The following is a 72,089-nucleotide window of genomic DNA, read 5'->3' on the forward strand; positions in this document are numbered from 1 at the left end:
TAGCCTGTATTTTTAAAGGAGACTTTTCCAAGACATCAGCAGTTACAATAAAAACAAAAATGGCCATATATCAATTTTGTGGCCTAAATTGATTAGTTTGAAACTGTATTAACTGTTTTACGAATTTGTAAAAAAAAAAAAAGAAAAAAAACCTTCTTAGGTGCATATTAATCTTTTCAAAGAGATAAGAGTTGTCAATTAATGATTTATGATTTATTAAGGTTCGGTCACAGGAAAGGAAAATGATAAAAAGTGTCCATGTCATGATATTTTGCAGCTGAGCCGCTGTTTTCCTGTATCATACCATCAGCATGAAGCAGCATTCAACAGAATAGCGGGATATAAACACATTAGTATACTGCTGCATATTGTAATCTGTGCCTGACATTTCCTTCCCATTATTCACTAATGCTGCATCCACAGCACAATGTCTCTGCATTTATCACTGGAAATTGGTGCAATTTATATTCATCTTGCACATTGACACAATAGCACAGTATGGGAATGGATTCCCTACTTCAATGGAAATCGCACAGTGTGAACAGAATTGGTGAGATAGGATTTTTTTAGGGACTGTGGGAGACGAAACATAAGCAGAGATGACAAGTTTCAAGATAAGTCAGCTTGTTTTGAAGCTTTTCAACATTTGTTAACAGTTTACAATTAATTTACTTGCATAAACCCAACTAAACACACTGTCTAATAGAATTTATTATTAAAAGCTGATTTTTCTTGTATTAAACACAGCTTTATTTGAACTAAATTAAAACCCTTAAATTAAAAAGAAATTAAGTATTAGTGAAAATTTAAATATGTACATAACATTTAACTATTAGCATTTAAAATAATTTATAAATAAGGCTTCTACAAAGTCTTATTTCTGAAGACGGACTCCATTAATGACCACAACGCCAATGCCTTACTTTTTATTTATTGTTAAAGTGTTATGTCTGACATGATTGTGCTGCAGCATCAAGCAGTGCAGAGTGGCATCTTAATTGTGCAGTTTGACAAAATTACTGTCATACTTAGCATACAGATGCTCAAGTCCTGTTTGATTTTAAAAATCACATTGGGCTCTAGAGGCTGACAAAGACTTGATACTGGGGCAGAAGTTTCCCTTGAGGCAGGACAATGACTTTTAATAGGATTTTTAAGATTGAGTTTTACGAATACTTTCCATTTGACTCTACTTGACCTTTTTTGCAAAGAAGAATTTCCAAATTTTCTGTTTTGTGTCCAGTCACATTGCATATTAAACTTTAATTTAATGCCATTGGAAGAGAAGATGCCAAGAAAAAGCACTCCTGGATCAGCTTCCTGGAAAATAACTGTAACATGTCAATGCGTGAAAAGATTCAAGGAGTTTTAAAATCTATTCAAGACACTACAAGACCGTTTTTCTTTGTTGTTTTTACTTTAAGTTACTACAAAATTGCTTGTACTACCAGCCATCTGAAAAAAAAAATGCACTTCAACTCTTATAATTGTTCATCAAAAAGAGGCACATCTGAATCCAGACCATAGAAATCACTTCAGAGTCCATAGACATTTCTTCAGCCTGAAATGTACAGTCTCATCCAGACAAAGTATTTGTACAACTTCTACAGAACAGTAATCTTGCTGTGTGTGAGCAGCGTACAGAGTTAGGAAATGGACGTCTGTAGCACAGAATTGCAAGTAATCATCGTTTGTTATATTTAAACAAGAAAAAGATCATCACAAAGAAACTCAATACTGTTTTTGTTTAGAACGGCTGTGTAGAATCAGAACTTGTTCAAATCATTCTTCTGGATTTGTACAATTAGTGAGCTCCACACAAGCGGCACACATTTTCCTGGTTTCATTTACCAAAGAATGGCTCCTTCATAAACGGTGCTTTATTACATTGCAGCCACAATAACAAGAAAACTCCTAAAAGTTGCTGCCATACTGACTGACTCTAAATTCTCTGCAGCTCCTAAGTTAGCTCAGTCTTCAAAACAGATCTTCTAATAGAACGCTTTGTATTCAGCTGATGACATTGAAATGATAATTGTGACTATTCAGAACAGAAAACCAGGGTCATACTGTTATGAAAGCAAACTAAAAAGTGAGTGTTATATTGTATTTGCTCTGTGTAGCTGGTAATTCAGCCTAAATGCTCTTTAATGTGGTCTGAATCATATCGTTAATGAGTGTGGTGGAGAATTTTCTGAGCGCTGTTACAATCAAAGGATGAGGATTTGTTCTGCTTTGGCATATCAGGCCTTAGCAGAGAGAAGAGGAAGAGACAAAAAAGAAGGCTTTAAATACAGTGTTTGACTGTGACACCAATGCCGCTCTGACACCACCACCCCCAGATAAATTTGCAAAGTGTGTTTCCATCAAACATGACCCTGCTGCACACCAATTATCCCTCCAGGACTGCATCATTTCAGTGGCCAGGGTCGACCCCGTCTGTCAGCCACTGTCTGTCCCCTGCTGACAGGAGCCACGGGAATGGAAAAGCTCGTCTCCATTGGCAAATAAGCGCCTTCAGAAAGCATGCAGTCTAGAGTGTCAGAGGTCAGAACATCCATAAACAGACACTGCTTGGCTGTTGGGGGCGGGCAGTGTGACCTGAAAGGCCTCTTACTCTCTTAGGATGGTGTTTCCTTCTATGTGACTGAAGCAGGTGAAGAAGCTGGTGATTCAGAGCCACCGCATGCTGGACCTTTCAACATTTCTCTCCTGGAGCAAACTGTGACTGTCGCACAGCTGAAAGTGCACTGAAAATCTTTCGTCTACAAATACACCGACTATGTGGATAAAAAAAAAAAAATGTCTGGACAATATATTAGAAAGCAACAACTTTAACTTTGTTTTCCATAGAAAATGATTCTCAACTGTGCAGTAAATAATAGCAATTGAAAACACAATGCCAAGATGGAAACCTGTCAACAACGATATTACAACACAAAGCATGTATCTGTATTGTAAAGCCTTGAAGAAAATAAAATAAACCATGTTGCACTCTCTTATAACACAATCATACGTTTTTCCTTTGCAAGGAAACAGTTCGATCACAATTTAGATTTTCACAAGAACTTGACTTTAAGGGCAAGTCATCAAAACTATTCTTCACAACATCAGAATTGTCTATCTGCAATATCAAATATCAATCAAATTAGTGTCCAAAGATATTTAATGCTTAATATCAAAGAATAAAAAAACATTATTTTCTACAAGTTTGTTATTCACAGTATGAAATTAACTTTCTAATGGCCCTTTTGTCTTTTTCCTCCACTGGAGAGTAAAAACATTAGAATGTCTTCATCAGTCCCCGTCTCTTCTTATGATACTAAATCACATTTTGAAATTTGTCATAATTCTCAGCACAAATACGTTTTTACAAAGTCCTATGATCAATTCAGCTCAGTTGTAACTACCTGAATCATCTCACATCTTTCTTTTCATAAAAATAATTTCTAAACCATACTCTTCATTATATTAATTCTATCAATATTCACTCAATGAGTAATCCTACCTGGACTTGTGGCCCTTGGCTGGTGCTGTATATTTTTTTCCGGCTGTTATGTAACATCACACATTAAAATATTCAATTATATGTGCCACAACGCCACACACCAGTCAGTGACTTGACTGAACAGTGGTTTACAAGCAAGTACATTTTGCCTTGGCAGTTTCATCATCCTTATTTGACTTTACTAACCAATTGTTGCACATTTAGCTGTGTCTGTTTCCAGAGGTTTCTTTGTTGTTCATTCTAGCCCTCTCTGCACCACTCTTATGTTTTCTGCTTTCCATCCTTTAAACACTCCTGATCAAGAGCACTTACATGTTACTTCAGAGTGTACCTTCAAAAACAAAAACAAATCAAAAAACAGTTTTGTCAATGGAGGTGAATGCAGTTCAGGTAAAGTGGGTACAGCAGGTCAAATGTCAGACCAGCACACCAGGAGATGTCCTACTCCTGAGATTAGCCAATCCAGGCCTTGTTGGCAGCCATAAGAGGGCTGATTGATTTTTATTACAACACTTTCAGTACCATGTCCAGGAAACAGGACTTGAATTGTTCATGGAGGTTATTTTGAGCTAAATGGTAGTGGAGTTGAAAAGATGAGTCAGCAAAAAGTTGTTAAAAAAACAAAAAAAACAAAAAAAACTTAAAAGCAGAAAATAAGCACAGAGCAAGTGCTGCTAATAGTGGTTCTACAAGCTGTTTGGATGTTTTGGTCCTTTTTAAATTTATGTTTCCGTAAATAAGTAATGCCACCACATATTTTGACTGAAAACGGAGAAAGAGGAAAACATTTTTTTACCTCAGTATAATGACTTGAATTGTAGGAACATGACTATTTATGCATCCTCAAGCTTTCATCGGTACCGAGATACCCAGTGATTAATCGCTGCAGGTGTTTATGAAAAATGTAAACCTTTTCTCCAATGACTAAAAGGGAAGCACTTTCTTTGCTTAGTATTCAGTATGAAACACATCGAGCTCCTTCTGCTTCATGTCAGTGTTGACCAGCAGCAGCAGCTGTGCACACAGACTCTGACCACATGCCAACGTTTTTTGCTCTGCTGTTCCCTCTGTTTACCACACCGTGTATCAGTCAGAGTTCAGAGCCATAGGTATAAAAGTCTATTTTCCAGTTTCGTGAATCCACATGTCAAAATCAAACCAGTGTGGGAAATGTTCTACTGCCTCAGCTGCATTTCACAGTAATTTTCTAAATGGAAGTATTTACACAAAGAGTAATAATGTAACAGTACTATTTTATTTCTTGCCATTTTTGTACCAAAGTACTTAAATCAACTTTTTCTCTTGTTTTTATAAACTTAAATTTAGTTTTTCTCTTGTTTTTATAAACTTAAATTGACTTTTTCCTCTTATTTTTATAAACTTACACCTCTCACCCAAAAGGCTTCTGCAGCTCATTTCACATTCTCATTTCATTCTAGGTCAATGCAGGCAATACTGACTAAAATTTTTTATTATGACATAGTTTAGTATTTTTTCTATACACATTATATTTGAAATTTGTTCTTTGGGATGTTGTGGTGTAGTGACAGAGCAGGAAGCCAATCTGCAACACAGCCAAAATCTCCACCACAATTTTGCCAACAATTTGTTTACCCCAGGAATTTTTTATTTTTTTTCATCTTCTGAAACAATACTTTTTTCTTTCAACTTGACTTCCCACAAATATGTAAATATGTAGCACTGTTTAAACCATCAGCCTTTTAAATAATTACTTTTTGCGTCTCATCACCCTGATGGATCATGCCAATGAAGGCCTCCTGGTCAACTGTCAAGTCAGCAATTTTCTTCACTGTTGTATGAAGACCTAGCCTCATTGTTTTGTCTTAATCCACTGAACAGAGCCAGTCATTTTTATACTTTTGAGAAAAATTTGCAGCAACAAGATTAAGAAAAAAAGGAAACTGAAGAAAGTTTGTTGTGGAAAATTCAGAAAACTCTGAACACTTACTTTAGTCTAAGCTTCTTCTCGAGCCTCACAAACACTATCCAGCAAACACTTTGAAAACACTAATTATGGCCCACCAGAGAAATAAAAGTTCACCCACACAACAGAGAGAGGATCAAAGAGCTTATTTGCCGAGTAGTCAGCATTGCTTCAACAGCCTGACTGGAGGTAAGAAGATCAACAGAGTGCTGAAAGTCACACAGCTCAAATGATGTGGCGCCTCCTTGAATGAGTAAGTAGCAGTTCATGGTTGAACCATTATGGTGTTGAAAGGCCGCCGGGTGATTACAGGCTTTTGCCCCAGCCGTGGGCTGTTGAGCCTCGTTAATACAGCTCTGAAGGTGGGCTAATTGGTGCTTAATTACTGTAGTCGGCCCAACAACAGTCAGCACAAACAGCTGCACATAGCAAAGAAACAAAACAGAGGAACAAAGAAAAACACAGGGATAAATTAATAAGCAAGAGACGCTGAGCTGAGCCATTCGAGGCACGTTTGTTCTGTAATTGCAAGCGGAAGTAGGAGGAGGAAGCACACTCTACGGCAGCTCGTCGGGACAAATGGTGAGGATGTGAATTATAGATTTCCACAAGCTCCCCCCCGTATTTGGTTCTTTAGAAACACCACTGCTCATGAAATGTTAAGTGGACAGATGGCAACAAAACAGCACACAGCAAACGGAGAGGGGGACGGGGGAGAATCCACAAGAAGAGGAGCGGTTAGCGTGTGCAGGCTTCCAATGGAGGAACAGAGAACATTTAAAGCGCCCATGAATGTCATAACAGGAAACCTGGAAAGTTGCTAAAAGGACACATTTACTTTCCTCTCTATTCCTTAATTATTTCACTTGGACATATTTGATCAGGCAGGGTAACCTGTGGTCAAAATTTTATTTGAAAAGAATGAAAGCCGCTAACTTAAGAAGAAGGGTTCTGGTGCTGCGCATGTTGATCAGTGTTTTGATTTAGCTGTTCATGGGCTTTAGTAGCGCAGCTCTGCAGAGAAAACATAAAACAGAGTGGCAGTTAAATCTTTTCTCCTCACAACAGGGAAGAATAAAGGAACACCCAACACAGGAGTGTTTATTCATCATTGGTCCAGATATTTGTATTAACGCTGTAATGTAAATGGCAGTCTAATTGCGTGCATGCTCTGACAATTCTCAAAAGTGCAGGCAACTCAGGGTCACGCAGCATTACGTGTGGTTACAGCTCCTATGGCAACCATTCAGTGCCGAGAACATGCTGCTGCATTCACTGTAATGAGAAATCCATTTGTGGACAAGGCAACAACAAAGCCTTCAATTACTGCCAGCACACTTCCAATCTAACCAATGTACATTTCTCCTGCAGCAGCAGCAGCCGCCGAGTCCTCCCTCTGCCGTCCCTCATCTCATATTAACTCCACAGTATTAGTTTTGACAAGCCTGCCTTTGAATCACATTAAAGACTTCCAAGATTATTATTACAAATGTAAAATTACATCAGCCCGTCCCCTGGCAGCTAGCAATGCGATGCGCACTGATCACTGCATTCTCGAGAGCATCTTCCTTTGGATTAGAGGTGCCACTGTTCATAAACTCATCAAAGCACAGTGAGCACGGAGCCTCTCAAAGATAATGAAAATGTGCCGGCAATAACGACCAGGATTAAAAACGGGACTGCGAAAGAGAGGAGGAGGAAAAGGAAGATGATGGTGGATAGGGCGAGAAAGCTGGAAAGAGAAAGATGATCAGGACAGATGCTGATGGCAATCAGTTGTTGTGCCATCTGAAAAGATATCCTGAGAGCCGAATGAAAAGTAATGACTTTTTGTGCGTCGGATTTCTCTCTAGGAGAAAACAAAGCATGGCCAGAGAACGTACGGTGCTAATAAGCATGTAAGATTTTAAAACACCTCAGCTTTGGTTTGATCGCATAAGACTTTCCATCTGTGTTTTTGAGGTTGTGGCACAGCTTCCTATCTGTAATACGGTATAATAGAGCGTTTGGGTGCAAGTTAATTTATATTCTAGATGAATCCTCAATCAATCACTGTGCTGGACATCGATATGGGCACTTTGACAAATCAGAAATGATGGTCCAGCATCCAAGTTGCAGGTAAGTATTTTGAGCTTTAAAATAGAAAATACACCGCTTGATCTTATATGCCTCTAATTTGGCATTTGTGGAGGGTTATGTAAAATCTTACAATAAAATGCGACTTCTTTGATTATATTTAGCTACGCCAGTGCCTGAACTGACTTTTAGAGTCGACTCTACTCTGTTTGCTGTTCTTGATTTTCTGACATCCATCACTTAGGATGTGCACTACCAGGAAACCCCATTCACATAAAAAAATAGTGAGTATTGGCTATTGGCTTGGTCTTGTGACACCAGTAGTGGGGTCAGGAACAACAGCCATATGACAGGAGCCATGCTATCCTGCACGGGTGATGGTAGACCAGTACTACCAGAACTTGCACTGGTAGAGCAGTCCAAGTACTTTAATCAGTACATGTCATACAAATATATGACCTCAAAGGAAAAATAATAATAATAAAAAAGACAAAGGACAATTTTGTTTCTCATCTAAATATGTAATTGTTGATAAAACTCCATTGATCTTTAAATGTGGTTGATCGAATGGGCTAACCAATTACAAGTCTATGCAACTGTACCTACTTTAAACTGGGACAAGACAATTTGGCAGCAAAATATTAATTTCTACATATTTTTCCTGGGTTAAGTGAGGATAATGTTTATAGGGGGGGACTGAGAGTGTGCCATTTCCACAAAAGTACAATTTCCTTCAAACAAGTTGAAGGAAATAACTGTAGTGATTATTTTTAACGAGGAAAAACACTTTTGCTTCAAATGTGTTTTGCATTTAAACAGATATACAGACAACAACTTAAACAAGATGATACATAAAGGAGAGCAATCCCGCAGAATTAGTTTTTGTGTAATTTTCTTTTAGAAGGATAAGAAAAATAGTGTTACATTAAGCACAGCATTTTAATTGGAACATTTTGAAGTTAGAGAACTGTGGATAAATTTTATCTGGCGGTCTGTAATTCAGCAGGTTTATCCTTTCTGGATGCTAGTGCCAACTACCTGCTACTTCCCGTCTACAAGCAGAAGTGAGCATCTTATGCATTGAGCACAAATCGACTGCTCTAACTTCCCAAGAAGACAAAACATACTCATTACTATGAGCTCAATAAAACACCACTGTCCTCTAGTCAGACTCATTTCTGTGTGATGATAGTGAAGACACGGGCCAAGGTGGTGAGAGAGGCTTCTGCTTTGTCTCCTTTCATTTCTCCAGACAGAATAAAAAAAAAAAAAACGAGGGAGAGATCGGTGAAAAGAAAGAAAAGAGACACTTGGTGCAGGATAGTCCCAGCCATTAACCGCTGGCTGATTGCTTTGTGCAAAAGGTGCCTGAAGAGCAAGAGGAAGGAAATTAGGGAATAATGGGAGGGAGTAATGAAAGAGGATGAAAACTGGCAGCACTGTTCAACAGGCGCAGCTGAGAAGAAAAAGAGGAGAAAAACTCTGGATGAGAGATTTAGCTACAGCAGAAGAGGCCAGATGTTGCTTAAATTTTCAAATATTTACTGCTAAAATGAACGCTAATAAAATGTGGCTTAAGGTTCAACAGGTTTCTGTCACATGTTTTCAGGGCTGGACTGGTAATTGGGTAACTGCCCGGTTGACCAATGCAATTTTTGATTGATACTTTTTATTATATCAACCAACCAAGAACGACTCATTCCATGATTTTCTATTATTGAGCTGGCCTCGATACATATTTCTCCCTGGTTTATATTCATCACTCCAATATGACCTGTGCGAAAGCGGCTGTTCACCTGGGCGATCCTGCCCGTTTTTCCTAGAAGACGCTGCTGCAGTTAAAATATGCAGCACCGTCTGAAATCAGGAACCACAGTGTTACAACCAAGTCTGAAACAAAATGATAAATGCTAAAAGGACTTTTGCCAAAATTCTCTGTTGACAACTGTCAGTTGTTTACCATCTTAATATCAATGCACACTCATGGCTCTGAGGATGATATGCAAAGATGAGGATGAAATGCAATCAAGATTGGCTACCTTGACCAAAAATGTCAGGCCAATTATGGTCCCTGTCCAGCCATGCTTGTTTTAATTCGATGGGTTCTGCTTTACAGAGTAGAAACACAAAAGCAAATATTGGCTGGTTTGATCTTCCTTATTTCTGGTCTTGGGTACACAACCAATCAGCACCAATGAAAAGAAAAAAAAATGTTGCTCTTAGATTTGCTGCTTTGCATACTCTAGCCAATAGCATTGCATTCAGGTATTTCAGCTTCCTAAGCTGCATTTTCTTTTAAAAATTGTAAGTATGCTGTTGTGTAAGAATAGTTTTGCTTTCGTCATCAATATGCATCAATAAATGCCAAAGGCAATTATTAAGAAAATTTGTAATTTACATCAAAATTTCCAAACCAGGGCACTACCTGATTGTCAGGAAAAATACAGTCAAACAGATTTCCATCTCAGTTAATGCTTATGGATATCTGCCGGATGAGGCTTATATATCAAACACAATTAATGAAGGATTTACATTCAGCATTTAGATTCTCAAACAGCACACCATAAATGAGCACCTACACAAAACTAAGGAAAATATTTTCTAAATTGATTTTTTTTTAAATCTCCAATTCTTGTTTCCATTCATGTCCAAAAAACTGAATTATTGCATATGAAATTATACAGAATTGTCATTCATGTGGGCTGGCTTTTTGTAATGGCTGCCCCCCTCCCTTCTCGCCCCTCAGGTTTAAATTAGCATCCCATCTCCTGCACTCCAGCGTGTGATAACACATCTGATCTGAGCCGGCGTGGAGTCAGAATACTAAATGTGTTAGTCTGTGTGTCGCTTGGGGGAACAGCAGAGAGCTGCCAGCCCAGGCCAGGTAATCTCTCACCTCCCTCCTCCCCCATTTCTTCCCTCTAATCTCCTCAGATGCTTCAAACACTTTGCAAAAATGGTCATTCTAACCATTCAGGCTTTTAATGAGCTCTGAAAAGCCCCAATTTCACAGAGAGGGCAAGAGAATTTTTCCTGGGTCAAATAAGGAGGAGTTTGATCTTTTCTTCCTACACTATCTGTTTGCATTAGCAACAATAGTTTAGGGGCGCTGTCAATCATGAAGAAGCAATATGATGAAGACTGTTGTTTTTCTGCTTCAGTTCATTATGTTGAGTAAATATTGCAGAAAAACAGCAGTTAGAGAGGAACACCTCCGTTCTCTCTTTATGTTTCTGCAGCACTGCAGGGCAGCACATACGCAAACTAACAAATGACTGGCCCTCAATATTAAAACTTCAGGAGCCCGGCTTCCTTTGTGACTTTGCATTAATATTAATATATGTTCTTGAACCTCATAAATGTGTGGTTCTGAAATAATGTTCAAGTATTTACAAAGGACAAAACTGACACCACCAACTGTAAAGTTTTTTTTAAATCCTAAAAAGAGGGTTTATTTATTTCCTAACACAATTTGTATAACAAAGTCATTCCCAAAGGAGCTACAAAAACTGATTTGGTAATTTATTAAAAAAAAAAAGATTTTCTTATGCAAGTGCACGCAGAGTCTCAGGCAATTTTATACAGGCTTAAAAATATTGACTGGAGAGGCAAGATGTGCTTGGACGCTTTTAAACAAAGGTGTTCAATGTCTCTAAGGCCAATGTCCTGCTTGTTTTGGATGTGCTTCTTGTTCAACAACCATGACTCAACAAGATGGTTCTTTATCATACCTCTAAAGAACCTGACTACATACTAAAAGTGTAATTTGGTCACTTGAATCAGCCATGTTGTGCAGAGATACAGTGAAAGCATGCAGGATCCAAACCCCCGAGGACAGCAGTTGGACAGCACATCTGAAGGACAGTGTGATTCTGTGAAAGTGGAGCTGAGGGAAGTTTGTGTAAGTAAGATGACATATTATTCAAAAATCAATCCAATGCTCAGTCCCAAGGAATGGAGGTTCTTCATATTGAAAGTAATTGACAATGGGTTGCTTGCTTCAGAATACCAATTGGTCTATGGAGCGTCTCAGTGAGTATGGTAGTTGTCCCTGGTGGTAACAACTACCGCCTTCGCGTATAAATCTTCTGCAGAGGCCTGATAATTAACCATCATTTGATCCAGATGTGTTGAACCAGGGAAACTACCAAAACCTGCAAAGTGGTTCCATGAGGACTGACTTTGGACACCACTGGTTGAGAAATTTTATTTACCAAACGAGAAGTAAGATACTTCTTGTAGTTGCTCACTAGAGTTTTTTTCACATCTCTGGAGATATTTTGGAGCACAACTCTTTATAAAAGTCTTCTGAAGGTTTTGAGAATATTCTCCACAGTGGAGACGGAGAAACAAGTAAAACTGTGAGCATGGGGCGGGGCTTAACCCTTGTGCGTGCGAGGACTGAGGCAAACGGGATAGGGTTAGAGGACTGTGGCAAGTTATAGCTCTAGCCAGGCGCGAAAAAAAAAACAAAAAAAACACCACTCTATTGTCGTCTTGGTGATATTTTTTGGGTCATCCAGAACCACAATTTTTAGACCAGGAATATTTGCAGTGGAAGGATTTTTTTAAGAGGTATTTCAAATTTGCAGTAATCCTACTATGTTCCAGCAGGTCTTGAAGTACACTAACCATCCTATTATAATGAAAGTCTTTTTCCACAACCAAATGTTCTAAAATTTAAGTGCCTCTTTTAAAAATACAAAATATGTTCTGTTTTTCTACACTTTGTCACAGTTGGAACTTTATAAACTCAATAATGGATTAAAAAACGTCTGTAGGGTGGACATTTTATTAATGGAGGGCTAAAAACATTAGCTCCGGGAACTCTTAGCAAAAGCAAATAAGCCGTTTGATTCACAAAATGCACTTCTTGGAAAAGATGAAGCCATTATGTGAGCCGGATGAGTCTGAATGCAGAAAGGAGGAGGAGGGGGAGGAGGAGAAGGGCGGCGGGAAGTTAAGGTCGAAGCAGGAAGAGTGTCGATATCACAGCAGCAATTACTGCTTTATAAATGGGCCTGTTGTCGCTGTGAATGAGCAGCTCCATCAATCTGTCCTGACAGCATGCTCCTTAGCCCGTCACTCCTGCTTCTGCTCGCAATCTGTAGATTTCAACTTAGCCCAGAAATTGATAATCCGATTCAGACATAACTTGGTTAGCTGCTGAATGTGCTGCAGGAGGAGGTTTAGGAAGAGGAGGAGGATGCCTGTTCAGCTCAACAGCACTCAGCCACCACTTACAGCTTAAAACAAAAAAAAAAAACTCACACCTCTTCAGAAATTGAGAGAACTAATCAATTACTTTTGTCAGAAATTGTATTAATGGAGCAATCTACAAAAAAATATTCAAACTTTTCAAATCTATAACTGAAACATATACAATATTTAGAAGAATGGACCAAATTAAGAAGACAAGAAAGTGACAGTCATACACACTCTTAAACGTGTCATTTTAGGAAAGAGAGACAAGTAAGCAAAATATTAATGTGCAATGTTTCAGTCATAGATCTCCAGACAAACATATTCCAGTGATTATGTACTCTACTAATAGGAAGTGATTCTACTTGTTTGACCAATCAAATCCAAATATCAAAATGATATAAAAATGTATGCAGTATTGGAAAAACATTAATTCATATTATCTAATAAATACAACTAATAAAATACATAAAAAAAGACTAGTTACTTCATTATGCACATAAAAAACTTAAAATAAACATTATGTAGAGTGATAAGTTAAGAGGTACTCTTACTAAAAAGTTAAATCATTAAGCATTAAAAAAAACAAAGGCAATCCAAAAAAAAAAAAAAAAACATGGTTTGAATAACTTATCAAGGTTGTCACCACTAGATGGAAGAGGGGCCAGTTCAATTCCACAAAATTGCAATAAAGAAATGTCAAAAATAAGTATCAACTCTGCATTTCGTGCTTTTATGCTTACTAAAGCTTTAAGTTGTTTGTCCCAGCATATTCATTCCACAAAGAGCAACTAATAATGCCAATCACACGGTGGATGCACAAATGACAACGCTAATAACAGCAATTGTTTATTTTTGTCATTATGGGCATGAAAAAAAAAGTGATTCCTGCCATATGCACAATCACCATAGTGTTAACAGCTATGGGCTATCCAGGCTACAATGATTTGTAAACTTTTGATTGCTAAAATGTGTTTGGTTAATTCACAACACTTGAGTAAAATAGATACTCACCTGCAGAGGCACACATCCATCCATTATCTTACACGCTTATCCATAGTGGGGTCATGAGGGGTGCTGGTGCCCATCTTCAGCAAGAGGCGAAAGGCGGGGTACACCCTGGACAGGTCAGCAGTCCACCCGCAACCTGTGTATACATTTAAAGAAAAAAAGCTTAAAAATAATGCCTCCACGTGTGACATAATGTAGCAAATCCAAAGAAATCAAGCCAGCTGTTACAAAGAAATTGTAGAAGTCGACCGTTGGCCATATTTTCCAGATGTCTGAAGGTCCAAATACATTAAAACAATGTAAGTATAAACACCATGTGAATGTCTGACTGTCATTCTGCTCAAAAAGTAAATAAAATTAAAACAGTTCTGTCATATTTATGGAAGATAATAAAGTTTATGTAAACTTGAAAAAAAAAACATAAAATAGAAATAAAAAAAAAGTCAAAATGATCATTGAGAGTTAGGATAAATCTTTAAAAATTATTTGCTACCCACATTTACTAATTAAGGAAAAACAAAACCAGGCTTATTCAGGATTACACAAAAACTTACAGATAATTTGATTTTGAGCAACAGCAGAAGAAATAGAGGCAAAGACAATTCAATCAGCTTTATTTACATACCATCAGTTCCCAACAAATAACATCTCACGGCACTTTATGTAGCAAATAAATACAATCCATATAAATTTACACACATATATATATAGCAATTTACATTAATGCATTGGAACCATAAAACAATTCTGATTTCATTATTTCATTTCAATAAAGTAGTACTTAGAGAACAGTACAAATTCAGTTGTAGAGAGAGTTGATGCCATCTGTCCACAAAAGTCCATTTAGTAGCATTGACTTTATAGTGATCCCTCCATCTTACCAAACTAGGACCATGCTACTGACTATTAAAAACAAAATTGCCCTTGCTTTGAGAAAAAGACATCGACATCAGCAGATTAAAAAAAAAAGTTTTTGGTTGTCTGACATCATTATTTCAGCGTGACAGCGAGTGTCATCTTTCTAAAAGAAGACAGTGTGTCTATGTGGGTTCACCATTAAACATAAAGATCTGAATTCGGTCTTCAACAACTGTTTAGATAGTTGCAACATAAAATGCAATCGTTACATCTAACCATTAAAAATAGTTTTAATCTTTTGCAAGAAGTTGTTTTTATTGCAATGAACACTTTCAGCTGGATGTTACCTTAAATTAAGTCTTCCTTTAGGACAGACTTAATTTGTCATAGACCCTTAACCAGTTTTTTTGTGATTAAAAACATTTGATTTTGTTTTCTCACATTAACTAGAGAAATATCTTAACAATGCCAGTCTGGATATTGGAAGACGTCAAACTGATCCTGAGTGGTCATTAATTTATTATCTCTACAGCTGCAACAGATGTTATGAAAGCCTTTGGGAACCCCTGCAGGTTGAAATGAGGTTTCTAAACATTTAACAGCCTGACTGACTCTGATGAACCTGGAAAAATACTGGGCTGGCGACATGACCACAAATAACCCACAGTGTAAACCTCTGACACTGGGCCTCTTTCCAGCTCAAAGCAATATCTAAATGAGTAAACAAGAAAATGAATCGTTCTCAAATATATGATGACCTTGCCTCTAAAAACATATTCTTATGTAACACATAAAGGCTAGGCAGTTGACTGCAGCTACAAATGCAGCATCAGAAGAGTGTTCCTTAAAAAGAACCTGAAGCGTGAATGAAAAACAGGAGGCAGTGCTTTTTTTAATCATTGTAAATAAGTGATTGTACAAAAACAAAAAAACAAAAATATAATCAGAAATACACATTAAGAATAAGATCCAAAACAAAAGAACCAACTGTCTTTACATCAGATACATATAAACACAACAAATAAATGCTATTATTAGATTTCTAATCATTTTAACATGATCCAACATTTAATTTAAAAATATATATTTCAAGTCTATCAATTTAAAGAGCACTTTCAAAAATCTCAATTATCAAAATTAAAATTGATCATCAAGCCTTTCAAATATTCAAGCAGTGAGAAAAAAATATTCAATACCACTCAATATTAAATTTATACAAAAGTGTAGCTCGACATTCTCAATTGATTTTACCATCATATCAAACTGCCTTGTTGTTTTTGTATTGCTTTTATAGCGTCAGTACAAAAAGTGCCAAAACACACACAAAATAAAACCGGTGCACCAAATAACAATTGAGTGCATATATTAGACCTTTGTCGACTTCCATATTTCCAAAGATAATAATTTTACCTTTTCAACAGAAAGAGTGCAAAGGGTTGTGATGGTGTGCTCATAGAAATCATCCAGCCAGATGCACAAATGGACCATTTAATCTGGAAGAGATTAAAACAAATTAATCTTCTTTTCACATCTCTCCCTGCTCTCCAATCCTAAAACCTCAGCAGCGCAGAACAACGCTGCCAAACATTTCCTTCAAAAGTCAACAAAAATAGATAAATAAAAAAATCACAACAAACCAAGAACAATAGGAGGAAAACGCCACCTGGTGGCCACAATAACACAAAACACAGTGGGACAAAATTATACAAACAAATATAAATAAAGTATATAACTTTAAACAAAAAACACACATACCTGGAAGATATTAAAACAAATTAATCTCCTTTTCACCTCTCTCCATGCACTCCGATCATAAGCCTGAAAATAAAAGCGGTGCTCAAACGAGCTGCGCTGCACCGCCAAACACTTGGGATATATTCGCGCCAAAAAAAGACAATAAAACTGTGAGTAAAACCCACAATAACGGTCAAAACTACTACACAATACACAAACAACAATAATAAACAACATTTACCAGAGTCCTCGGCACGAACGGCTACTTCCATACAGAAAACAAAAGAATATCGCAGCAACGAACTTTCCCTTGACTTACCCTCTGCAGCGCAAAACAACGCTGAGGGCAAAGGGGAGCGGAGAGCTGAGGGCAAAGGGCGGGGAAGAACTACCGCAGCCCAGGAAGCACAAACAAGGCAGAGTGCAGAAAGGCGATTCCCGCAGGCAAAAATAATAAAGCAACAAATAAGAATAACTCAAGGAGATAAAATTCACAAATTCTCGATATAACATGATTTAGAAATAATAATTAATAAAGTACATTTTTAACTCTGCTACATAAGGAGTACTTAGCATCAATGTGCGCCAGGTGTTTATTGGAGTTCTGAACTAGCAGCGCCAGCAATTCTGGTAAGAACAACGCTTCAATGAGCAATTAACTAATAGTTTTAGACATGGAAAAAAAAATCTGCTACAAGATGACAACAGACTCATCATGTAATCCAGTTTGCAGATTTGAAGAGTTTGTTTGGGAAACGCCAAACAGAGCGGGCGATGGCCACAGTGCAGACGGAGAAGCAAGTATAACTGTGAGCATGGGGCGGGGCTTAACCTTTGTGCGTGCGAGGACTGAGGCAAACGGGTTAGGGTTAGAGGACTGAGGCAAACGGGTTAGGGTTAGGGTTAGAGGACTGTGGCAAATGATTTTACAGGTGTGGGGTCGGTTGGACCCCATTTGTAAATACAAGGGTTAAAAGAAGTTGGCGAGTTTGGAGCAAAACAGGAAGTGGGTCCCAGAAAAATAAATAAATAAAAGTCACTGACCAAACGCGGAATACACGGGTTAAAAGAAACATTTCAGTTGCTTTAGAAGGGCCTCCCAAGAATTTTGAACCATCATTTTTTTTTAACGTTAAGCACAAAAATAGAGCTGCTGAAAAACAACACCATCTTATGAGCTGACCTTACATAACTATTTTAGAGGCTTTTTGAGAGATTATCAAGCGAGAATAAGGGCGTATTCGTACCAGCCCTGTTTAGTCAGATTTAATTGAACTCTAGTTAATTTGCCTTGAAAGTCCAGCGTGGGTGTGGGGAGGTATAAATGTGCAATCAAACTGATGCAGACTAAAAAAAAAGACACTCTGGTCTGCCTAAAATCCTAACTCTCTATTCATTTGAAGTGATTTGAATGCTGCCAAGACGACTGGAGACCACTACAAAAGCAGGAAGCAGACTATGTTGCAGGGCATCCTGGTTAAGTACAAGAGCAAACTTGTGTGTCTAGGGCCTGGAGAGAAAAATTGGATTGTGTTTTTTACCAAGGTTTTCGTGTTGTTTCCTTCAGTGGTTCTTGGTGCAGTCACCACAAGTGAGGGGTCAACATGTTTTCCAAAGAAATTAGGTTGTTTGACACAGTGCAGTGTGAAAGAAAATTGCAGTCTTCTTTAGGTTTGAGTCTACTAGAGTGGAAACACCTTAAGTATTTCTTGTCCACATGCAAGTTATTTTGTTGGAATTGAAAGGAGCTAAAAGTTGTTTCTGTCTGCCTAATGACTTTTTGTTGTTGTTTTGTTTTTCAATTTGAGACAAAATCTAGATCAGTTCATTTTATAACTATTACGCTGTACATTTCCTGCTGTGTCAGAGATGATTGTCCTGTTGATCATCCCGAGAAGGTGAAGCTTTTGCTGCTGGACATCTAGCCTCATATTCAAGTTGAGAAAGTTGAGCAGTTCTTGGGTTATGGACTCAGAAGATGGTAGACAGACATACAGTGCAGTAATGTCATATAGCAAGAGAGTGGTGACTGCTGTACTATTTAGCCACCCATGTAAATCCCACATGTAGCTACTATTACAAATATTAATGACTACTAATATTAATATTATTGACTAACATTTGTAATAGTAGAATTATACATATATTAATATTTATAAAGAACTATGCCGACCTTTTTTCTGCTATTTAGTTTGATGAGTGGAAGGGAAAACACAGTTAAAGGTAGGACAGGCTCACATTGCTGGACTATCAATACTCAAAGCACTCACTAAGATGCATTTTGAATCACCAATAGTCTGAGCTCTGATCTGCTTTAGGTCTGTTTGGTTTCTCCGGTGGGCCAACTGGAGTCTTCCCAGGACCTTCATGACGTGGGATGTGAGGGCAACAGGTTGATGGGTAAGTTTTCTTTCGTACTGGAACAAGGTAGGATCTCTTCCACAACAATAGAACCTCCTTTTGGGTCAAGCTGGGGTGGAAGATGTGCAAAATCCTTTCCGTCAGAAGTACTCTGCACAGGCCTCCAGGACTCTGGAGCTGACACCATCTGGACCTGCAGCCTTGATCCTGTTCTGTCTGCCTCTTCACCTGACGTAGACACAGATGCAGGGAGAGGGGGGCTCAAAGGAAGCAAAAGCATCTATTAATTTGGTTGTAGACAAACTTATAGAAGAATAAGAGTCCATGACTGAGATGAAAGATAAAACATCTGAGGTGTGAAATGAGACTGTGGGTCAAAGGGTGGGATGTCTGTTTGGCTGAGGATGACGCTGAGCTTGCTCCTGAACTAAACCTGTTGAAGAATGTGTTCAGCTCATTTGCTCTGTCCAGACTTTCATATATCATCTGATCTTTTTGCTTGAAGCCTATTATTTTCTTCATCCCTGACCGCACATATCTGACATTATTCCTGTGTATACATTTCTCCAACTTTTTCCTGTACTTCTCCTTGCTGTCTCTAATGAGATGCTTCTGTTTTGAGGCAGCTAGTCTTAATTCCAGTCACTGGCTACACAGACAGCAGGTCTTAATGTACTTTGGATCCAAAGATTTTTTTTTCAGAGATGCAGTCTTCTACTCACCCAGCGAGATAAGAATATTTGCACCTGTGTTCTGACTAAAACAACCTGCAGAGAGCTGTGGGCAAAGGGGGACAAACGCTGCTTCTCACTGAGTTTTGCAGCTGTATATGATGTCAGTGGGATTCCACCTGTGGAGCGCCTCTTTCCTGGGAACTGTCATGAAAATTGGTTAATACTGTGCATTCTGGAATTCAGAGTTTTTTTTGTTTGTTTTTTTAACAAGTCTCATTTTTTGGTTTTCTTGTCATTTACCATGGTACTGGGCATTACTCGTATGTGGTGAATTGACCATCCATTGAACATAAGATTGGCTGCTGTCTTAAATATTTCTTCTTCTGATTATTCTATTTCACAATTAAATGATTATCTTTAAATAAAATGGAAATGGCCTTATAAGAAAGCAGCAGTTACCTCTTTAAAGTTATTGCTGAGGACCTTAGCATTGTGTCAACACACACCTCTATCCTCACACAAATGATCATCACTTGTTCAGTAACATCTGTTACATCACATTGAAGCAACAAGAGTAAACTTTTGCAGGACTACAGCTTTGGTTTTAGTGAGGTGAGGTGACAAATGAATGGAAAACATTCCTGAAAGCAAAAAATAGGTTTGCTCTTGCAAACTTCCTCCATGGTTGATTTGATGTTCTGTAAAAGAAAAAAAAAACATTAAATAAATAAAATGCAAACAGAACAACAACTGATTATAGAAAAATATTGTTTTTCTCCTAAAATAAAAAACATAACAATCTTTGCAAGATTTCTTAGTTTTCAGCCAGAGCAGTTTTCAGCCAGAATTGATTTTGAAAGGATTCTTGTTTATTTACTTGTTTCCTTTTTGGACCTGAGCTTTGTTGGCTTTTGTTTTCTCTTTATTAGCATAATTACTCAAGTATCACAATTCCAGTTGTATAAAATCTGCTGGAGAGGAAAAACATGGCAATAGAAGATTTACAGTGCACAGATTTCCCATTCATCATAACAGAAATAAAACATTGAAACCAGTGAAGGACAAAATCTCATGTCCCCTTCATTCTGCTCACCTTTTATTTTCTAGAAATTCCTTATCTGCCCAGTGGTGCATTTTTGTATGCTGGCAGACTTCCTTTCAGTTCACATCTAAACCAAAATATCTCCACTGCGGTGGCGAGCTCTGAACACAAAGTTTGTTTAGTTTCACTGGAATACAGGGCGTTTAAAGCCTATTTAAGCAGGTAAGTGTTCATTCTGCAGCTGAATAGCAGAATGCCCAGCCTCTATAGTTCGGTATTGATCCTCAGCGGCCCATCCTAACCTGACTGGAAGGAGCTTTGAGGATTTACAGCCATTGGAATCTCCTGGTAATAAGATCTTTAAAAAAAAAGAAACACACATGAAGACACCAGAGGTGAGATCACTTTCAGACCTCTGCTCTGCTGTCAAGCAGAACATTTGCAGTTAATTTTGCGTTTGTAGATTTTTTTCCTAAACCTGTATTAAAAGCTGTCATCCTCGTCAGAACTTCAAAGCTTAAATTAGCTCTAAATGAGCCAGACTTGATGTGCGAACACACCAGCGTTCACTTAACCTGTGGGTTAGGTGTGAAAAAAAGTCTAAAGCTCAGTAAAAAGTGTCGCAGCATGCTCCACTCTGACCCCCCTGGATGGAGCTAGCTGAAAGGAGGTTGTCTAGCATCGAAGAAGTAAATTAACAGCAAGCGTCAGACAGCAGCTGCTTCCCCCTGCTCCCCGAGACCTCCAGAATATCCATCCATACATATGTATGCCAGCAAGATTACATCCTCTGCAGCCGTCCAGATGCTCCTGCTGCCGTGATGACACACAACAAGATCTGCTGCCAGTTTCTGTCTCCTCGTCCATCAGGCATCCGGCTTGTTCTGCATCCTCCTACACGGCAGCCATGCACAACATGCATCACCTTTCTGACAGTATGCGAGGAGGCAGCCTCTGCAGCCAGGAGTCCCGCTGCTGCCAGGACACGATTACCATCCAGCCGAGTCACAGGAGGAAACCGCTGGCTCCAACAGGCTTTTACAGGCAGATCAGTAACACTAGATCAGGAACAGATTATTTAAACACAAAAAGCAAAGTCTCTTGAAAAATAAAATCTTGACTTATTTCCACTATCAAATGGAAAAATTTGAAGTCACATTGTAATGTCTCACTGGAATATAACATCTTTTGATTACCAACCCCAGTTTGAGACTGGTTGATAGTCTGGTCGTTCTGATCTTCATTCAATCCTTTGTCCAATATATCCACTATACCTTCTAATAGTTTATAATAACTGACTCCAAACTAAGCGCTTGATCCTTTGTCTTCAGCTTTAGCCAATATTTACAAGTAAAATAAATATATTTATTTGTGGTTATTTTTGTTGTTCAGACAGCAATTACTTATTAAAGTGGGGAATCTTAAAACAGACATACTTGGGTTTAAATGTCCTCACTCAATATAACACTACAGTACTGTGACACATACAGTATCTGATAAGTGTGATCAGATTCAGTCTACAGTCATTAAAAGTTATAAAACAATGATAAATAAAAAAATTTCAAATGTGTTTAAACATTGATTAACAATCTTTTTTCCTTTAGTTATCGTCAGCTAAACTAATAACAGATAGGTACAGCAGAAACATGTTTGTAGTAAAAATGCATTTATTAGAATGACAAACATTCAACCGGTCAGTCGACAAGTATGGAAAATTGATACTGTGACTGTCTAATCTCAAGCAAATATTTTTTTTGCAAATAAAAAAAGAAAACTAAAGGAATATGAGGAAACATGCAAAAAGACAGGACAGGAAGGTTTTAGGGAAAGCTTGGAACTGAAATGAATTAGTATTGGAAGGAAACACTGTAGTTTAGAAAAGACCTATATTATATATTAACTAGATAAATATTGACGTTTCAAGAGAAAGATAATATATTTTGGCACGAGCAGTTAATCACCAAATATATCATATTTATATTTACTATATACTTAAACCACTCTACTGTTTATTTTAACAATAGATTACTTTAGCTTACAGATATACTACATGTGTAATTTACACAAAAATAATAAAAAATGCATAATATGATGTAAGCGATTTTATATACAGAAAAACAACCTGTGGTCCATCAGCTGAGAGTAACCATAATAAAAGGGATGTTTGGCATACCATCGGCTTCCACATTATAAATATCTGAATTTCTTATGACCACTAATAGAATTAGATTAGTCACTCTTTGGTCTATTTTATCAGAAACTGTAGAGTACTCACTATTTAGATGCAGCGACCAGAAGCCCAGAGAAAACTTTTGGATCAACATTGTTAGACGATTTTTCAGACTCCTGTTCTCCCAACCCAGAAATGGAATAAGACCAGAGGATACTTAGTAACCCTGAACAGGAGCACCTAGTTTATATGCTTTAGATCAACAATAGATTATTTTTCTTCTTTTGCTCTTTCCTTTGGTTTATTTTGTTTGTATTTCCTTTTAATTCTTGTAAAGCTCTTTGTATTGCCTTGTTACTGAAAATGTGCTATATAAATAAAATCAAATTTACCTTTAATATTTCCATGCGACCAAATTTGCGAGCAAGGGAAAGTGTAAAAGCCTTTTTCAGCCAGCTCATCAGCAGGGTGCTACAGCTGCTGAGGAAGCAGTTCATTCTTTCATTTCTTATCTTGTTCAGGCTATATTGTTCAGAAATGTTAGTCATTTTGGAAGTAAAACTTTCTAATCATTCGGTATACCTTGAAAACAGTAACTGGTACAAAGCTATTAAGAAGTTCTTCAAAAGTTTTCTCAAGCTACTTGTTTGTTTCCTTTTTGCCCACGAGATTCCCAAAACACACACGGAGAAAGGGGATGATGTATATAAGGAAGCCAGCGGGTTTTACCAGCGTCGATACAAAGAGAACGACAAGCAGGGAGCAGACTGGTCATTTAGGGTTGAGGGAAATAGAGGGAAACGCCCTCCAGCGGAGAGACTGTCCACCTCCCCTCCATTCCACCTTCACCTCGGCCGCGTGTTCCTGCTGTCTGTTGCCGCGGCAATGGTGGAAGATAGGGGCTGCCAGCCGACGGCCAGTGGGAGGATTAATCGCCGGCGGATGGTGAGGCATCTGCTGCTTGCCCGCCACCAACTGCTGCTGAAACATGATTAAATGGCCTCTTCCAGCTAACACGTGGAGGCACCATTGCTTCTTTCTGCCTCAAAAAGCGTCTTTCTCACTTATACTTCACTTCTGTACCTGCACTGCTTTTCTGCTCTAAATGTCCTTCTGTCTCTGACTGCTGTTCTACTTCTTACAAGTTGATTAATTTTTCTGATTGAACTCATTAACTGACCAATAGAAATGCAGCTTTTCTCAGAAAGGACCATTAAAACAGTCTACAGAATTATTAGCATTAGATCTCAAGTCTTTACTGGTAGGAGTTGTAACCTTTTTGATGTCTCTGACACCTTCTCACAGAACTAGCTCCATGCAGGAAGACAAGTTTGGTTACAAACCTGTGTGGTGCACCTAAAAATGTCACCACATTATTTTGATTGTTTTATAATTTTGAAATATTTTAATATACAATTTATTCTGTTTTTTTCCAGAAATGAACAAATTATATTTTGTTTGCATTTTGTCATGTTAATCTGCCTACATTTAGCAGCTTCCTGAGGTTGGGATGGGAGCAGTTGGGGCGAAGCGCAACCTTTGTTTTGGAGGCGTTGCTTTCGGGTTGACCCCGCCTCTCGCCCGAAACGTCAGCTCGAGATGGGCACCAGCAACCCTCCTGACCCCACTAAAGGACAAGGGAGCAAGAAAATGGATGGATGGATGGATGGATGGATGGATGGATGGATGGATGGATGGATGGATGGATGGATGGATGGATGGATGGATGGATGGATGGATGGATGGATGGATGGATGGATGGATGGATGGATGGATGGATGGATGGATGGGGCTTTCGGGTTGGTTTTGGGGGCGGACTTCCTGTTTGCCTCAGAAGTTAGATCTGGATGCTAAAAGCAGTGCTTTGGTCGTCATTACTGAATCCTGTTTTATTATTCTTCAGGTCAGGAGATGGTAAAAACACACCAAACCTACTCTGTAAGAAGTTTGCCTCTTATTTCATCAGTAGATAGCAATGTGTTATGATTTCTGTACACCTTTCTTCTAATAGTTGTAACTTTTATCAGCTGAGAATGGCAGGATGCCAACCTGTGCCAGGCAAGTCTGTATTGGGTTAGACGGTGATATCTTACTAACGCAGGGTTTTAGGAGTTTTATTTTGCTTTTGTTTGAATAGTATTCACTATGTGTTGCTTGGTGACTCTTAAAGCAGGTTAGAGCCTGAGAGTAAAGTGAGTCTAGCTGAAGTTAAAGGTAGAGAAACTACTCTTTGTTCATGAAGTGTGGGAATTTAGAAATTAAGATGGCAAAAGGTAAAGTGTGAAGTTAATTGATTTTATGAGAAAACTAAACAAGGGTTTTAAAACAAAGGTAATGGATAGCATTAATATTGTACATTGTAAAAGGTCTGTTGGTTAACAAATAAATATGACACAATCTGGATGCTAAAAGCAGTGCTTTGGTCATCATTGCTGAATCCTGTCTTACTATTCTTCAAAATGTGCACATCACTGTTACAGCAGTCCTGACACTTGGGTCCTGTAACACTACAGTTCATAATTTTTTTATTTTATTTTTCTTTTGGTTACAAAAAAAAAAGGTTGGTTTAATTATATTTCATTGATTTCCAACTAAAAGCCATCAAGCAGTATGTCAGCCTAGAAAAAGCTTGAAAATTGGAGATAAAGTGATTTCAGAGTCTGATAGTTTAGTACTTTGTTAAAAATTAAATTCTGAGCTCTGTAAGAGTCCGATACATAGCAGTAGATCTACTTATTTGTATTTTTTCATCATTGTATTTTGCCCTAATGAGCTTGCTTTACTCTCATTGCTTTATATGGTCTTGCCTTTTTACTAATCTTTGTTTAATTCAAAGGTTTGAGGAAATCTTTTTCCAGTTACTTCAGTTTCATCCAAGACACATTTTTGTAAGTTACATACTGCAGCTTTAACCGAGTTGTCTCAGTTTAAAATGTCAAAGACACATTTTAAACTGAGAATAGATGTACATTTTGAGTTCAAATCCAACTTTGCACTCATTATAACTTAATTTTTTTGTTGTTGTTAATTTCTTAAATGTATGCACATAACCTCTGTAAGTCATTATAAAATCATCCACCTGCTAAGTCTTACAGCTTTGAGGGGTTGTGGAGATTCAAGCTGCAAGTTTTTGAAACTCTTTTTTTTTTTTTAAATGAGCGTTTTGTAAAGAGCTGTAACCGAAGACAAAAGGTTATTAGGGAAATAAGAACATCTCTTTATTAATATGTGACACAGTAGGGCTTTGACACGAAGGAAGTGTGATCATGCTTACCTGTCAGCTTGTGTCTCAGCTCTGATAAAGTGACGCAGATCCAGTTTGCACTAGATATGTAAATGTCTCTCAGAAACAGCCCTGCAGCAACTCCTGCTGTTGGAGTCTAAGGGTCTCGGTCATCCTCCGAACACAACATGTTCCTATTTGTTCTGACTGGTTGGATTCTGCTCTCTGAAGCTTGACACCCTCTGAACTGTCGGCTGCTTCACCTGCAGAGAGTCTCTCTGTTCTTGGCAGTCAGTAGCCTGGAAGAGGTTTACAAATGCACAAACACAGCTTTTCGGCTCACAACAGCTCTCACGTAAAACCTGGCCTATCTCTTTTATTAAGTGGTTCTTGATCACAAATTTCATCAAAAGGTCCTAATTAAATTTATTTGGTCTGCGATTGGCTGAAACTGATGCTTCAAGAATATGAATGTCCCTTAAATGTAAAGCCGTGGTACTAGCTGTAAGATGTTTTTATTCAGAGAAGTTCAAATATCTTGTCTTGTTCTTGTTATTCGTAGAATGTAACATAAAATGGATAGATGTATTAGAGCCTTACAAGCATTGATGCGGGTGCTGCTTTGCTCTGTTGTGGTGAATAAAGAGTTGACCCAAAAGGTGAAGCTCCTGATTTAATGCTCCATCTACATTCTGACCCTGCTCTATGGTCATGATGTATGAATGGTGAAAGAACGAGATCCCAGATACAGGCTGCTGAAATGAGCTTCATCTGTAGGGTGGCCGGGCTCAGCTTTAGAAATAATTTAAGCCGATTTGTTTTCTGGGGGGGAGCTTGGAGTAGAGTACTAGCAAGAGACAGTTGAGGTGGTTCAGGCATTTGATCAGTATGCTTCTGATGTGTCCATCTTCTAAAGTTTTGTGGACCCATCCCACTGGAAGGATACCCTGGTGTAAACCCAGAACATGCTGGAGGAATTACATTTCTCTACAGAGTGTTGCTGAATAGAAGGATGACGGTGTTTCCCTCCTGGACTTGATTTTGGATGTGGCTGGAAACATCAAGAATTGTGCATTGCCGCAGGGTGTGACTTAATCAATATGTTGCAGCCAACAACTTAAAAACAAGCAAAAATAACCTGAGTGAAGTTGCCCCCCCCCCCACCTTCTTCAAATCAGACAAAATTGGTGTCAAACGTTTGTGCTGGTTTGTGCAGCAAAAATTTTCGTTTGTGCCGCTATCATTTTAAACATATAAAGAAATGTTTCTAGAGGTCATCTAAGGTCAACCACTCCCCCCACCTTCTTCAAACAAGACAAAATGGGTGTCAATCAACTCGGCTACGTTTGTGCAGCAAAAATTTTTGTTTGTGCTGCTTTGGCTTTGAAAATATTAATGAAAGTGTAAAGGTCAAAAGGTCAACCAGCTCCTCAACTTTTATGAAATCCAACTTTCTTTATATCTTTAAAATGATAGCGGCACAAACTAAAATGTTTGCTGCACAAACGTAGCACAAATGTTTGACACCAATTTTGTCTGATTTGAAGAAGGTGGGGGGGGGGCCAACTTCACTCAGGTGCAAAAATATAGTACTGGTTACCATCCATCCATTTTCTTTACACCCTTGTCCCTCAGTGGGGTCGGGAGGGTTGCTGGTGCCTATCTCCAGCCAACGTTCCTGGTGAGAGGCGGGGTCACCCTGGACAGGTCGCCAGTCTGTCGCAGGGCAACACAGAGACACACAACCATGCACACACACATTCACACCTAGGGACAATTTGGAGAGGTCAATCAACCTGACAGTCATGTTTTTGGACTGTGGGAAGAAGCCGGAGTACCCGGAGAAAACCCACGCATGCACAGGGAGAACATGCAAACTCCATGCAGAAAGACTGAGGCCGGGAATCGAACCCAGAACCTTCTTGCTGCAAGGCAACCAGTTTACTGGTTACCAGTTTTTTTTTTTTTTTTTTATTAATTGGACATTTATTAATTTGCTTAACTAGTGTAATAAAACAATGTTTTTTGCTAAAGTCTTCTGAGTGTATTGAACTTATGGCTTATCTTATATCTTTATTTCAATTATGCTTACAAGGTTTGTGTGGAATAGACACCTCTGCTTTGCCACTCTGGAGGTAATCTGTCAGAAATGGGTCCCTGCAGCTGCAAGTGACAGATAAACAGAAGTGAGTTTTCACGGCAGCCTTTGAGATGCTAGTTCTCACAGTCTGTCTCATATTTTTGTACTTCTGCTATCCTGGGGTATATAAGATGATTTGAACTCTGTTGGTCCAGGCTGACACTCTGTCATTTGCTCTCATCTTGAACATGATTCCAAATAAACCTGACTGAGTGCTTTTCATCTAAACAGTGCTTTAATAATAAAATTTTTCCACAAAACACAACAATCTGTGCTAAAAAAAATTGCTGTGGTAAATAGTTGTCAAAATTCCATCAAGGATTGCATCACTTAAAGTCTTTGTTTAGCTATATGTATGCTAACTTAGATGAAGCGTAATCTTTGATATTATCCGCAATGCAACATCTCTGAGTGTAGAGACTTACTACAAAATTAGCAGATTTATAAGTTCACACTCACTTCAAGAAACGAGTGTGAACTTTGTGAGCCAAGGATGTGGGAGTTATTGTGAGGATAACGGTGAGAACAAGGGACACAATTTCAAATTTTTTAATTAATTGCTGGGTTGCAGCGTAACTACAGGGATAACTCAGGATAACCAAAGCCATACTTTTAGTTTTAAACATTGTCTTAAAAGTAAGCAGGAGTAAACTGACTAAAACTGGGTGTAGTCTGAGAGCGAAGTGCTCTGTTGGTAACATATAAAATAAGATCTCTGATCTATGATAGAATCTGATTATTAAGGGAGAAGGAGAATCTTAAATTATATTCTGGATTTACCAGAGAGTCAATAAAAGGAAGCTAAAATAGGTGATTATCATCCCTCCTTAATGTCACTTCAGACTTAAACCTCATTGTGTAAGATTCAGTTTGTTTCTTTAGGTAGAAAGAGATTGCCTCTAATAGGAACGTGATGGATAAGTTTGTCCATTTTATAGAACACTCAAGTATAAAGTGAAATATGAGAATGAGACACAAAAGAGTATAGGTGTTCCTTTTTTTTTTAAAGAATCATCAGAGTAAATTCATGTCAAATTCTGGCGCGCTGACAGCTCTGAGATTTCATTACAATCTGCCGTTTCCTGCACAGAAGGCGGCCAAGGACAAGCTCCTTAGACGTCTTCACGCGAGTATGAAATAAACACGTTTTACAGAGAACCTTGAGAACTTCTCAGAGAGCCAGAAGACTTTTTTTTATGACTTTGTCCTTGTCTGAGTGGAATGTCTTTTCCTCACCGCAGAAAGCACCTGCCACGTCGAGGTCAGCACCCCCAGCAGCCTCCACGCCATCAAAACCTTCGAGCAGAAACACAAAGAGGCAAGAGAACATCCTTAGAAGAGGTTTAAAGTCCATGCTCCGGAAAGGTGTTTTGGATCCAGGTTCAGAGAATCTCCACAGTGAAACAGAAACACACACCACTTGACAAAGACGGAGGAAATAAAAATAAATAAATCTCTAATTCTCTGACATGGAGCTTTTTTCATCTTTCTATTAACAAGATTAAAGCATGGAAGATGGAATAGAAACAAATTAAATTTTGCAGTGCATATGGATATACTAAAATTAAAATTAATTAGTAAATCATGACTGTTTATGGGCATTTTAGAAGGCCTTTTGAGGAACATTTTCAGTGAACATTGGAGTGAAGGTCAGTCCAGGAGCTGCAGTCTTTGAACAGAAAGCACACACGAGATGGACAAATATTTAAGAGACCGACATTTGACTGATTTAAATCCACACCCCCTGTGTTCATTTAGGTTATTAAATTTGACAACCTTTTCAACACCACTTTAATGAAATGTAGGAACAAATTTATTATAGACCGTTTTTAAACAGGATTTGTTTGAGAATCTGACATTTTCTGGAGAAATCTACAGTCATTAAGCAACTATGCTTCTCAGCTTTAAAAATCCCTCTGAGCACTTTTTACAGTGTCATTGCTTTTTACTTTTGTAACATTTCCATTTATTTTCCCAACACTCAAGTCACATTTTTAAACTTGGTCGATATGGCAGACTATGCTGCTATGAAATTAGTGCAGGATTTTTCTGCATAAGCACTGCCATCACAGAAATAAAGATGAGCTTTGCCAAGGGCACTCCTACAATACCATCATCGAATGTGGCTCCAGATACTTGATGCTGACCACCCACTCTTTCTCCTAATTGTTCTATTTCTTCTAACAAAGATCTGGAATACTGACCTAACCTATCTCATTGTAAATCATATTCATACTATGTGATGGGCCTCTGAACCCAGAAAAGTGGACGCCATCCTAGGATGAATTTAATATAAGGCTCATGTTCTATGCTCTTAAGCTTGAAGTGCACCAGCAATTTTGTATGACTGTTTTCAGTGCAAACGCCATTTGATGGGTCAGAAGTCACAGCTGTACATGTTAGACTTGGCCTCTGAAGGTTTTTCCAGATTCTAAACAGGAAAAATTACAATGAAATAAAACTACCTTTCTCTACCCAGTTGTTTTGTCTAAATTTGGTTTGTATTTTTGATTAATGACCTTCCCTGCTATAGTGTTTGGAACTTGTAAAATCTCAAAATGAAAAAGAGTTGCAGGAACATGTAGACCAAAGTTTACGTTCCTGGATGTTTGTTTCTGAAACAGCAACCTGCTATCAAAAGTTCTTAATCCAAGCTGCAGGTAATTAACCTTCCTTGCGATGGATGGATGGATGCATACATAACACTGGTGGCATGTTTGTAATAATTTACCAGCAATTTTTTACAGCTTTTCATCTGTGTGTCTCTCTGCTGTCAGTCACTTGTGACGTGCTCTGAATCTGAAGCTACTGTAGTGTCACACAGAAAAGAGCAGAGCGGGTTTCAACCTTTTTGCTGTTGTGATTGCCATAATGAGCAGCGACTCGAGGCTGCGGTGTGTCAGAGGTATACATTAGTGTTTGGAAGGCTGAAAGCTGTTTTCTGCTGTTCTCCATCATAAATCACTGAGGATCTGAGTGAGCAGAAACCTTCTCTTTCTTTTTCCATTCGTTCATCGTACCTGCCTGCCTTCCTTTTCCTTCGTCTTCCCGTTGCATCTGCAGCGTTCACCAGTGGCATCACCGGCATCCCCTTTCTCCCAACCCACTCCGTGGTCGGATGGCGCCCCCCAGAGGTTGAATTTTCAATTTCATTTCAACTTCTCCTCCTGCTGCAGCAGCATGGGGCACATCATGAATATTTCACCAGGCTTAACTCCACTTAAAATATGCATTCTAATTGGGCCTAAGTGCCGCAGCTCGGCTCTAAGTAGCTTTCCTAATTTTTCCTTCCACTTTCCTCTCTAACTGGCACGTTTCCTATGCTTCATGGCTTTCTTAATGTTGCTTACTGATCTGGTCTCACTGCTTCTCTCTGCTGAATTTAGGTGTCGTACAACATTGGGGCACAGGGGAGACAGTGATCCACCTTACTTGTGAGTTTCAAAGATTATGAGTTAAAGTCATCTCTTTCAGAAGCCTTGGCCCCCTACTATTTGAGGTAACTTTGATGATTTTTGTTGTGATTTTTAATCAGAACACTAAAATGAAAGGTAGCAGTTTTTGTGCTTCTTTCAAATCCCTTCTCCATTCATAATATATGACAGGGGAACTATTCAGGTTGTCTATCTGCTTCACCCAACTCTATTTTTTACTGCCTTCACTTGCTTTAGGAAAAGTCAGGAGGTTAAAACACTTTTTACTTCTTTACTCATAGACTTTTATAAACAGCCACAAATACAAAGTTCCACCATAAACACTAGTTACCCCAGAACTACACAAATAAACACTTAGGCGTATTTTTGTCTTTTTGAAATATAAACTCTATCTGCTACTTTAAAGGGCATTATAACCTTTACAATTTATTCTTTTCATTTGTGTTAAAGCTTTCAGCTCACCATAGTTACTTTCACTCACATGTCTGAAGTTGAGGAATGTGTATAAAAAAAGAAACCAAGTGCAAGTCAGCCAAGAACACAGCTGAAAGCTTCCAAAAATCACTGCGTAAAACTCAAACCTCAAGAATCAGTGCATGAAACAGCCAGCCTAAAAGAAAGGAGTAATTTTATAGTCTCCAGGTAAAATGTAAGTTTATAACACAAACCTTTGTATGGTGATTTGTCCAGTAAGATGGAAATGGTTCCAAAGCAGCACCTGAAGACATAAAACACCGGCACCCCACTGAAGGGGTGCCGGTGCCACATGCCACATGTAACATGTGGCATGAAGAGTCACTTTTAAAAGCTAGGGTGCCCCAAAGAAGTTCACACTATACCCATTCACGTACATATTCACACACTAATGGTAGCAAGCTACTAAATTGTAGCCACAGTTGCCCTGGACAGTTTGGAAGAGGTGAGGCTGCCATGCACTGGTGCCACAGGGCCCAGTGACAGAGCGGGGATTGTCTACCACCGTCACCACTACTGCAAATACTGAACTGCAAGTCTATACTACAGACACTAAAACACAACCTAAAGGAAATATGTGAAGTCTATTTTTTTACATAAAAGTTTACTCTTTTAAAAAATCCATCAAAAAATCTTTTGTTTACTCCTGAATGTAGGATAGTTAAATGGTGCGTGCAGAGATTAGCTGTGCTCACTTTGCATGTTTCCTTAAATAGTATATTTTGAAATGTCTGCTTCTAATTGTAGCTATCTGACAATTTAACTGTTAAGTATTTCTCATATCTGTTGAATCTGTGCTAGTCTGTGCTATCAAGTTACTCAGTGTTTGCTCTCTCGTGCAGTAATAACCTGTCTGAGCAAGGACAACCACGGTTATTCTGTAGAATGTATGTCCGCATTTACATTTAGATGGTTGTGCAAATCTGTCGGACTGATCTCAAAACTAATTTTACCATCATGCTATGAAGAGAGCAAATAATCATTCATTCACTTTCTGCATCCATCTAATCCTGATCAGGGTTTTGCTCGGCTGTTTCTCTAGGTAGGCTGCACCATAAACAAAACGCCAGGCGAGACAACCGACAATGTAAAAACACAGACAGACACACAAATGCAAACCTGATGGCACTTTCACATCACCAGTTGGCCTATAAAGCATATTGTTGAAAACTCGAGCACATGTGCTCTGGAGGAAAGGCTGATATTGAAACAGAGACCTTCCAGCTGAGAGGCAACAGAGCTAACCCCTGTGCAAAGTTACCATGTGTTGCGCCGCGCTTGAGGATATTGAATCTGCTGGCCGGCAAATGTCAGAAATAAAGATTCCAGTAAACCGCTGGTGGTGTGAAAGAACAAACTGAATCAATGGATAAAGACAAAAACCTGACATAAATATGGATTTATTGCACTATTATGTATAAATATGTAATACATATTCAATCTGTATTATGCATTACAGCCAAAACTAAACACCTCCTGACCTCCTGCAGACAGTCTCAGCCAGTTGCACTCCAAAAAAAGAAATGTAAATGTCAGTTTGGAGAAATGTTTTTTACCTTTAAGATATTATAAATTTAAGTCCATTTTAAATCTTTAAAGAAAAAGCAAGTGCTATTTAGGTTTGGTGAAATATGGTTTTTGATCCCCAAGATGAGTTTAATGTACAAATTAATTCTTGCCTATTTCATTCTAATTGAAAATAAATTACTTAACTAGTAACATGAGTGAAATGACTTTATTCAAATTGATAAAGGCTATTACTCGTTTTCATTTGATCTGTTTTTCAAAGAAAAAATATCGTAGCCAAAGTAATTCACTGAAAAAAAGATTTGTAAAGGAAGTTTAAATTTCTCCGTAAAATACCAGACTGAATGTTTGATGTCAAAATTAATTTTGTTGTTGCATGGCAACTCAGTTAAAGCTGCAGTATGCAACTTACAAAAATGTAATTTTTACATATGTTAAAAACTGTCGCAATGCAATGTGAGACAAATAATTTGTATAAAGATCAAGCTCCTCCAAGTGCTATTGCTATCTGAAAAAATGCTCCATTCCTGGTCACAAACAACGAATGATATGAAGGAGGAGTGTCTTAGGACTGCCAATTATGATTGCGTTCACGCTGCTAAATGTGCCAGTGGCAAAAGAACAACTTATTGTTTCATCCAACGTTGTCCCTGGTTATGCTGCAATGTGACTCTGTTTCTGACCATAGAGAAAAAGCAAAGGAGCTCTTTTCTTTTTTTTTTTTTCCAGATTGTCTCATATGAATCTGTGATAATATAGTGATAATTTTAACAATTATGTAAACAACATATTGATGTAATAAAAGTTACATACTGCAGCTTTACATTTTAATATGTGGATCAAACCTGAAGTTTGATTTTGTCCTGTGGCTCTGGACAAAATCAACATGCAAGTGTCCTGAATGTTTCAGCTGATTGTTTCTTTGTACATTTTGGCAGGAACGAGTTCTAGTAGCAGCAGAGTTAGACCACATCATAATATTTTTGTAATGCCGTGTTCCCCACAAGCCCACAGACGTCTTATTCTATCAAACACTGCACAAACAGAGGGGGTCCACTACGGTTTGGAGTAGAAAGGGCCTTGCGGTCGGTTTCATCCTCGTCCATCACCGTAGTGACCGAGCAGCTTTGATCCTCCTCTCTCCACTACATCTCATCCGCTACTCCCCCCCTTTCCCCACTCCTCTTGCTCAGCTCTGAAACATAATGGATGACGGTAAAGCAGGCACAGTCCTTTGTTGCCATAGCGATGGCAAAAGAACTAATAACCTGGTGGCGAGCAGATAAGGCCGCGAACAGAGGCAGTGGATGGAGACACAATGGAGCACAAAGTGGGGGAGCATTATTACCGTCAGTATTCATCAATTCTATCATTATGTGTGAACCGCAACGACGTACCTGGAATAAAATGTCAGGAGCTGCTAAAACTGAGGATGGATTGCCATCCTGGAGGTCCAAGGCCTCAGTCAGACCACAAATGTACACGGTTCTCTCGCTTTTTGTTTACTGAATGGGTGAAATTACAATACCAACATCAAAATACTTTCTAATGAACATTTCTCCGTTGGGGACTTTCGGAACAGTGTTTGCTTAATCTCATTCCAACCCAACAATTGTTCTATTTACAGTCTTATTTTCATGTGTTTACCACTAGTAAACAGTTTTATGGTGTGAGAGAAGTTGTTTCACATTTTTAAGTCCACTTTCTAAAATTATTCCAATTTTTATTTTCATAGCAATTTGATTCCAATATTTGGACAAAGATTCTGTAATTACTGATGGTACCTACTAAAATACAAGGTGATTTCTTAAAACTTAATGTTATGCGCATTTAAATGCTAAACCTTTTAACTACAGAGCATCCAGAAAGTATTCGCATGTTCGTGTGTAGGATTAATTTTACACAATTACAACATAGCAAAATGTAGAGAGGATGGAGTGCTGTGAGCACTTTCTAGGTACCTATATTTTTGCGCTGTAGTAAAACTTTGAACATGAGGTTGCTTTTTTTCTTCTTCTTCCAAATAAAACTGCTCAGCAGAATAAATAGCTCTGAACTTATAGCAGCACATTCTTTAAAGGGTCAGCAGAGAATGCGCTTGTCTGCTTTTGGGTAGTCGAGTGATGGATGCACTTTGAGGGGCTTTCCCTTCAGATGTCTTCTTGCTCCTCACTTGATGTTCTTGGAGCACTTTCAGGTTGACGGTGGCAAAACATTTCCAGGCTTTGATCTCTGCTCCTCGTCGTGTTGGAGTTTGTGTTTCTGCACGCTGTGTAGAGCAGACGGAGGGAAAATTCTGCTTAACCTCTGCTTCCCACACTCAAAGCTTTTATTCTCTCACTTTGTGAATGAACTGCTGTTATGCTTTCACTTTACTTTGGATCTTCCTGCATGCTTGGATATGTTTCAGATCTCAGCATCAGAGCTTGCTGAAAGACCTTCAGTGAGTTGTGCTCCAGGATCAACCCCTGACATTAAGTCACGATTACTAAACGGAACAACAAAGATACATACATTTAGATATATATAAATAAATATAAGTTGCATAATTTGTTAAGTCAGAAAAGTTCAACCTCATCATACTGATTCTTTCTTGGATTTTAAGCCTAAGCATCTTGCAACACCTACTCTTCATTATACTTCACTTATTCTGTTTCCTTCTTTGCCTTTGAACTGCAGTTTAGTTCAAATCTGATGTCATTTATTTAATTGAACAATTCTTTTTCCAGAATCAGACAATTACACAAGTTATTACTGTTGCTCTTTTTCACACATCCTGTATGATATTCTACACAAACTTGATACGCAAATTTGAATTCATGATACTACAAAGCTTGCAAAGATTAACAGGTAAATGCATATGCTGGTTTCTAGGTTACGTTCAGAGTGGTGGATAGTAAACATTTAGAAAATAGAAAGAGCTACCAGTGAACTGTTAGTGAACAGAAATATGCATTGAATCGTTTAAAAAAAAATAATAAAGCACCAATTCCTCCTGTCAATTATAGGGAAGAGTGCTGACTTGATGGATGTCCAGAAGCTAGTCATCCACACCCTTCACTATGAGGGTAAGCTACATATTCCATTTCCAGCAATATTGACAGAAAATTGAATGGAAGGAAGAAGTGTAGTTGGAAAAAGTGCACCAGCAACAGGGAGAACCTTGAGAAGATTGTCAAGCAAAATCCATTGCAGAAGAGCCACCACAAAGACAAATACAGGCTGGACCAGAGACATCAACAGCATCTTACTTGGGCTGAGAGAAAAGGAACCGGACAGGTTCAGAGTCCTCTTTACAGATACAAGTAAATTCTGCATTTCCTTTGGAAATCAAGGATCCAATATCAGGAGAAGGATGGAGAGAAAGGCACAGAATCCACGTTGGTCAGTGTGAAGTCAGTGATGGTTTGGGGTGCATTGCTATCTGCTGATGTTGGTCCACTGTGTTTAGAACAGACCAGCCGTTCAGGAACCTCCAGATGATCAACTCACCCCTGGATTCAGTACACTGAACTGTTGTTCCCTTCACTAATGTCAATTAGAGAACTTCCACACCAGATTCTTGCAGTTTAATTCATTATCAATGAACACTGAAAAGGATTGGTTCAAAAAGGCCAAAGTTCATATGGCATTTGTGCCGCTGACAAGTGCTTAGAAACTTCTGATTGTATGTACAAGAAGATATTAGGGAGTTTCAGGTCATAAAGAAGAACAAGTTTACTTTGGTCAGACATTTTGATGAGAATCTTTACTGTTCTCTTTATACCTGTGTGCACTAAACTGAAGACTCAAAACTTCTGAAGAAAAGGTCTCTGAACTCATGAAAACATTTTTCTATGAAACAAACCAGTCATGTTGCAAAGGGCCCTGCATTCATTAGGTATGAACAAAGATAAGAGGGTCCTTCACAGCCAGCACAAAAGAATCTTCAGCTTTATCCTTGTGGTTGTTTTCTTTCTGGTATTACTTTCACTGTCACTCTGCACTCAGCAGAGGGTAATAAAAAAATAAAAATCTTTCAAAAGAAAAGAGTGTTGGTGAGAGGGAAATGTCAAATATTCTCTATATGGGAGGAATTACTGAGACGATGGAGTCTATTTCTGACCTCAGAGGAGATGTGAGATGAACGTTGGCGCCAAACCGCTGATGTCGCGACCCGTAATCGTCCAATCTGCCGAACAGCGAGCAGAGCGAGCGGCGAGCACTGAGCTGTTTGTTGTTGTTCAGGGTTGGAGGTCGAATGTGTGAATAATCCAGCCTTGCAAGAGCGCCGGCTTGATGGCTGATATCCAGAAGCTTCCAGCTCATATCTCTCACACAAGCAGAAAGAAATCATTTGTGAATATGTGGATTGGCAAGAGTCTAAAATATGGGTTCAAAAAAATAAAGCTCAATTTCTCTCAGCTATTAGGTCTGCAAAAAAGTACTCCAAATGAATATGTGTCTCATTATGCATATGTTGGCAATTCAATAGATAAAATAAATGGGAAAGGGGTCTTTCATATACAAAATATATATTTTCATTAAATGTTTAAAAAGTAGACCTTCACACTTTACCAAGTTTAAATTAATTATATGAACACCGTTGTCAGCACTTTAAATGTACTGGATGTTATTTATCATGGCGAGAATCATTACAGGATGTAAACCTGCCCACCCATTTTATACTCTTTGGTTAACTGGCCTTCACTGTCCGCACACAGTGTTTTTGGACAACTGATTGGTGTCACGTATTTTCTAGGCATGTACTTCCACAATCAAGTAACTGTGCTACTATCAGTTAAAGCACTACATTTGTGAAAATAACTTAATTTGAAACCTTAAAGTTGCTTCTGGCCATTTAAGAAGCTCCTATTCTTTCCAACACATCACAGCTCTGCTCCTGTTTGCAACCATTCATAGGAGCATTGAACAGAGAAGTAGCTCACATGAGAAGCTCAGACGCAGTTCCACCAGATGTTTGCCAATGTGGGGAAGACGGGGAGGGGAATGCGATCTGTGGGACTGCTGCACGGACTCTGAGGCTGCCCGTTGAATGAGCAGCCGCATGTTCACCCTTGAATGGCTGCCACAGGAGATTCAATGATTTCTTAGACATGCATGGAAGAATCAAGACAAATCTCCTGCTATGTTTTTGATTGGACAATAATGTAACATTGTATAATTTATGTCATTTTAATATGCGATTATTCATAGTAATGATATAATGAAAATGCTAGACTGTAATGTCAAAATTAATTTTATTGCGCATCATTATGTCCCATTCCCACAAAAGGTGGTTCTTGTTTACTTTGTTTCATTTCAGTTCTGATTGAATTGGCCTTTTTTACTTAAGTCAATTCCCAAACCAAACATGCCTTTTTGTAATGCTCAGAACCGAGGACCCAAAATAATAAAAAAAAAAAAAGATCTTTGAGGATCAGCGTATGGGACAGGCAACCACCGACAATGGGACAGGAAACTCTGAGGACTGAAGCAGGTTAGTGGTTTGTAGTCTTGGGGCCAAGGCTGAATAAGAAAAGCCACTGACCTTAAAGGGTTGTGGAGGACGATGAGTCATCCCTGGGGATTGACTGTGGAGGGCCGAACAACTCTACACTTCAGAGACGGATCCAGTGCGCGAGTACAGGTAGCACAGTGGTAAGTAGCAGGTGACACATCCAGGGAGAATCAGAACTAGGAGGTCAAGGAGTTGAGGCAGGATAAGGAAAGCAGAAAAATGCAAAACTTATCTGAGGGGCATGCGAAGAACGGTGGTCAGGGCACAGAAAAGGGTCCAACACGTGCAGGCAATATCAGGCGGACAAATCCAAGGGTGAGGCAGGAGGCAGAGGTCGAGAGGCAGAAGCAGGGTCAAGTCCAGAAAACAGAAGAAAGTGAGGAAACCGACATGGGCTAGATAGGGCAGGAAAATCCAAGAGACAATAAACGTGTTCGAGATCGTGGTCAAGTAAGGAGGAAATGCTGGATATCTACTCACACCAAGGCTTTCAAAAAATCTGACACCGTCTGCCTGCCTGAGAGCTGAATATAACTGCTGGTGAACAGGTGGTAGACATGAGCCTGATTGTGCTCCAGCGCAGCAGCATGCAGGTGAACCAGATGAGCGTGATTGGAGAGGTGAGTACTGAGGAGAAAAACAAAGCAGGCAGACGGGCCAGAAACATGACACCTTTTTACAGGAACTTCCAACAAATTCCTGGCCTGGAATTCCTGATAGAAGAAGTTAGAATTTCTTCACTTGCAGTGAACCGTGTGTCGCACCTGACACTACGACTCACGGCGTGTATACTGTAGATGACGCTTCTCAGAAATCACAGTAGCAACGATTATGTTCAGTGTAATCTCACTTCAGGAGGCCTTGAGGCTCATCATCAGCACTGAACAAACTGACAGCCCAGCTCAATGATATGCTGACTATTTTCTGAAAACACAATTTTAAAAAAATGCTACGCTGTTCCACCTCTCTGCCTCAGCATTTTTTTTTTTTACAGCATCTCTCCGCACTGATCTTCCTTCTATCTGTGAAAACACCTGGAAATCTCTGAAATATTTAACAGCCTTTACAATGAAAAGGGAGCATTTATTTTAGCGAGTGTCTGAGCCAGGAACTAATGAAAAGATTCCCCGACTTTGGCATTTGAGACGGCGCATTAAAGGCAAGAGAGAAAACGGGAGCTTTCAGTCCTGCTATTTGTTCGGAGTATCAAAGAGGTGCAGACTTTCCTTTCCTTTCTCTCTCTCTGCTCTCATTTAGACTCATCTGATGCGAGTGTGGTACTTACACATGTAACTATCCAAATTCAATTTTCTGTGGATATTTCTAAGTAGTGCATGCATTAAAAAACTGTATTTGCACATACACGAGCTGCGCTGAATTGCATGAAAAGAGTAACTCCTCCTGTCGAGCTTATTACCCTTGCGCCTGGGCTCGAGAAGGGAGCAATTAATCATATTTTTGCTTTGGGTTAGAATACTGATTTCCTTCTCTGCACAAAGGAAATGTAATATTATCAGAGCTGGAAATTCATCCAGCAGTAGGTACAGTTTAGCTCTAAGGCTTTCTGCTCCCTGTCGAGTCGAGTGCCATAAAATGATGTGAGGGGAGCTGGAAGACCGAACGGCTGCTGCTCAGCTGGGTGCTGGAAATGAACTGTCTGTCTCTCCATCTTTTGTTAATATGTTCTGTTACCAAGAGGCATTTTCAAAATGACTCCTGGCAACTACGTTCACCTGGTTGAGATTGCTTGACAGTAGCATGGGTGGAGTCCTAATGGAAAGAAGCGATCAGCATAAAAAGTGGAGAATTTTGCTGCATGCATCATTAACCGATTTGGGTGTATTCTCTCTCTTAGAGTTGTTCATTGAGTCGTCTCCCCCGCAAGTGAAATCTCTTCATTTATCTAAATGGTGTCCGTGCAGCATCGCAGTAAAATCTGATTCTTAAAATGTGTTGTGCAGGTGCTCGATAAATGAGACGATCGTTGATCGTTGATAAGTTGGTCTATTTCACCTAAAAAAGTGAAACTCGTTTTAAGATATAAATTGATTACACAGAAAAATAATGTTCCGAGTGTGCCGTGTCTAAACTAAAGTTGATTAAAAGGAAAAGGTGCTGTAGTTGAAGGTGAACAAGCTACAGATGAGGCTTTTAGAGGCCGATCAAGAACCTGGAGATGAGCCAGACATAGACTGCAGCTTGAGCTGGTGCTTTAGCGCCCACCAAACACAGACATATTCAAGATATGGTCTGCAACTGTTGTATTTCTTGTGAAAAAGGAATCCTCTAAAAATGTATTTTTTGATACTTTTTGTGATGCCTCTGTAAGTATTTGCAAGACAACAAAGGGGTCATTTATTTCTGTATCATTTGAGAGATGCAGCTGGAATGTTAAATATCTTCTAAAATGTTTATAATAGTAGTTAACCTTTAACCAATTATTCATTATAAAAGATCCTGTGTTGCAGATTGTTTGACAAAGATAATATTTAACAGAAAAAAAGTATTTGTTAAATATTTATATCCATTCATCGAAGCTTATGACTGCAAACATGTCAATAAAAAAAAAAGTATCAAATTACACACTGTGACTTGTCAGTGCCAAACGTATCGAGAGTGCTTAGTTGTGATTGATTTAATAAATACGGCAATACATTCTGAATGATTTATTGCAGTATTTGACCTGGTAATCAGTGATTCAACCCAGTTCTGATCTCTGACAGATTAGGGAACCTCTAACCTGACTGGCAATAGCAGAGTGCAGAGATGTAAAAAGGTGCTACAGATGTAGAATACGATCTTAGAGTTTTGGAGAGAACAAAGATCATGCACATTTAGCAAGGACTGAAAGTGGAAACAATTGGCGCAGGTGCTTCCATAGACGTACTATATGGAGTTTGTTTTTATCTTATTTCAGAACTAAAAATGTTGTGACCACAAACTAAAGTTTGTGTTCAGAAACCAACATGACAGGTACGACAGATGCGAAGGTGTGTGTTTAATTGACTATTTCTGTGTTGCTTAGTCACAGATCCTCAGGGTCGCTTGTCTTTGACAGCATCAGAGCTAACTTTTTATGCGCTGCTTTTAATTACCTCTTTAATTTGCAGTTTGACGACCAAGGCACCCGTCTGAAATTAGAGGAACCTTGAAAAGTTCTCACCTTTTTTCATTTCAAACTCTATTAGGAGCTTATTAAAATTCCAGTTTTCAATGGCGGATGCTTTTTAGCCATTAGTGTGATGTCACATCAACTCTCAGCAGCTTGATTATTGTGTGATGTGCCCTTGTCTCTGCTCTGCGAGCGCTCACTGAAAAGGCGCTCCGCCGCTTCAAAACAGGATATGAAAATATACAAAGCCAGGTTTTTATTCCCGTGTTTATCACCTTGAGTCTGGATAAGCAGAAGATGAAAACATATAAAGCAGAAAAACAAAAAAGGGAAAAAAAAAACGAAGCATAAACACCCAGCTGCATCTCTCAATTTCTCTCCCTTTTGTTCCCAGTGAAAGGCTCAGTTGTTGTTCTTCCTCTGTTGAATCAGTTTTCTGACACCCGATCATTTTTGCTTGTATCATTTCCAAAACACATGGGGAGAAAATAGCTTCCCATTCCAGGAAAAGGAAAAAAGTAGGATATGAGATTTTTAAGTTTATTTGCAAAGTTCAAGCCAGAGCGAATTTTCAAAGAGCATCACAGAAAAGTTTAACCACAGAGAGAGAGAGAAACTAGCTAAATTAGTTTACACCCAGTGTTTTTCAGCTGCAGGACACAAACTGTGGTTTCTGCTGTGGGAACAAAGAACTTCTTTCTCAGCTTGGCAGTGGAGTAATTAATGAGCAGAGGTTGACAAAATGTGGGTTTTAAACTGCTTTAATTTACAATATTTGCCTTCACGGTCCCAACTCTTTTAACTGTTGTTTTTTTATCAGTTTTTAATATAACCTAACATGTTTTCTAATGCTGGTTAGCTCAAATGTACATCTTACTAAAATTAGCTTGTGATTTCTGCCTCAGGCTGTTCATGGGCTAAAAAGAGAAATGTCACAAAACCCTGAAGCCAAACTGATTTTACATTGAAATTCTTTTCTTTTCTTTTTTTTTTTTTACAGAAAAACCACACATTTTTATCTGTAAAAGGAACACAGACTGCAGTTTGCTGGGATTTACATACTTGAACTGAAAAAGCTCAGATTTTGGTTTTTCTGTCTTCACCCTTTGTCTTTATCTCACGCCTGTCCTGAATATGTGAACAGCACATCTGCTCATTGTGTTAATTATGTTTCTGTGCTGCTTGTGTTTGTTACCTTTTTCTTGTCCTGGTTTTTGCTGTTTGAGTTTTAACTGAGTGATAACTACATTTGGATCAACTTTCACTTGACTGAATGCCCACAAATCTCACAACGATTTGACCGTTTTTTATGTCATTTAGGGATCAGTCACTGTCTCAATGCTGTCAATAAACTGCTGTTTATGTGAGACTGAAATTATTTGGTTTGAAGGGGAACAAACATTTGTTTTATTTCCAGACTGTTATGAGGATATAGTAATTATCTGAGCGTGTAGAAGGTGCAGCATCACAGAGAGAAAGGACTTAGCAGCAAGACAATGTTGAGCTGTAAGCTGTTAAGGTAAAAATAAAAAGAAGTCTTAGAGAAGGGCGGCCCTGATACCTCTGTACGAATACGTCTTCAAGCGTCATTTTAAGGTATATGGTAAGGGTAGGTATATGTGGAAAATCAGCTATGACTCAGTGGTTTAGATAAATACGACCATTTGGGTCAGACCGAACAGGACTTCAGCAAATAACTGTCCGGGTTATCTGTCTCTGCCCCCACACACCACTAGGCAAAGAGGGAAGATGGCTCCCTCAGTGCATATTGTTCTGAACATTGCCCATACAACTTATAATGATAATGTAATGTATCAGTAGAGTATCTATTTAGAACACCCACCACTTATGTCATAACATGGACTGTGATATGTATCAGTGATGAATTTATTTAGGTCAGGATATAACTGTGAAACTAACAGAGTATGATTATCTCATTTGACGTCATCTGACGTATGTAACTAAGATCTAAATGTTAAATCGGGGCCTTTTCCGACCTGCGACTGGTTCTTCCCTGACTTGTACCATTGGCCTGATGTTGTGAAGTGGAATTAGCCGACTCGTGTCTCTTTCCTTAGAAAGAACACAAAGTTTTTAAAACTGTAACAGTGTCAACACTCAATGTGATGATTAAAGTAGAATGTTGAATAGATTAGACTTTTTTCAACCAACATTTTTTGTCAGGAAAAATGTTTAATCTAGACTTGAAGGTTTGTTTTCCTCTGCTGCATCTCAAACAGGAAAATTCTTCAAAGAGGAGGAAGCAAAAAATGTTCTTTCCAAAGAAGCTTTATGCTCACAAACAACACATTTGGTTGACCTTATGGTTTGACTGCAGACTTTCAGAGTTGTTCTCATTATGTAATAGGCCTCTATCCCTCAGCAGTTTCTTCATTTGAAGTCAAGAGCCCAAGTATTTCATAATCCTGCAATTTCAGACAGCGCATTGTCATCCACAGAGGCCACTGCAAATCCGTTATTAAAGCTATTTTATAAAGGAGCACTATGTATTAAAGTGATCTGCTTTAAGAAATAATAGATTGCTGTATCATAATTAATAAATTTTTTTAAATGGTTTGGTTTTATAGTTTTAACATATAACAATATATACATTATAACAAGTATGTTAAGTAACTAAAGGAGCCGTTCTATATCACAGTCAAGTAACTATTTTAAATTCAGTTGTTATAAAAATGCTGTATCAAACATAACATGAAAGAAATTTTACTATGCCATTTGACACTTCACCTCTTTTTAAAAGTATGTATGAAACAACAAAGAGAAACACCCTTTTTGTGCTTTGCTTTGCTTCTATTCAGTAGTGTACAGCTAAACTCCAAAAGGCTTCTGCAGTAGTCGCTTTGATATGTTTCATGTCTACATTGATGTCTTGAGTGTTTGGTATCGCTAAACAGTTTTTTATTACAAAGATCAAAGTCATATTTCTGATTCCAGTTCGATTTCTGCTTATATGTCTCAGTTTTGAGGTTCTGCCTGAGCTCCCAAGAGAAGATTGCTTTGGGAATAAAGCCCATGAACATATTCTGTAATAACTTTTTCCTGGCTTATTGCAGGGGGAAAAATGTTCTAATCTGATGTTTATACACACTCTTTCTAGTAGTTATGACTAAATGTGATGGCCATCCTCTGATGATCTGCAGCCATTTCTTCTGTATTTAAGCAGAAGCCCTTGACTGTTTATCCGTTATTTGCCTTCTGAAATCAGAAAAGTAACAAAGGAAAAAAACAGATATTTTCATTGAAAAGATGCGTCTATCCCAGAGGGGTGAGACATCTGACTGCCAATGACTGGAACTTATGTCTCTAAGAAAAGTTAAAGGAGCATAGAAACAAATGCTTCATTGATGTTAAATGTGGCTTTAGCCAGCGGTGAGTTGAAGATGAGTCGTTGCTGACCAAACATCTTTTTCAGATACGGGCTGCACAGTGAGACCATTAAGAGCTTTATCTACGAGGAGTGAAGACCATAAACTCGGTGAGGGTTGCAGAGATTGATGTCGTTGAGTTTTTTTTTTTCCTCCTCTTTCTTTCCTTTTTTGTCTTTTGGTTTTTTGGCTGACAGCAGCGGTTTGTCTCCATACCGAGCGGAGAACGCTGGAGCAGTAATGGACCTCGCTCCCAGTCCGACTGCTGCCGGCTTACATCAACGGATCATCATGTCAGGCAGTTTCTACTCCATCAAGCTTGACTGCCAATCCAGAACAAAAACAGTTGGATGTGCCAATTAAAGTCCCCGTTTCAGCTCCTTCTGTCTTCTCAAAGATGTGTTGTACCTCAAAGAGAGAGCCACACTAATCCATTTAGTCACATTCCAGCGTTACACCTGGAAGAGGCAGCAGAAAAAGAAACATTCTCAGTTTCTGAGATGGGAAGAGATATTTAGATTTCTCTTTCATTCTTCACGCAATAACAGTGTCTTTATGTATTATCCACCTTTATTCAATTTACCGGATCAAAACATCCCGTTATTCTCTCATCTCCGGCTGATCTGACGACGCACACTTCTGATCAAAGTTTTAACTGTCTGATCAAAAGTGCTTTTCAGGTTTCTGGCGTCGTTTTGACGAGCACATGTTAAGAATTCTTTTTATGACTTTTTTTTTTCATATGAAGAACTCAAGGGGTTGAAATCCTAAGGGAACAGGACAACAGTAAGAAACTGATTATGTACATCCCAACGACTTGACTGCAGGCAGTCCAACTCACAGATTTATCCCAGCATTTCAAGAAGGAAACTACTCTCAGGAGATGAATACATTAATCAGTGCTGCCATTCAAACCCGAGGAGGGATAACTTACTGAACCAGAAAGAATGGCTTTAATCAAACCACTTCATGTTCCAAACATCTAGTATGGACTTACTCACCACATTTGTAGTTACATGCTGCCATTAACTTTGCATTATGTCCTTCTTATAGAGAGTTTTCTACAAAACATACTGGTGGCTTAGTGTTCATGCCTACAACATGGTGCTCTTGATTATTTTCCCCCTAGGAAGTAGACCAGGCCCACCGTTTCCAGGATTTTGCTGTGTCTGCTTCCTCTTCTCTTAACTTTTAGTATGTCATGGTGGATGTTTGCTCTTACTGGCCCTCATAAATCAAACATGCAAACGGTGGAGGGTGGGTTTCTCATTCATCTCCGGATTTATAAGTTTAGACATCTATCGTGTATCATATGTATCTCTTACATCCCTTCCCGGGTCTCTGACTGATTTATGTCATTGGAGTATGGCAGCAGTAAAACCCAGCTGTATTGTTATTTGTTCACTGTGGAAAGTACATTTTAAGTCAGATTTTATTGTGGAATCACTTAGGTTAAGAATTTTAGTTTAGTAGTGGCTGGTTGCATGGATGTTAAAATGTATGCATCAACTAAAATATGTGCTTTACCACCTTTATGTTAAGAAGTAGGAACCTGGAGGAAGAAAAAAACTGCTATTGCTTCTAAAACAATTAATATTAAAATCAGCTTAGACTCTTGAGTTCTCATGAAAATGCCCACTGTATTAAAAAAAAATAGCTGTACAAATCTATGTTGCTTGTGTGATTAATTGCTGACAAAATACATAGATCTTTAACTAATGCAAGATCACATCAATCAGAATCTTAAGGTCTTGATATGTTTTGCATAACTGCACAAAGATGAAAAGGTTTCTTGAATCAATCAGATCCAAGCAAATTTTTCATGCATGTAATTTAATACAGTAGTCTACTACAGGTTATAAAGCCAGGCATTAATTTGCTGTCAGTTTAAAGTCTGAGAATGTGGACTCATGGTCCAAGGTATAAATAAGGAAACAGGATCACAAGTAACAGAACCTGATCTGCTGAGATGTCAAAAAAATTGTTTCATTTGTTTTTGACATCTCATTATCTCTGTTAGATTTTTTTTTTATTATGTTCGTGTGAGGCTTCACTTCAACACTAAAAAATATTTAGTTAAGCCATAACAATCTGAAAACCTTTAAACCCAAACAGGACAGAGGTTTTCCTCTTTGGACAAGATCGTCTACAGAAAGAAAATGTTGAGCCAGTTGTTTTTGTTATAGAGAACATTATATTTGGTATCTAGCACTAAAATAAACAATTTTTTGGTTTTATCTTTGATCATATTAAACAGTTTTGTAAGACATTCTTTCTGTGCCTGACAACATTACAGAAACTGGAAATACCCTCAACCAGAGATAAAATAAAACTATTCCATGTTTTTGTTACATTTATGCTGCACAATAATGTCGGGTTTTTCAGACAAAAAACTTTTATAATTAGTCCCTTAGGTTTTTCTATGCTATCACTGTAGCTGTTTTTATTTTTTTAAAGAGTGAATTATTATGAAGAATTCCCCAAAGTTTTGGATCCATCAATAACAGAGGTCGCCACATCCAGGCCTCCAGGGCTGGTGTCCTGCAGCTTTTAGATGTGTCCCTTGTCCAACTCAGGCTGAATTCATTCCGCAGTTGCAGTGAAGTTCTCCAGATTCCTTCTAATAACCTCATTATTAGCTCAGGTGTTGAAGCTGAGATATATCTAGAAGCTACAGGACACCATCCTTCAAGGACTGGAATTGAGAAACCCTGATCTACAATCTAACACTAAAATTTTGCTGTCACCATTTTCTGCCATCAAAACTTTTTTTGAGCTTCTTATTTCATATGTTGAGACTCAACGTATCCAGAAAATGTGGTCGCTCACAGGAGAACTGGTTGAACTGTCCCTAGCTGAAACACACAACACATTTATGTCATGTGAAGCTTCCCATGTGTTTGGGTATCTCGTCTTGGATGCAGCTGAGCGTTTTAAAAGTAAATAGATTTACGGGACCTGACCTGTTCAACGTGGACCTGATTATCCTGAAAACTCTCCGCTTTTCAGCTCTTGCTGTAACATAGGCGACACCAGGACACTTTTACTCCATAATAAAGCTTTTCATGCCTCATAATTGCCTCTCATTACCTCGGTATTTATCTGCCTCCCGTCTCCTTAGCGGGATAAGAATCAATCAGCGGCCGCTCGTCTTTGCGGTGCCGCCGCCGCTGCTGCAGCCGTTGGAGGGAAAGTGGCGAGCGTTTGTGGGTCGAGGAGTGGATTAGGGACGCCACCCGGAGCTGCTGTGATGACACCATACAATCCTAATGGGCTTCTTCACGCCCTGCTCACCTAATCACCCATATCAACTGCTGTCACACAAGAGCCAGAGCCACTTATTTATTTGATTTCTCCCACATTAAATTATATAGGATTTAGAAAACGGATTTAATTTTTTACACTTGTAAGAAGCCTTAGCTACTTAATTATGGCTGAAAATAATAGTGCAATTATTTTTGCTGAGGCTGAGAATGGATTTTTATGGCCTTGGAGTATTTAGTTAATTATAATGTTTCTCTCTGAAGTCTAATTTCTGCTCAGAAACTTTTCATGACGATTTGAAGGTTGTTTTTCTCACTCTGTCTGCTGTGACTGTGAGGACATTGTTTTGCAGTTTGTTATTTATCAGTGCCACTGCTATCAGTGACACAGCTCATCATTCACTGGCATATTGTTCTGGCAAACAATGGGTCCATGTTTACAGCAGTACAGTACAGAAATCTTGATTTCCTGATCAATTGGCTGGACTGGTTTTGTCTTCTGTACAATGACTCGTGATGAGATTGTGACAAGCCAAGAGTGGTACAATAGCTCAATTCAAATCAAATTCAACCCAAAACTACTTTATTCATCCCAAAGGGAAGATAAATATTGTCATCACTCATATTTATCCAAGGTTCTTCAGAGTTATTGTAGATGCTGAGGATTGTGCATCTACAATAACTAGACACAGGGAAGGAGATACAGGGAAGAATCTCCTGTAGCTGTTTGTATTATTGCAAAGTAGGGTCTAGAAAAACCTGATGTCTGCTAATATCAACCCAGTAGTTCAATAATCTAATTACACTTTATTTACACATCTTGTTTGGGATTTTCTCTTGTGCAAAAACAATGTTAGAATAGCTATATAAATAAAAAAAGCACACCAGTGACAATCTGCTGATGTGTAAGGTGATGTATAGAGTTTGGGGGTGAAAAAAAAACAAAAACAACAACAACTCAGTACAACTTTAATCTGCAGTCTGGATGTAAACACCTGCAGGGGAGTCAGACAGGGAGTACGGAGGGTCTGGAATCTGATTCCATGTGTCCTGTGAATGTTGATTCAGGCTGCTGTTTCATGGGCCAGGAGGGCGCTTGTTTCCCACGAGACGCACTTGGTTGCATGGAGAGATGTTGTTGTTTGAGTTGGATACAAATCAAAGAAAAAGACCTCCAGCTCTTCTCTGACTGACAGCTTAAAGAAAGAAACAACTAAAGTGTATAGGTAAAGGAAGAACCCCCCCCCGGCACTTCAGATTCTGACAACTTTTCCCACAAACTTTTCTTAATATTGTCTCACAAATTAAATTCATTCGTTGATGCAGAGAAAACAAATGGGAGCGGGGGTGTCTTTGTCAAAGGTAAAATCTGGATCTTCTGCATTCTCGGTCATGCCTGTCACGCAGCAGCTGGAGCATCATTCTCCATCTTGTTTGTCCTGGTGATATCCCGCTCTACATGGCTGATCCTCGGCACTCAGGTGAAAAGTTTCCTTCGTTAGTCACAGTTGGTTTTGCTGTTCCGTAACAAGATGGAAGGACAGGAGGAAGACTGGCTTCACTGAGAAAGACTGAGATTCCCATGATTGTGAAAAATATGTTCCCCAGAGAAGCCTTCCTAATAATGTGGTAATTAGATTATCAGACTTGTAATTTACATTAAATACCATACATTTGACTTCAATTATTTGAGTACAGAAAGTAATCAGATGTCCAAGGTATAGTTGTGTCACACTAATTAAAAACCTTTCGGCTTAAAATGTTGAATTGCAATTATAAGATGTTACCTCAGTTACTATAAGAAGCATTTTAGTGATTTATCTGAAAGTTTGTTTTTTTAATCATACCACATTTAACTGCAATATTTTTAGAAACAAGAATTGGGTGAAGAAATGAAGATTCCAATTGGATTTTCTAGTGTTTAGTCCTGAAGCAGGACTAAAACTATTTAATGAAATCCAGTTGAAACCATAAGTTAGCATACACTAAGAAAAGATGCATACACTTTCCTCACTGTCTGAAGAAAAACCTAACTTTTATTGTTTTATATCAGAATTACCAAAATTAGTTTAATTTGCAAAATACCACAACACTGAGAAAAATAATATGTCAGACATTTGAATATGAATATTTCCAACATTGGAACTTATAATGATTAGCTTCTATTGAATAAAAAAGATAGAATGATTACTGACTTTTTCAACTACGAGGTAAAGCCAAGATGATGATGTCATGGCTTTGAAAATTTCTGATAGGCTAACTGACACGTTTGAAGTAACCAGAGGCACACCTGTGGATATATTTTAAAGCCATGTGTGGAAAACAAGGGGGCACTTTATTGTTGGACACAATAAAAGGATTGCATTATTTTGTAAATAATGATAATTTAATGCAAAGTTGGCATTTTTAATGAACTTTCAATGCAACTTTTAGAGCAACTTGGCATTAAAAGTGTCATTATTTACCGAATGACACTTTATGACAACTGTCATAAACATTCATAAAGACTTCTTTATGTTCATGACAGATGTTATGTCATGTTTAGGACAGTGTCATGTCAGTCTTATACACACACCTTCAAATAAAGTGTTACCCAATAAAAAAAGAAAAAATAATCAAAAAATCAGCCCAAACATCAGCAAAGTGCACAACAAGTTGCCCCTTAGGGATGATAAATCTTACTTTACTTGAATTGTGGCACTGCACAAGTCTGGTTCATCCAACAATCTCCAGATGCTAGAAGCTATGTGTTCATCTGTTCAAACTATTTTACACAAGTATAGATATGATAGGAATATCCAATCATCAGTCCGCTTAGGAATAAAACGAGTTCTTTTCCAAAGCATTGACTTTTTCTTACTCGAAAGCCAATGCAGTGTTTGTTTTCTCGTATTACCTGATAGATACATGTTCAAGATAGGGAAAGCTGCAGATAACACTGCACTGTTTTTTTTTTAAAAAGCAATCATCAGTGTTCTTTTTCTCTGCTCATGATCTGATACACATTACTGATTTACCACTCTTTGTTTGGCCAACCAGATTGGGAGCTGTGAATTTACCCTTTAGTTGAAAAAGGAAGATTTGGAAAGAGTTTTTCTTGTTTGTTCCGTTCTCTTCATTGAACACAGCTATGAGCAGTTTGTATGGTGCTCTCAAATTTTACAGTCTTACCTTGGCTACTTTAAAATAAATAAATAAATAAATACTTCCTGCCTCTGTGGCTAGATCGCTCAATCTTTGTCTCGTCTGTTCTCAAAAATGCCCTTGGCTTGTCCATGTGAGTAATATTCAGTCAAGTATAATAGTGTTTATTTTGAACAGGATTCTGCCTTGTTTGGTGCCCTGTGGAAATGCAAAGAAAGACTTGACTGTGGAGAGTTAGTTTCTCTGATGGTCCAAGCTGTTTAGATTACATCACATTTGACAAAAATATATGTATGAGAATTTTAAAAGATTGATGGAAAACAAAGTTCTTCAAAGCAAAATTGGAAGGAATTTGCATATTTCTCCCTCTACCGTGGAAAATATCATAAAATCATTCAAGCAACCGGGAGGAATTTCAGAGCATGCCTAAGATGGACACCCATGATTTTTAATCCCTTTAGATGGCACTGGATCAAGAACCCTCATTCATCAATAATTGAAAGAACCACTTGGGCAAAGGAGTAACAGAAAAGAACCCTTGTGTTAACCTTGTCCACTTACCTTGGCTCAGTGGCAGCTGGGATACACCAAAACATTTCCACAGCCAAACATCACAACCTTGCTAAAATGTCAGATTTTTATAGTGGGAAAAAATACATTTATAAATGTCTTTTTTTATGAACGACACAAAAAAAAGACATGTATGTCTTTTGTTCCAACAAAAGAAATCATCTTTTGTTAAGAAGATTATTTCTAACAATCATCTTTGTTAGAAATGTGCTCCTGCTTTGTCGAAAAGGAAAACGATCAGCCTACAAATTTACAGTAACTAACTGTTATGAAAATATGTCTCTTGTAATTGAAAAAAAATATTACAGATATATATGAACTGACTTCTTGTGTTGCTATTCTTTTTTAAGTTTTGATCAAGATCCTTTTAGAGGGTTAAAAGGAAAGCACTAATATGATAAGGAAATTGTTTCCAGGTATCATCCGTTTCAGACATTTTCCAACCCTCAGTTGTCAGATCAGTTTCGATTTTGGATGACTTGGTAACAGTCTGCTGCTCCACGTCCAGAATATGAGCAACAGCCTGAAAGTCAGAAAGAAAACCTGAACAAGGGGAAGGTGGGCTGTGTTCAGCATCCCCTCCTCTTTTTTTTATGAGTTCTGGGTTGAGGACTAGTTTAGCAGCAGCTCATCATTCTGTAAGTGTAGATTGGCTAAAACACTATTAGACCTCTGAAGGGGAAACAGGATGTATCAATCTACAGAAACAGGGTCGCTGCAGCCAAGTGATGGGACCGGTGGCCCGAACCCGTTGACAGGTCAATTATTCCTGCAGCTGAATTACAGCATATAATATCATCCCCAGCAGAGGGAGCGGAGATGGAAACACCCTGCGGATAAAATCTGCCACTTGCTATATATTGACCCAACACCCCTGCACTGTTTCCAAATGGTAAAATCAAAGTTCACTCTTGGATATACCATCTGACACCATGTTGCTGCCTGTGACGAATAGCCACTGAGAACTCATAATTTTGTTCTTTCATTTCACAGAATTGGACTTACGACAGAGAGGTGACTGGTCTGCAGAACGGCTTCAGGTGTGAGGGTCAAAGGTTGTGAGGAGTTATTCAGAAGAAGAAAAAAAATGTTTACAAGTAAGAGAGAGATTAGAAATTCCAGTCAATTCAGGTGTACAAGAGTAGAAACAGCAATCCTCCCATAGACTCTTAATTCCAGACTTTTGAGATGAAGAAGAACTGAATAAAAAATGAATAAAACATGTTTAATATTTTATTTAAGGTATGTGGATTACATACTTTTGCCATAATGTTGTTGATTTTTATAGCTGCACCTTTGTTTTTCTAAATGTCCAGTCTTTCACCTTTTCAAGGCCTATAACACAGATCATAGATCTGAAAGGGAAACCTAGAAATCACTTTCTACAGCAACAGTCTGCAGCTCATTCTGCGAGTTCCAGGGATGTTCCCAGGCTGAAAAAGATATGCAGTACCTCCAATGAGTTCTGGCTTTGCCATGGGGTCTCCTCTGTGTGACGTTCCCAGAAACACTCTAAAGTTTGTGAAAGTAAACTGCTCAGGCACTTTGAGAAAACTCCCTGTCTGTTGTCTCATCTTTTCCCACCTACAGTTTGAGGAGTTGAGCTTGGTTTCTCAGGTGAAGAGGAGCTGCAGGCAGCCATATAGGGGCCAGATGGGAGACGAGCTGCTGACCAATGAGTGCACAGATGCTTCAGGCAGAAGTATTATTGTCTGACTTTGACATGACTGAAATAACTTTTTCTCATGCCCCCAAAAGAGCCCTGATGAAATGTGCTTTTGAAAGTCTTGTAAACAGTTTTGTTTAGGTTCAAAATATCTAAAGAAAATTCTCTACGTTGAATTTCCTGTAGCGCAGTGTTTCTCAGATCTGGGATGCTGTCCTGAAAAACGAAGAAAGGATAGAAAGGAACAGCAGTGCATGCGCTTTAAGATCAGATCTAAGTTGAGTTGTTATTTTCAGGCCTCTGAAGAACATAATGACCAGTAGTTAAGGCCCTTCACTGCATATCAGAGGCGTCGGATCTGAATCGTGAGGACACAGGTTGGGAAGCACTTCTACAACTCTGTTCTTTAGTCTGAATACTGTTGGACTGCTTTTCCCAAAGGACGAAAGAATGCATAATGACATGTGTGTAAATATACTCATTACCAGGGGCCAAACATGCCGGCTGTCACAGAAACGAGCTACGGTAATCATATTTCATGCAACTCCGACTTGACATGCTGCATCTCAAGCCTTTTTAAAGGTAGCAAAGAAGAAAAAAACAAACTCATGCTTCACTGACCCATTTATGTTTTAATGCAGTTATTCCCCACCATCATGGGCACAGATGAAGATTAATGGCATGAAATATAGTGGGAAAAGAGGAAGTTATAAAGCCAACTACAATAAGTGTGTGTTTGTGTTTACAACACACACAAAAAAATAGATCCTGTCGCCAAAACACTTTTCTTTATTACTATGCATGAAATCAAATCTGGTTTTAAACACAACTAAAATTGTGGGGTGTTGAAGTAAAACTGGTATTTTATGGCTTATATCCTTGCGTGGAGTGGCCACATTCAACCATAGTAGCATTATATTCAAATTTAGGCACTGGTCTGTAAATATGTTATTTTTATGTATCAAAATCTGGATGAAAACAAAAACCTTTACAACTTTGGAGGAGTAAATCAAACTCTGTTTGCACCATGCCTTGTAAAAGTACATACAGTACACTGCCTGAGTTTTAAGCACCAACGTAAATTTTATTGAGATTTTATAAATTACGCCCATATCAAAGTAGTGCATAATTGTAAAAAGTGGAATAAATAAAATGCATGTTTTTTTTTCCCAAAGATTAAAATGTGACATCCTCCTTTACTCAGGGGTAGGGCTGCAGGAGAAGGATCAAAGTGCAGACGCGAAGTCAAAAGCAGCATAACGATAAAATATTCTAATAAAGAAAGATTACAAAGTCAATTTAGGAACACAAAGACCATGATATAAAACCAGTGCGCAAACAACAGAAGAAACCAGCATAGAACAATCAGAACCAATTGATGAGATGGAAACTAGGCGAGCCCAATCAGGCTGCCCCAATGACCGAGAGAACCCACACTGAAGCACTGGAGGGTGGCCCACTGACTGCAGAAACACACAGAAGAGCTCTGAAATTTGGATCAGAAACCTTAATACTGCTGGTACCGACAAATGAGTCCTGTAGAACCGATCCAAAAACTTTTGGAGGAACTCGTGAAGGAGCTTTGGAGAATGGGTTCATTGATGAAAGAGCTTTGGAAGTGAAACTGGAGATTGCAGGAACCAAAATCAGAGCTCTGGACGATGATGAGATCTTTCCTGGTGTAGACTGAATTTCTTGCGGGTAGCCCCAGGGAGGTTAGCAACCCAAAGTTGAGAGCTAGGAGAAACTTTCTTGAAAAAAAGAGGAACGGGAACCTAAGAGGAGGGTGAGTCATGTCCTTTGAAGAAAGCAACCTGAGAGCGAGAAGTCCAAGGACATTTGGCCCACTGCTTATGACTCACTTTCTATAGATGAACCGTCTGGGTGGCCGGTGAATGCACAACGAACAAAAGAGATCCACGACAAGCAATCACAAAGCTCCAAGAGCTGTAGCCTGCCAGGAATAACCCCATAATGGATTTGAGAAAATTATATCACAAATTATTAAGATTGTTTTTTCAGCAGAGTTGGGGAGGATGACCAGCTGTTGAAGCTCAGGTCAAACGGAACCATCTTCTGGGAAAGAAAATAGAGGTACTCGGTGTGTGTTTATGTAGAATCTAAATGAGCTTGTTCCCACAGGAGGCGGTGCTGTGCCAATTTTTCCTTTTGGGAAAACGTTCATGAAAAGTTGGAAGGACAGAAGATGGAGGCAGGGAGATGAAAGGAGAGCAATTTTGCCTTCTCGTAGCCACTGAATCATCAAAGAGAGAGCCTGCGCGTATAAGCAGTTTGTCTGGAAACAGCAGCAGTGCACTCTTTGCTCTTATTACTGTAATGGGAAGAAACGATGCACAGACACTGACCCTCTCCCCCCAAGAGACCCTGTGTTTCCCACAAACCACTGAAGTATCCATTCTGACTCGCAGCAGCCCAAATCTCCTGAACTCTGGGCTTCCATTGTGGGTGGGAAAACAAAATAAGGGAGAACTCTTTCTCTGGGGACACAGCTGTGGACCTAGCAGGAGCAGCTGTGGCCGGGTTAAAACTGGTAGTTACCATAATTATTATTATTGGACACAACAGAGCTGCTCCTCTTCCAGGGTGACATCCTTATTGTGGAGTCTGTCCCAGTAGCTGATCATCACCATTCATCTAATGTCCTAAGAAGACCCCATTGTCGACCCTATGTGTTACACATCTAGACACTGATATTAACCAATGTTAAAAGAAACTGGTATTCACAGTGAGGTAATTGGTCAACCGATTTTGGCTGACCACATATTGGAGAGACCAGATGTGGGAGGATAAAGAGGAAAGAAAACGTTTCTTCACTTATGTCACTGCTTACTTTAAAAAAATAAGAAAAATGAAATCCAGACACTACATGACGGATTTAAAGTGAAGTTTTTTTGTCAGAAAAAACACATCAAAAGACACCGAACAGTGCATTTTTTTTCATGAAATAGATCAGCTTTCTGCTGACGTTTGTCTAAACTGTTTAGGAAGACATATTTTAATCTCACTGTCAGATATTAATCCTGACTTAACATTTTCTTCATTAGGTTACTTGATTGACCAAGATTAGTTCTATTTGCTAAATACTTAGTATAATGGGGGGAATTAGGTTTTTGAATATTAAAATATCAAAAATGATGTCACGGCTTTGCAAGCTTCTGATTTCCACACACTTGTGGATGTATTGTAGGGCAACTCCATGCTTTTTTGTGTAACATTTTGGAAAAGTGAAAAGAAATATGACATCAGAAAGAGATTCATGAACTTCTCAAAGTTTGGTTCAGATTCAATATGAGCTTTATTGGGTAAATTTGTGCACACAAACAAGAAATCTGACTTTGTGCATAAATATATGCATATCTACAGTTCTCTACAAAGTCTTTAAATGCAACTTAGATGCACAAATGTATCAAATTAAAGTAACAACTGAAACAAAATGACAAACTCAGCGTAAAACGTCCCATGGTTGTTGTAAATGTTACTGAATTTCAAGCGGGCCTCTTTTTTTCCCCTCGCCGCTTCTCGGGGTGAAAATAGCCTCAGAGTTAGTTTCAAGTGGTGTTACCTGAAGAAAGATGCTCCTGTGTCCTTTCAGACAGCACAGTAATGAGAAAGCATCATTTCATTAAGGGTGATGCACGTCTCACTTCCTGCTCCACAGCATCCCAAACATTTGCCTCGGGCTTCAGAAACCACTCTGTCCATTTATAAAGCTCTTCCCACCACCTGCTTTGCCGCCTCTGACATTTGGATTGGAGATTACTTTTATTATTGTGGCAAACACGATGCGTTAAGGGTAAATATTGCAGGCTGAGGTTGCAGAGGGAGCAGCTTGTTTTACAAAGTGAAGCCTGGAGGTGCTTCTGCGCCTCACAAAATGCAATGCATCTTCCAAAGAGAAGCTTTTCAAACTTTTAAAAGCAGTGGCACCACGCCTGATTAATTTGTAATAATGTGTATTAATGTTTTGGTGTGTGTAAAAGCGTAAGCTATTTGCTTGCAAACCACTTGAAAGTTTAAAAAGCCTGTCTAACTTTTCAAAGCTGTGGTGATAAAAAAGAGAGAGCGCTGTGATATAATGAATTGAGGAGAACTTTGATGTGGAGTTTGAGGGCAGAGTCACCTGTATGGCTGTAGAGACATTAAACACTGTAGCACAGAAGCCGAATTTTGGCATAACTGCAACGTTAAACATTTTTTAAATTTTACGCAGCTACTATCTACCTCTCAATGTGATGATTTCCGTTTTTCCACACCAGTAATCACCCTCCTCTGACTTTAGGTTGTTTTTTTTATTTAGTTTAGAGATCAGAGTTGTGAAAAAGTAAACTTGCATACCTCTCTAACCAGTTTCATCTGGGAGAGGAACACAGCTAATCAGATATATTCTTAGCTAGTGAAAAAAAATCTATGGGATGAAAAACAGCATCAATTCTCAGCTGCTTTGTACAGGAAGAGAGGACTAAGTGTCTCATTAACAAATATCTACAGAGCAGCAATAGGTCAGCTGATGGCCTGCTGCTCTTTAAGAACTAGCTAATAACATAATAACATCAATACATAAAGAAATTAAAGTAAACTTTATTCCAAAACAATGAGGCCTTGTAACAGAGACAGAGGACTCATTTTTTGTGCAAAAATGTGTTTGAATTTCAGCTAAATGACTAAGAAAGTAACACAGGCACTGTCACTCTTCTGCTATCACTAGTTTTCTGCTACTTAAGCCCCTGAAATCTTAGTGGGGTTTCTTAATGACTTCTGGTCATTGACATCAGTTTTGTGTGAGTGCTAGCACAGAGTCAGTTAATCCCTAAGTAAAGCTTTGATCACATCACGGACAGTGCCTTGCTGTGTGTTCACACCTCGGCTGGTTGAATCCTGTTGGTTCAGGCAGTTGGAGCAAATAACAGTTTCATGCACTCAATCCACTTGCTCCTGCTGTGTGTTGTGGCCAAACCATTGTCTTTTTTTATTTACTTGGAAGACGTACTGATGTTAAAGGCCAGTTGCCATCTGCCATGTTGCTTTCCATTTAACTCAGTTTTTATCCACCCGCCATCCCAATTGCTGTTTCCTCAGAGTCGATGGGAGGTTCGATAGAGTTTTACAGGCTGTACTAAAACCATGTGGCCCTGATTCTTCACTCGATCTGACAGCAGTGCAAGCCATCAGCAAACACTTGCCGCTGATGCAGCATCGTCACTTGCAGCGCTTCGAGCGTCCTGACTGTCAAATGCTCGGCCGCTGCTAGCAGGGTGACATTTCAGAGGGCAGGGAGCAGCCATGAGGGTCAGACAGAGAAAAAAGGGAAGCTCCGAGGAGGAATAAGGAGGGAAAGGAAAGGAAATGTCAGGCTGAGGTCTGGGACTACAGAGCCGCAGGATGTCCTGGGGGATGTAGAGGAAAGAGTTGGCAAAGAATACAGGGAAATTTTTGTTTGCGTGACAGTTTGTGAAATCATATTTATGCATGTTGTGTGTCCACTGTCAGTCAAATTGTTTGCATCTGCAGCTAGAAAAAAAAGTGAGTATTGCCCTAGATTAGCAGTGGTACTGGAAGGTGATAGGAACCAGCAATGGAAAAGAAAATGTTTTATTTCATTATTTTTATTTTTTCAAAATAACTATGTATGTATTCCTATATGCAAATGTGTCAAAGGTTTTCTGTGTTTTTATCGTATCTTCTCAGGACTGTGAACTCAAGAACCTTAATCTGAGACAACTCACTCACAGAGGAACCAAATCTGGATTGAAACACATCTGTGACTGTCCAAACGAGGTTACAGTCAAAACATAAGTAAGATCCCTCAGTAGAAATAAATTACATGCTTCAATACTTTTCTGCCAGGGCAATTCTGTGTAAAGGTGCATTGTAATAAATTTGAAAATTATTGAGAAGTTTGATCCTTTGGATTACTACTTTGAATTTAACTACTGGGAAGGGACAGGAAAAAGTTGATTTATTGAAAAGTATGTCAAAAGTATGCTGCTCGTCAAATCAAAATAATTACAAATCTTATTAGAAGATCGATGCACATTGTGTACCTTTCTCTATCCCACATTTTCCTTTGTCTAACTCTCCATTAATATTTTTGCATAGAGCCAGTTTTCTTTCAAATGTTACGGGCCTTCCTTCATTTTGCTCATGTCTGATTTTTTAATAGAGGATCGTATTTATAAAAATCACACATCTCAGTTCAGTTTCACAATAGTAATTGTTTTCTTAAAACTTCCCCTAATTTTAACATCTTAGTCAATTCTTGTGAGAACAAAATAGAATGTCTTTGCTTACAGCAAACTGTCACTGTTACAATTTAGAGCATTTATTTTATTCTGTTGTTTCACAGCTTTGAGCATGAAATATATGAGCTGCACATTCAAGACATGCATTTTCAGCTCCTCATAGCAATTTACTGAACAGCATATTAAAAATGTGTCAGCAAACACAACAGCAAATCCATATGAAATGAATTTGAACACAGTATTAACTAAAAATGCAAAACAAAACAACAAATACAAACTTGCCACCTTATTTTGGACCTGGGCCTTCTGATGGAGTTCATTGATTTTATCCACCACCATGATGTTGCAAATCCACCATACTATACAAAATAATGCCACATAATGAGGTCCTGTTCAGGCCTGATTGAATTTGAAGCATCCCACTCATTCAGATCTGGTATTTAAGAGCATCCTGACAAAGAATGTCTACCTGGTCAAAGTGAGGTGGACTCTGAAGTTGAATAATAAGCGAAGAAAAGTCCCATCTTTCTGTAGATTTTTTTGTAAATGTTCAAACTGCGGTGCATTTCATGTCAAGAGGATTCTTTTTAAAAATACCTCGAGCACTGTATGTCAGGCAGGAGAGCTTTCTGTACAACATTAAGCGCCTGTTCATGTCACAGACACAACTCAAGTGGTGGGGAAGCTGACTACGTGGGAAATATCAGCTGCCAGTCGTCCAACTTCTGACCTTTTCTGGAATTCTGCCTGAGAGCACGCAAAGGACACACTACCTGTATGTTACCAACTCACCTAAAAGTGGAAACATACAATCATTATGAAGACGGTAAATGTGTTGCCTTCATAAAAACTTTTAGACATTTTGATTTCTAAGTATTCTGTGGTGATGACAAGTCGAAACTGCAGACAGGCCAGACCAGCAGTCAGATTCTTTTGTTTCTTAGTTACACCTTTGGAATTTGAACACAATCTGGCTTTTCTTTGTCTTGGTCATTGTTGTAGATTTCACATTGAGTTTCGCCAGGGAGACTGATTGAGTCCCATATCATCACAGATTTTGGGTTGTTTTGTTATTACAGGCCGGATGGTCAATTCCTTTCAACTTCTCTGCAGATGTTTTTCTTCCCCTATGATTGGCTTTTTTTGCTTGAGGTCAAGACTTATTTCAAGCAATACCCCGCAAATGAGCAGCTGCTTTCCCTGCATGCTATCCATGTGGTCACATTCAAAATAGATGTAATAAATTACATCAATTTGTAATAAATGATGTAATTTTAATGTATTTGGTAAAATACATTAAAATAAAATAAAAAAACACCTTTTACAATGCATTCAGTATTTTCCATGAACAAAATCACACAGCATGTTTTTGAGGTTTGCATTGCATTATTAAATGGTGTCATTTTTATTATGTCTGATTTCTGCAGCAGGAACTGAAAAATAATTTCGAAATTAGAAAACTGCTGAAGCTTGGAGCAACCCTTTGTCGAATAGGAATGATTCTGACTGACGGACATTAATCAGATTTGTTATCTAACCAACATTTGGTGGAAACCAGCTTAACAAAATCTGCTCTCTTTCAGATTGAAACCCTGACATGGGTGGATTTCTTCCTGCAGCGTTGGTAGTTTCTATTTTTCTTTTAAGACCTGAACGCCTTTCCTGAGGTGCTTTGTGTTTTCTCTGAGCTCACAATTTAACTCCTCCCTTCTCGCTGACTAGCACACAGAATATTGGCGGGCCGAGCTAATCGATGCTTAGACTCTGTGATTTATAGTGTTTGCTGAAATCAGCAGTATGAACTGCTTCACATCGGCAAGGGGATTCACGCTCCGCTTTTCCCCTATCATAGCACGCTGCTCGCTGTTTGAAATTGGATCTCTGTATGAGGCTTCCAGGAAGTTTTCATCTGGGTTTTAGCCGCACCTCACGGCTCTCTCCTCAAAACCTACACTGCTAATGGAGACAAATGTTTCATTGGATCCTGGGAGAGTTCTCTAATTGGAGGAGAGGAAACAGAGAAACAAGAAAGATGCTTTACGAAGGATGTCGAATGTGTGAATAACAAAAATCCACAAGTCAAAATAGAAATAAACACAGTACTTGCATACATTATTAAACATAGGTTTTTATTTTTGGAGTTTGAGTTAAAACTTTACTTCATCAGACAAAACACCTTACCTGTGGAATTCTTATTTAGTTTGTCCAGGACAATTGTCCTCTAACAGTTTTCAGTTTGCAGAAAACCTTTTAAATTATACTTATGTCTTGGTGCTCAAGATTGAATTTATTGTGATTTTTTCAGATCCACACTAACATAATAACAATTATTAAAACAGACTATCATATACACAAACATGTAACAAATATATTTAATAAGTCATTTTGGTTAGTGTTCATTGATGTGGGCTCTGACTTCTGTCTCCATCCTCAGGTCGTGTTGTTGGATAGTGCTTCTCTTTCCTGTCACATTTCCATATTTTACTCTGGAAGTGAAGTCAGTACACTTTTTATACCTTGTGCTATCACAGAGACAGAGGTTTGTAAGGCTTTGTGTTCTCATTCTTGAATGCATTGGTTTGTCCCGAGACCATTACATTTTTCAAATTCTGAAATCAATAGCTTCCAGGTAATCCAAAGACTGAAAATCAATGCTAAATTGTTTTACTATTTTACTGAGACACATGCATTTTCATGAAATTTGACATGTTACGTTTATATTTTTAAGAGAAATTGTGGATTTTTCTTCAATGTGATCAAAAGATTGTACTTTGTGTTATTTACCAATAGCTCTACTGGTGTGTTGCATAAAATGAATGGAATAATGAAGAAAGAAGACTAGCTTTGAAAATCCTTGACTCTGTATAAGTAACTGTATGTGGTGGAGATGCTTCACTCTATGGCTACTTATGCTTAAAGTTCTTTGAACTGCCTTGTTGGTGAAATGTCTGATGTAGATCTACATGAAATGACTCTGTGAACTGGAAACCAGGCAGAATAAATACAATTGTGTGAACAGAAAACAAATAAAGGATAAACTGAAAATTGGATATATCACAGCTTTTGTGGTAGTAATAGTTTAAACATAATAAAAAAAAAAACATGTAGAAGTGATTTAGAAAGCAAGAAACAGGTGAGTGAACCCATTCTAACCCCAGGTGAACTATTCAGGTATACAGAAGTTAAGACTGTTAACGCTGCGAAGATGAAGTGATAAATCATGTCAATATTAAGTAGAATTTGACACTTTTGTAGTAACACAATGCTCCTATTAAAAGTGCTGAGTGAAAACAGGAACTAAATGAATCATAATGTGATGACAAAGGCAGGTAGTGAACTCGGTTCAAACAGGGCAGCGCACTGCAATGGTTAAAAAAATTCCTTCCTCTCAAACACCAAAATACAGTCAGCCACTTCCTCGAAAACTGTTCAAGTCAGCAGAAAAAAAGAAAAAAAAAAACACTTCAAGCTGTCATCATGTCTGCAAAACCTTCTAAATCTGCATTCAGTTAGAAAGCAGCCCTGCAGCAAAGTGTCAGGCAGCAGCTTCATCAAGCTCCAACAGAACAGTCTTACAATGGACACACAAGCTCAAGCGCACACACGCATACACACACAATGCCGTACATCAGCAAGCTGTGTCAATGAGCTCAGAATGAGGGAAGCTGACTGAACCCATTTAAGTAACTGAAGCATTAAATAACAACGCAAATTAAACCAAGATGGAAGTTCAGCAATTATTATTACACATTTTCCTGCCTCAGATCTTGGAACACACACTCTACTGCCACTCAGTTTGTGCTTGGAAAGCAGCTGAGTGTCTTTTGCTACACACACACACACACACACACACACAAATTCCTATGAAGGTCAGCGACAGTGTGAAATTTGAAGTTAACATTTTGGTCTATATCAGTCTGGTCAACAACTTTGAATAAATTATTTTTAACGTAGCATTTATTCAAAACAAATTTAACTTTACAAAGCTAAGAAATTAATCAATTTAGAGTAGATAAAAATTGTACATCCCAAGTCTATTTTAGCAATAAAACAATGCATTCATGTTCATCTTATTCTGGCAATTCATAAAATAATCTAAGTTTTCTTTCTGATGAATGCTTTAAAGCAATAGCTCAAAAGCAAGCAGGTGGTGACAGTGGACACTTAATTGCACTGCGATGTCAACTTTTGCAGCAATGACTACCAGAGCATGCATGTGGCAGGAGTGGAAAGGAAAACTTCCAATTTTAACAAGAAAAAGCCTCTAGCAGAAACCAGCTTTGAGTGACTCTGGACAAAACCGAGATCTCAGAGATGGAAATTAAATTGAAAAACTTCCAGAATCATCCCGTCTCTTGCATTTTCTGCTCTCATCTTCCTTGCTCTGGAAAAGCTGGCCTTACCCTTCCGTTTCTCTCACCTCCCCGATATTCCCATCTCAGTGTTCGCAGTCACACTGGGATAATTGTGCACCTATAATGGAGAAATTAGTCGGCCCTGAAATGAGCTTGTCGCTCTCTCTCTGGCTCTGTGCTCTCAGAGAGCCCGAACGCCACTGCTTGTCTCGCTCTGCCACATCGAGCCCTGACGAGTTGCAGAGGAAGGAGGCAGAGGAGGAGGGTTTACTGCTGCCAGGCATCCTCAACGAATCAGCTTTCACTCCCTCCTGTCCTCCTCAGTCCTTTGCGTCTGCCTCTTATTACAGTACCACTTTAATGTCACACCGCAGGTGTTTTATGGAAAAATAAAGTGGAATAAAACTAGACGGTGCCTGTGCTGGTTTTTAGATTTGCTCCTGGGAAGATTCATCAACCATGCTGAGCTGTGAATGATCATTCCCATCTACCCAAACAATTACTTGGATATCTCTTTAATCACAAATTTCCATACATTTAGCTTATTACGTAGACTGTCCAAAACAGGTTTGTATGTCAAACTGAAAGTCTCAGAGTTTTACCAGCTTTGACATGTGACAAACTTTGCCCTAAATCATTAAGGCTTGCAGATATTCTTAACCATTGCAACCGCAGCATTTTGACCGTGATGACGTCTGGACTTTGACTGGACCATTGCAATACTTTATACATAACTCAGGTGTTTTTACTTCTTTAACAGTTGTTCTTTTATTTATTTGCATCTGTGCTTGGAATCGCTGTGGAGTTAATGATGAAGCTTGGGTCAAGCCTCTGCTGTCAGAGGATGGCCTCATTTCTGACTCTCAGATGTAGGATCAGTAACACAACCCAATTGGTCCACAACAATGAATGATCACCTAAAAAACAAACAAAAAAAAAGTTCACTCTATGGCTTTAAAAGTTTCCATTGTCTTTTTGCCCTCAATTTCAATTAAATTCTTCTTTTGGTATGAAAAGACATCCCTTCTCCTTGGTGTGAATATTTTCTGCTTTGTGTATAAGCTTCAGAACAAAGCCTACAGCCCCATCAGAGAGAGAATATAGAAACTGAAGACAGTTTGATGCTCAGGCCTGCAGGAGAGTGCAGATACTGAGTGTTCAGGACGACAAGGCTGCTGCTGGGATGCTTGCTGATTGAGAGCTTCAAACATGCAGGGAAAGTGGTGAAAACGAGAGTTTAGCCCAACAGCCGTGCTTAATATCTTTTTAATTAAGTTTCTCTTTCTAATGTGAGATCGACGGCAGTGATAATTGCAAAGCTGACACACACACACACGTTTTTTTTTTTTTCTTTTTCGGTTGTTTTTGTTCACTAAAATGAGGATTTTGCAATAATATTGTGCTAATTAAAATTTGCCAGAGGACAAAACATATAATCTGTTAAAGCACAAAGAGTCCACCTCACAAGTTGAAAAACAGAGGAATCAGCAAATGTATGCATGAATGCTGTATGTTCTCCCAAAGACGGAACATAAGAAGCATCTGGTATTGTTTCTGATTCTGCACAAAAAAACATTCAGATAGACTCCTGCTTTTTGGTGCCCCTTTCAAAAAAGTCAAAGTAATATTTAAATATTCCTCTGGTAGAAAATGAGTTTATTATTTTTGAATTAGTTCATTAGCATTTTTTTATATGATTTTAATTCTGTTTTGATAACCAAAAAGCTAAAAAAGAGTTTTGAACTCAAACTCCAGTTTGAGTTCAAGAACATGTTGTTCTCTTTTTGGCAAGAAGTCTCAAAAGACCATAAGTGATACTAAGGTTCCCAGAAGTAAGAGAAACTCATTTAAAACTCAATCGAGATGTTTAATTAGACAACTCAAATCCCTAAACGACTTAGGAAAAAGAAAAAAAAAACATGAATAAAAGCAAAATGCAATTACTTGCCAATGATTTAAAGTCCTCTATAAAGTTACAAAAGAAAACCAACTAACTTTAATCAGATTTTTGAAAAGTATGAACTTGGGTATCAGTAAACACCAGCAAAATTGGTTAAATATACTGAGACGGGCTCTACATCGTTTTACTGATGAGGTTAATAAGCAAGAAGTCAATACTGTGAAGAAAACTTTGGTGGAGTGCAGAGCTTTTAAGTAGAGAAGGAGATTGTTTTCTACTGCATAGACCAACCACCCAGTTTAGAATATGTATCCAAAATGTCTTTCATTAATCCAAGCTCCATATTGCATGAGGATATGTGAGGGTTGGAGCACAGATAGACAGAGCTGTATCAGAAAGCATCATCTTTCGTGTCGAAAAATCACCGTCGCCATCTACACCATGTTTTACAATGGGGATTGTGTTTTCAGAACATGTACTTGTAAGCTAGAAAGTTGAATTTTGTTCTCATATGATCAGAGAAACCTCTTCTATAAGGCTTGTCGCAAACTGCAAATAGGATTTCTTATCACTTTCTTCTTTCAACTCTTCCATTAAAAGGATATTTGTGGAGCAATTAACCAGATTAGTTGATGTCTTGGTGGGTTTGCGGTTGCGCCAAAGTTTTGGATTGATCAGGATTCCGTTAGTTGTTCAAAGCTTTGGACATTGTTAGCTTAATGCGGCTTTTAATTTGTTCATGACTTAAATCTCTAGTGGTATGGTGTTTTCCTTGGTTTTCATGGTGCTGCTTACTCAGCAACAGTGGTGGGCACAGCTAACTAAAACGTTAATTGTTCTAACCCTTAAACACAGATCGTAAGCAGTAGTTTTGCTAACGCTAAAGCACTACACTGATACTGAATTTTGTGGAAGCTAAGGCTAACCTGCTAAATTGCTAACTTTTAATTCTGCCCCTGAATGACTACAACCTTTAAGCACCAGTTTAATAATAACATTAGAATTTACATACTTTATAATTCCCTGAGATATTGTATTTATGATTATGTCTTGTTCTCAACTGTCTGCGTTTTATTTTGTTCATGTATGTTTCTTGTTTGAAATAAAGTAACTGGGAAAAAAACAGAACTTGAGGAGTGGAAATGGAGCTACTGCATAAACAGTCTCCACCCCTTCAAAATAAGAGCAAATAGTTTCTCATTATGAAAGTCATTTTAAAAGTACTTGAAGAATTCATAATAGCTAATTACCAAAACTTCAACAGAGATGTTGATATCACATATTCTACTTTAAGTTTACAAAACAGTCAAGTAAATTAGCACTTTTGAATTTATTAGCATTTTGTTTTCAAATAACAGTGTTTATTACTGCAATCACAGGTTTTTATATAATTTATTGTATAGAAATAAATCATAGAAATACCTTCATGAGGTAAAGTGGCTTTTTAGTGTGGCCTTGATGGGATGGAAATATTCTGCCATGCATGGTTGTATCATTTTCTTCAGACATAATAAGACATGAAAGGCCACATTCAGTATTTCAAAACAGCTTAACTTCTCATTAACACAGGCCGGGTGTAGCATTGACCCTTTGAGTTAATCACCATTTAAAAACTAAAAGTATAAACATCTCAAAATCTTGTGTCCAGATTCTGTCAGTTTTACAATGCAAAGATAGGTTACATATTTTCTAAACTGTGCAAAATCGATTGTAACAGTCTTCCAATCAATTTATTATTTCAATCACTGAAATTATGAACATCTGTAGCAGCATCCCTGCTCCTCTGAAGCTGCTGGTGACTTGTGTGCAGGTGGAGCTCTTGAACATCTCCAGCCTGATGTTTGGGCTGACAACAAGACACTGACAGTCAAGAAAAGCCAAATTTAAAGAGCTTCTGATTGCTTTGAAGACAGAAGCTGCTGTCTGTCTGAAAGCAGAGGCGCCTTTGTCTTCAATCACACAGAAGAAGACGGCGCTCGGCGTGAAAAGAAACCCTGAAGAGGGTTTTCAGCGGAAGCAGAAAGACCTCTCAAGTTTCCTTTTTTCATCACGACTGAAGTCAGACAGTGAAAGCCCAATCAGAGCCGCAGGGTTACAGAATAGCTCCAATGTAAAAGAGTGATCTCTAACAACAGTTTGTGCCGATGGCTTTGATTGAGACACACGAAGACACAAACATGCAGCTGTTGGGATGCGCTCTCGCCCACTTCCTGTTTGTCTTTGCCGTTTAAAGCCTCTTTTTCTCCAGTTAGGGTCTATTCAGCCTCCATTGAAATGGGTGCTCTGCCTTTTGTGCCTTGTTGATGACTTTGGAGGCGAGTTAATGAAGGGCGGCGCTGAAACCAGAACGCAGCAGATGAAGAGAAATAAACACCAAACTCAATTATGGGATGCAGATTACTGCTGAGGGAGGAGTGTGTGTTCATATGTCTGTGAGCATACACTGGAAGTTTTGTTAAGGCGTTTATTCTTCAGACAAGTGTGCGTTTACCCATAACACGTTCTCTTTCCAAAAACTGCAGAAAATACAGCACCCGTTGATATTTTTATGCCTGCTTCAAACTACACTTCAACATGAAATATTTAAATCAAAATAAATATTTCTGTTTTGAAGACCAGTATGTTTATTTAACTTACAGGCATTATCACAAAAATCCAGATGTTTTTTGGTATGGTAGAGTAAATAAATAGCAAAGAAAATCTTTAGTCTAACAGCAAAAAAAAAAACAATATCAAAACAAAGCTGAATTCTGAATAAAGAGGGTCAGGTCAAATAAAGAGAAAAATATACACTTCTCTTGATTTTAAAGTGTAGAATTAAATAATTCAAAAGGCATCCAAAAAACATCCCATCCTAAACCCCCGGAAAACATTTCAATGATTATCTAAAATGATTTATCACATACAAAACAATAGGTCCCAATGCAAGCCCCTGAGGAACCAAAGATGAGCCGTTCCATCTTTAAATTAAAACATGGGACCCACAGAAATAGCCTAAGATCTGAATTTGTCACAAAGAAATACCAGATTTTAGTCGTGCCTGCTCTCATGTACCTGCTCTTTCCAATAACAAACCACACTGACATCTGTATTCTTACATTTCATTGGATGCTGAAGCAACAGGCTGCGACACATCTCTCAACTCATGGTGTTGCCATCTATCTTCTCTGTTTGCCTGTCTAGATCTACCAGCTCCTTGCAAAAATAATCATTTACATTGTTGTAACTGGTCTGTCTGTAAAAAGATTAAAAAAAACTTCACATTGTATCATTCCTGCTTACTTTTTAACACTTTTGATTTTAACAGTTTTTATGTGAGGTGTATTAATATCATTTTTTTTATTCAATCACAGCATGTAACAGATTATTAAATTATGGACCTGAATATCAATTTTCCTCTTAGAGACAAACATTAATTAAAGAGGCGACCTTATTCAAATCAAACGCCATCTTTCTGAGACTGATTATTTTTGGATTAGCTGCTACTTCAATGAGCAGGGAGTCACCATGTGAAATAGCAAACATTAATATATTTCTCCCCTTTTAAGCCAGACTTATTTCCAAATGTTTTCCGTAGACTTCGTAGCTCATGAAGCTCTGAGTCGGTATGGAACGGTGCATTTCATCTGCGTCAGATGTGGCTGCACTAATGAATTAAACAGGAGGCTCGGTGCACACAGAAACACACACGTTCTCTAAACAGCCTCCAACAATAGCCACTCACAGCATCCCATTCAGCCCTGATTTAATCAAATTCCACTCGGCCTTTCGTCTTTTTGTTCTCTGATTATATTTTTCCTGTGCGGCGTGAGCAGCTGCAGGCGATGGCCACACAGAGGAAAAAAAAAAAAAGCTGTCAGATAAACAGACGGGATAAAATAATCTTTTTGTTACAGATTAAATGTGTCCAGCAGGTTTTCATTGTGAGTTTCTTTTTTTTTTTGTATCCTTTTCAAGTTTAATTGCTGATGACAGCGGTGAGAAGATGGAGGTAAACTGAAAATTACAGATATCCTTCATTAAAGTGAAGCTTTTCATAGAGGAAAGGGCAATTAAAGAGGGCACGTTCCACGGAAGAGTTTACTGTGAATTTTCATTTATTTTTAAACATGCGAGTTGTAAATTGACCTCTGAACACTTAACCAACAGCTCATTTGAAAAGTGATCACACTCTGCAGTTTGCATCTGTTTTGCGTTGAAGTTTCATCTTTTCAAATAATTTTTTCAAAATAGATGTGTTGCAGGAAATGTGCAGTGGTTATAAATAAGCATGTTCAAACAACAATCTAATTCATTAGGGATTTACGGATTTCATAACTTCGATTTTAACACTGCTCAGCTCAGCTTGAAAAGAAAACCAACCTAAAAATGGCACAGTTTAATCAAGATTAAACCACCTCAGATATAATATTTAAGATGCTCAGGATTAACAATCAAGCAGGGAACACTTTTCAAACAGTTGTTCCCACTTCTAATGGATGTTGTTACAATTCAGGGAGTGAGAAGTATGCAAGCAGAAAAATTATTCAATTTACAATACTATCTTAACACATTTTCCAAAATATGTTATTTCAAACTAGTTCATGCATTTATATATTCCAATTTATTCCAGTTATTATCTGATCAAATTAAATGTACTACAGTTTGATCATCACAAAAGTTTAATTGAGTTTGGGGATATCAAAAAATGAGGAGATTTTGGAGGGGTTTTTTTCCAGATGTGGCACAAGCAGTGCAATAAAATCACTGCAGCGGCTGAAGTAACCCACAGGCGCCCAACTTGGTCCTGAATGCAGTCTCCTGCTGTCAGCTGATATTGCTCTAATGGCGGAATAATCCAGGAGTTCATTTATGAACTTGTTGGTGAATATAACCGTATGAATCCCTGGACTCCGCAGGAACACATTAGGTACACAGTAATTCTCTGCTCAACTTGAGTGCAGCCACTTCCTCCATTAAAGTCCTGTGTGCTATTCGCTCTGTAATTACTACACCAGCACGAAGGAGTCACTGCTAATGTTGGCTGTGTTAAAGTGGCTTTGGAAACAAAAACATATAGCGAGCTTAGTGCTGCTGGATTTCAGAAATGACCACAGCATCAATAATGCATCAGCAGCGGGAACGACTCGCTCTTTTTCACAACTGGACTAATAAACCTCCTGCGAAGAGCTCCTCTTCTGTTCATTAAAACACTTTAAAATGCTGTTGGGCTGAAAAAAACACAGTGGAGGAAAGGACATAGAGGCCTGGTTAGAGAGCTTTTGATCTCCTGTGTCATTTTAATTCATTTTTTTCTAATGAGGTTCAGCCTTTCATTATTACCTTCCTGATTTCAACTTGACTGGTTTCAACTCGCTGAGCACCTTTTGTTGCATTTAAATAAGAAGCTACAGACATCTAACCATTACTTATAGTGAAATGGTCCTTCTGGTGATCAAACATTTTCCAAATCCCAAACTCAATTAAACATTTCTTCAGGATCTTGTTTTCTCCCACCTGTTGTGCATTCCCTACACCTGCTCACGTTGACGTTAATATATTTCCAAAGGAGTGT

General features: G+C 38.4%; 2 long non-coding RNA genes across 5 annotated transcripts; both read right to left on the reverse strand.

Annotated features, from left to right (window-relative positions):
• Nucleotides 1-12,124: 12,124 nt before the first annotated feature.
• LOC145553136 (uncharacterized) lies at nucleotides 12,125-21,491 on the reverse strand. The gene is made up of 2 exons (XR_014089373.1): nucleotides 16,011-21,491; nucleotides 12,125-13,878 (listed from the first exon to the last, which is right to left on the reverse strand). It is a non-coding gene; the product is annotated as an uncharacterized LOC145553136 (long non-coding RNA).
• A 13,608-nt stretch (nucleotides 21,492-35,099) lies between these two features.
• Nucleotides 35,100-41,410, reverse strand: LOC103471468 (uncharacterized). Of its 4 annotated transcripts, none has more exons than XR_534645.2 (5): nucleotides 38,910-41,245; nucleotides 37,485-37,689; nucleotides 36,631-36,700; nucleotides 35,756-35,867; nucleotides 35,100-35,648 (listed from the first exon to the last, which is right to left on the reverse strand). It is a non-coding gene; the product is annotated as an uncharacterized LOC103471468 (long non-coding RNA). The 4 variants fall into 4 exon arrangements; XR_014089390.1 differs by having other exon boundaries at nucleotides 36,631-37,689; nucleotides 38,910-39,055; nucleotides 39,360-39,378; XR_014089388.1 differs by having other exon boundaries at nucleotides 36,631-37,689; nucleotides 38,910-41,410.
• Between the last annotated feature and the right edge of the window lie 30,679 nt (nucleotides 41,411-72,089).

The sequence above is a fragment of the Poecilia reticulata genome, chromosome 10, assembly GCF_904066995.2.
Source record: "Poecilia reticulata chromosome 10, P_reticulata-male-v2, whole genome shotgun sequence".
NCBI classification, from domain to species: domain Eukaryota; kingdom Metazoa; phylum Chordata; class Actinopteri; order Cyprinodontiformes; family Poeciliidae; genus Poecilia; species Poecilia reticulata.